General features: G+C 33.2%; 1 protein-coding gene across 1 annotated transcript; it reads left to right on the top strand.

The window, feature by feature from the left end:
* Nucleotides 1-17,103: 17,103 nt before the first annotated feature.
* LOC128919863 (uncharacterized) lies at nucleotides 17,104-21,164 on the top strand. Its single transcript, XM_054225384.1, has 2 exons — nucleotides 17,104-18,745; nucleotides 18,829-21,164. Exon 2 carries the CDS (start codon nucleotides 18,991-18,993, stop codon nucleotides 20,683-20,685), a length of 1,695 nt encoding a protein of 564 aa, XP_054081359.1. The 5' UTR covers nucleotides 17,104-18,745; nucleotides 18,829-18,990; the 3' UTR covers nucleotides 20,686-21,164.
* Nucleotides 21,165-64,898: the final 43,734 nt, after the last annotated feature.

Genomic DNA, 64,898 nt, shown 5'->3' with positions numbered 1-64,898 from the left:
GGGAGATAATCGGCCCTATTCCCGTTGTCGTCATCGTTCTTATCGTCCTTTCCCTCCTAAATTGGTATTCTTGAAGTATATCGTAACGCCTAAGAAAAGTTATCGAAATTTGTCTACATATTTTATATAGTATACTTTAAGGCGTTCTTTTCCCATATAAAAATTTCTTTCTTATGTAACGAGACACATTTTTAAACAGTCCTTAATGGATTTTATGCTATTCTATATTGACTCTAAACAACGTTATCACTGTATTTATTGTACTTACGTCCAACAATGTTAGTATTTCATCTTTATTTGCGTCCTTCAAACTTTCTTCTAAAATATGTTATACTTCCAGCGTCTAATGCTCCTTGCGCCTGGCTAATCCGACTACTCTACCTAGTGGTCCAGCCAAAGGAGACATGGGTATCTGTTTATTAACTCCTCCGTCTTGGAGTACTATTTTTTTTCGTTTTGAATTTTAAGACCTTTCATATCTTAAATATACTCTTAGATATAAAAATGGCGGTGGAATGGATTTAGTTTTTTTTTGAGAAAAAAAATATCCCTCCCAAAAAATCGAAATTTAAAGGATTTATCCCTTTTCTGAAGTCCTTGGCATATGCAGGATATTTTTCCATTTCAGAAATTAAAATTTCAAACTGTTTCCGATTTGTAATTTTCATCTTCACTTCAAATATTCCTTCAAACAACCGCGTCGTTTCTATGTCGCTCACAATTATAAAAAACGACTGTTTCTATGTCGTTTCAAATTGGGGAATCTCATAGTACGAGAGCTAGCAACGTCAAAAAAACAAGAATTTCAGGTAGGCCAGTTTTTAGATATGCTATCTCTCTCACACCCCCGGACATCATACAGGCTATCTGGCTGGCGGTAGCGGTTGCGTCCATCAGTGCGCATCGTACCTATACAGGTAAAATATTATAATTTCAAATCATTTTAAGAAGTTTTTTTTTTTAATATTTTTATTAAACAATTCTCAACAAAAACTTATTATTGCCAGATGTTTTTGATGTTGTTTAAACGGTGCCAAACGCCTAGGTTAGGTTGAAAATTACTAAAAGTGGGTTAACTAACTAACGAAAAACGTCAGAAACACTAAATTTTGCAGAAGAAATAGCAGAAGGGAGCTGTTCTCTGATTTTTTTACAAAATGGAAAATGGGCGTGGCATCGCCCACTTATGGGTCAAAAACCATATCTCAGGAACTACTCGACCGATTCGAATGAAATTCGGTATATAATATTTTCTTGACACCCTGATAACACCGACAAAAAATGGGCGAAATCGGTTCACACCCACTACTAATTTCCTTATATCTCAATTTTGAATTCCACCTTATTCCTTAACTTTATAATGTAAACATAAGGAACCAATGAAGATAACGGAATAAAACTTTACACAAATAGTGCATATTATCCTTGGCTTCACTTGTGAAAAAATTGTCGAAAACGGACCATAACTTTTCAAGGCCCCAGATATCGAACATGTTGAACTCAGCGCCTAAGGATAAATTTTAACCGAAAATATGGGTAAATCTCTCAGATATCTCAATTTAATTCAGAGGAAATTGTTTTCTTCTAATAGTGTGTCTCTGTTCCAAAAATTATTAAAATCGGGTCATAACATTTCCATATACCTCATTGTAGGTTTTTCAAAAATACGGTGAGCTTTATTCCGTATATATGTATGTATTGGTTAAATTTCTTCAATAAATTGCGAGAGTATAAAATGTTCGGTTGCACCCAAACTTAGCCTTTCCTTACTTGTTTGAAATAATTTTTATTGACTACAAGCAGCTGTTGTCGTTTAATAAAAAATAGGCGTTTGGCACCGTTTAAATAACATCAAAAATATCTGGCAATAATAAGTTTTTGTTGAGAATTGTTTAATAAAAATATTAAAAAAAAAACTTCTTAAAATGATATTAAAACGATGCGCACTGATGAACGCAACCGCTACCGCCAGCCAGATAGCCTGTATGATGTCCGGGGGAGTTAGAGAGATAGCATATCTAAAAACTGGCCTACCTGAAATTCTTGCTCAAAAACGTTGCTAGCTCTTAGACTATCAATTTAATTTCGATAAAGGTCGAATGTTTGTCCCGCTCAACTTAAAAGCGGATGTGAAGTAATAATGGCTAGTGGAATACATCTAGAAAATTTTTATGAAGATGTAATTGGAGGCATGTTTGAAAAGACTAATGCTTTATACATTACAATAACTATCTTGGATTCTTTAGCTCCTAATATTGAAGCAACTGATCATTAAAATATGGATTTTAATTTCGACAACTTTCGCAACTTGAATTTCGACGACAACTGGCCGTATTCTATTGCAGACATTATGATACAAAATCCAAATCGTATGGTCCCATGATTTCTCACAGATATGCACAGCAACTAGGACATGTAAAACACATTCTCCGATACGATCAAGCTGGGCACAAGTAGTGCCAACAAATCGTAGATGTTGTGCGGGTGAAAATGCAGCGTTAGCGGCTGGGTGACATCAAGAGACAGCCTGTAGCTGTTCGGAGTGCGCTGTTTTGACACGTCTGTAGCTTCTTCTGCTGCGTGTCACTGCATCCAGGTGCCATACCGGTGCTGTGTAATTTACGACTGGCCGGCCGATAGCCTTGTAAGTGGCCAGCAACGTTTCTTTGTCCTTTCTCCAAGTGCTACCGGATAGCGACTTGGGATTTTGTAGCGGCTCTGTACTTTAGTGACTATCGCGGTCGTGTGTGGTGTGAAATAGTGCAGACTGTCAAATGTAACTCCCAAAATTTTGGGATTGTTCACAGTCGGAATTGGTGTGCCATCGACGTGAATATTAAGACTTAGTCTGTACTCCTTCGTCCAGTTGGTAAAAAGCGTCGCCGTGGATTTAGTGGGTGCGAGTGCCAGGCTCCTCGCAGAGAAGAAGCGAGAAAGTTCAGGGAGGTAGCCGTTCACTTTCGAACACATGTCATAGATGCCAGTGCCCGACGTCATTATCGTACAATCATCTGCGTAGGAGGTAACTGAAATTCCCTTTGGTGGTTGAGGGAGTTTAGAGATATAGAAATTAAACAGTAACGGGGGGAGGACATCGCCCTGTGGAACCCCTTGTTTAATTTTTCTGAGTTTCGATGTTTTACCTCGAAATAATACAGATGATTGCCGACCGCTCAGGTAGTTCATAATCCATCTCTTCAGCCCCGGAGAAAGTGTTGTTTGCTCGATGTCTTCTAGTAGCGTTGTTAAGTTGACCGTGTCAAAACTTTTTGGCAGGTCCAACGCTACTAGGGCGGTTCTCTTACAGGGTGGTTCTTGATTAAGACCATGAACTATCTGGGCGTTTATGACGCTAAGTGCTGTGGTGGTGCTGTGCACTTTAGGGAAACCATGTTGATGTTCTGCTAGGTTCAGGTGGTACGTGAGTGTCGGGAGCAGTAAGGCCTCAAGTGTCTTCACTACTGGGGAAAGGAGAGTTATCGGGCGATAAGACTCCCCTTGGTTGGCGGGTTCCCAGGTTTCAGTAGTGGAACTACTCTTCCGATTTTCCACATATCGGGCATTTTAATACCCGAGACACACATGTAGTAACAATACTATTGTTCGTACATATACCAGATGTGTGTCACCAAATACTAGCACTTTACCATGTGAGCAATGTAGTATTTTGCTGGTAACAATATCAGCATTTTTTTGTGGTATTTCACTAAACACAGCTAAAAAGAGGTAAGAAACCTGGAAGAGAGCTTATATACAAAAGCTTTTTAAAATATTTTGTCAAATTGACTTTTCAAAAATAAATAAATAAATATTTTCACAACGCCAGGGTCATGTATCACCCTATTTTGATGGCCGTAAGCGACGGGCTTTTAAGATACATTTCAACTACTTCTGTTTTTTGTGCAGAAAATACATATTTTTGGCATTTTTTTGTAATTTTAGAAATTGCTTTCTCCATAACACATATGTAAATATTTATTGTTTACATTTTTTGAAATATCTAATGTCTGTGAAACAAAGTTGGTATTTCAGTTTACTACAAATCGATGTGTGTCAATGTACGTAGTAAACACAATACCATAATACTTTTATCATGGTATTGTTACTACATGTGTGTCTCGGGTATAGGGATGGCAAAAAATTTTTTTTAATCGATTAAATAATCAAATGATTAATTGCAATATATACAAAAATAATTGTAATTAATTGCAATTAATGTAAAAAAATCGATTAATCGATTAATTCCAATGTTTGCAACTTTGCGTAAAAATAAAACCAATAAAATATAGGAGACTACATTCTTATTCCAGACATTCAAATTGTGTTCGTATATACACAAAAACAAAAACGGAAATAAAATTAAAATATCTTATTAAAAATTCATTTGTCTTAGCATAAAGGAAAATATATTCATTGAATATATTCAGAAAATTTAGAAGTCTGTTCAACCAAGTTTGAAGAAAAAGCAATTTCGATAAACTTTTTGTTGTCAAACGATTGCGTTTTTCGGTCGCAGTTGCACCCGCTTTTGAGAAAAGCCGCTCAGCTGGTACTGAGGTACCAAGTAGAGGACAATACTTTTTTGAAAGTCCGTACAGTTTGGGTAAACGGTTTTCATTTCTTCCCAAGCATAAATAGTGTTTCGACTTAGTTCTAATACCTGACAATTCAAATAAAAGCTCAATTCATCTTGTGGAGATGTAAAATCGTTGTCCTTCCTCCTTCTTGTGTGCACTAGAGTGCACAAAATGGTGTCAGTGTCATCATCACATAGGGAAACATTGTCTTTACTCCAAGATTGCAGAGTCTAATTTGTACACATATATTTATATATAACTAGAAGAAATTTAAAATGTAATACCGATTGCTCCGACTTACCACCAATTTGCAGGCTACAGTTGCATGCTTTAATTTTAAATGCTGCAACATATTTGAAGTGTTAATAGAAAATTTTAAATTTTTGCAGCAAAGTTGACATTTAACGTAGTTATTGCTTATTTTATTAAAAAAATGTCCACACTTCGCTTTTAACTGGCGCCATTGCTCTTCAAACAACTGAACGTAAAATGCGTTTGACTTAACTGTAAATGCAGTGTTACCAGACATTCATTTGTTGATATTAAACTACGTTGACATATTAGAATTTACTATGTTTACACCGTTTGCAATTTCGACCCTTGTAGCTAACTTAGATGAACATAAAATGTATTAAATTTCAAAATGCTGTTTGCGATTATTTTGCAATTACTCGAGTAATAGTCGAGTAATTAGAAAAGGTGTTTCGATGCAATTAAATCGTACATTGAATGAAAATAATCGATTAATTTAATCGAATGATTAATCGTTGCCATCCCTACTCGGGTATAAGAGTGGTTAGCGACAAATTAAATAACTTGGCGAGATATTCTACTCCCGTTAAACCTAGGTGTTTTAACATTAAAGAATTTATTCCGTCAGGGCCGATGGCTTTGGAGGACTTGGTCTTCTGATGACCTCCTGAACCTCCCCACCGGCGAAAACAAGTGGCGGTCGTTGTTTCGCATTTTACGCAGCACGTCTTTTAGCCTTGTCAACCGGGGGGTGCAGTATAAATTGTCGGATAAAATAGCTCGCACACCTCTCCGGGTCCGAGGAGGCATGGCTACCGAATTGAATTTCAACCCGGTCGTCATGCCTCCTCGGGTTTGATAGGGATTTGACGGTTGACCAGAGCTTGTTCACACCAGTGGAAAGATTACAAGACTTCAAGTGCTCCACCCATTTCGTCCATTTATAGTTGTTTACCAAATGGTCAGATGGTCTGATGCAAGAGTTAGCATAGGTCGCCAGGTTATGCAGTTTACCAGACCACCGCTAGCAATGGTGATGTCTGGCGTGCTGCTGCAAGTGCTCATAATTCTGGTAGGGGCTTCGTCATTCATTGTGCAGAATGTCGAATCGTCTATCTGTTCTGCCAGCTCCATCCCTCTCCAATCATTTGACAGGCAAGAGTGCCAAAGATCGTTAGCGGTCATTATTGTCATTAAATTTATTTTTTTTACCTAAAATTCCTATAAAAATGCCTAAAACAGTATTTCTCGGTGATATTATTTCAAAAAAGAATAGCAAAAACCCAGTACCCTAGGCAACCCACAGTTACCATATGGTAACGCTAGTTTTTCCCATTTTTTGAAAAAGTTATATAATGAATAGTAAAACGGACTTCATTGTCGTGCTCAGGAGGTGAAAGTACATAAGTGTACTTAATTTCACCAAAATCTGAAACGGAAAAAGTTCTGGGCAGTACCGGGTTAACACTAAATGTAGGGCTAATAAAGAGCTATTAAAAAATCCTACTGTCAAATTAAAAAAAAAAAACATTTTAGTTAATTATTAATTATTAGTTAAAACACTTAACTCTCTTCTGCTTATTCATGTTATTACTTAAGCTGAGCGACAACACAAAAAAAGCGGTTTGAGTAAATGACATTCTCAAATTTTAGCAACTCTCTGAGTATTGAGTTCATTTAATACTTTGCTGTTCTTTATACGTTCGTTTCGTGTGTTTTGTATGTGATTTACACAAGTGGCAGATCGAGCAGCCGAAGACGCTGTCTACTTGTCATCCATGTGCGAAACCCCTGTAAGAAACAGCTGAAGGTCAAATGATCAACAAAACAATAATTAGTGTGTATATGCATGGACAAGAAATAATAATCGCTTTTTTCCAAAAGCAAACTTTGACTATATTAAAAAGGGATATAAATATTTAAATTTTACATGCTAAATATTTTTTTAATTCTAATTATCGTACGAACAGTCAAAAGGTTGACATTGTTCTTGCAGGGAATGTTCCACAACGAATGACACACTTGCGTAAAACATAAAACAACAAAAAAGTTTGCAGTTCTTAATAAGCAACGCACAAAACACTGACGCACGCCAAAAAAAGAATACACGAACAACAATACAATAGTAAACACTCAAGTACACGCGCTACTGGTGATGAGTGTGTCTTGCTTTTTCCTTTGCTGGTCTTGAGTATGATCACCACTTGTCAGTGAAAATTAAAAAGAAAAATGTGTAAAACAAATACAATTAATATGCAATAGCAAGTATACGACTGGCTCAGTAGCTTCTCCACTCATAGTTCTTTGAGTAGATGTTAGCTCACAATGCATGTCTATGAGTGTGAGTGGACACCGCCATCGCTTTTGAAGCAAGTTTACTCTAAGTACGGAAATTAGGCACTCATGCAGTCCTCTGGTACATACATATATGCATAAATGTGTATCTGAATATCCGCAAGACGCCAAACAAGTTTTTAGTGTATACATATTTAATACCTGAGATTCCTATAGGCGCGTACTAATTTTAGTAAGTAATGCAAATTATTTCCCGTATCGCGGGAATTTATAAAAAAATATAATTTTCTATCTGCAAACGCGCAGAGAAATAAAATACGTCATATCGGTACGATTGCCGGAGACAAAATCTATCCTTTATTTTCAAGTTACTAATATTTATACATTTTCTTATTATTTACTTAGGGTTATTACATATTGAAGCTGAGTTGGAAACAAAGAAAGTGTCAATTTACATTAATATCATATTCAGCATTTTTAGGCAGAACGTTAAGTGTTCTGTTTTAATTTTATTATGCCTTCTTGTGAGGTCTACAAATATTGTTTGTATAAGAATGGATTATTCTAATGCGAACGGAAAAAGTATATCGAATTCTTAAATAGGCAAAGATTTTAATTTACGATCCCGCACAAGTACAAAGTGTAAAGATTCAATATTGTTTACAGTTATGTTCAAGTGGCTGTGTGGAGGCTGTCGTTAACTCCCCCCTTCCTAAGATGAATCGTCCCCGATTCACTATTATTTTGAGTTAGTTTATATATTTGATCTAAAAGAGCATTATATGTGACTTCTTGTAGTTGCACATTTTCTATTGGTTTGGGAATTTCGCGAGATTTTTTTAATTTTAATATTATGTAAATTATGAAAAGTATTCCCAAGATTAAAATGATGTACCAAAAATATGAATAGACTTTGATATCCTTATTCCGTTCTGCTAAAATGTTTATATTATCTAATTTTAACAGTTTATTAGTTGTTTCAATATATTCTAAAATTTCAAAATTATTGATATGGTTGTTTTTAAAATAATTCCAGATTTTTGTTTCTATATTTTCATAAGTTTGATTATTAATCACTGTATTATTTTCAAATGTTATTAAATATGTTCCATTTAATGTTTGATTGTCTACAATATTTTTTCCTGAGATTAATATTGCTCCTGGTTTTATTTCTTCTATTTTCAAATTTTTCTCTTTTAATTTTTTACATTTTCCTTGTTTTTTATTTAATATTTAAACATGTACTTTTTTTATTTAATTTGCAATATGTTTTTGTAATTTCAGTTTTACAATTTTGTATATTAAAAAAATTATTATTACAATACGTTATGTTCTGATCAATTATAAGCTTACCATCTAATTGAGCTATGGCTCTTACATCATAGTATTTACATGTTAATTCTATTTTAGGGTATTTGATATAAAGTATAATTATATCTCCTTTTTGTGCTATTTTAAATTTTGAAATGTCCATTAAGTCTGTAATGGTCATTGTACCATGTTGGTAATATGTTATATTTTTTAATTCATCAAAATGTAAAATTGTTGGATTTAAAATTCCTATTTTCCCAAATGTTATTGTATTTATTATATTTTGTAGTTCATGTATAATGTATTGATTTCTTCTTCTTTTGATTTTTCTGGCTGTGTTATCACCTTTAATATTATTTATTGTATCAGTTAATTCTGTTATTACTTTAAAAATTTCTGAATTTGTAGTAAATTGTTTATTGTTATTTATTGTTAGATCATTTAATCTATCATTTATTTTTATGAAATCGTCATGGTCTGGAGTTCCTGCTATCCATTTCCAAAGTGTACCTAATTCATTTATTCCTCTTTTTTGTCTAATATGGTTTTGTTTTAACTGTCCTAATAAAGTTTCAATTAACAATATTTCTGATTCTGTTTCTTGAGTGGTAATTTCTAAATTATCATTATTATCTATTCTATACTTCATATTGTTATAAAAACTTCTTTTTTCCTCTGCTATTATATTTTCAAAGATTGTTAAATTAATGATGTGAAATATATCTCCATATTCTTCATAAATGGAAACGTCTCCATTTTCAATAAGTACGTAGTCCTGTCGGGTATAATCTATGATATCAGCTGTCGTTAAGCCAATTAATAATGTGAAAATTGAAAGGATCATTTTGAAAACCTATAAATAATTATGATTTTATGTTATCTTTATGTATAATTCTATTCCTATTATTTATTATTATCTTATTTCCCAAGTTTTCTTTAACTTGTTGTTTCTTATACCTAGGTTCTAATTTATTTCTTTCTCCTATTATTTTTTCATAAATAATTTGTCCAGGATGATATTGCTTATCTGTCCTATATTTATTATGAGACATTAGCATTTTTTCTTGTGCTTGCTTTAAAGTGGTTGGTAAATTTTCATGGCTTACCTTATTATAAAGTACTCCATTTGGTTTAAATTTCGTTACTGAATGTATTGTTTTATTGTATTGTTGCGCTGCTCTAAGTACTGTTTCTAAATTACTGACAATATTGTATTCTTCTTTTATACATCTGGCTATTTCAATTATAGTTGAATGAACTCTTTCAACTTGTCCATTAGTTGTGCTATGACGTGGATCACAAAAGTAAATTTCAATATTTAACCTTTGCATTAAGGATTTAAATGTTGGTGTGGTAAAGCTTGGTTCATTATCTAAAGTAATTTGTTTTACATCTGTGAAGGTTTGTAGTAATTCTAAAACCTTTTCTTCGATATTTGACTTGTCTTCTATATGCTTCAATATTAAAAATTTTGAATAGGCGTCTACACATGTGATAAATTTTAGTTTTTGTGCGTAAAAAATGTCTAAGTGAAGCTGTTCTCCTTCTTTCTCTGGAATTGGGGCTTTACCTATTGGTATTTTCTTAGGATGGCGATCATATTTATTTTTATTGCATATCATACAATTTCGAATGTATTCTTTCATTCTTTTCCTCATTTCGGGCCAATAATACAATTTCTCTATTTGTTTAAGATTTTCATTATAGCTTCGATGAGCTCTATTATGGGTTTGTTCGATTAATCCGGACTGATCTTCTCTATTAATAATATCCATTGGAAAAAGTTTGGTAAATACAAATTTGTTTTGAAAGGTTTGTTTTAGAGCTTCTTGGATTTCGTGCAAGTCTTCAACAGAGCAGTGAATCGCCGTCACTAACTTTGGTTGAATATATTCTTTCAAAATCGTCATTAAATTTTCTATTGTATCATACTCTATTAAATGCCTTTTATTCCCAAATGTTTCGATTAACTCATGAATCGTGAACCTATTTTTACTTAGTACAATTTGCTGTTTAAACTGATTTAATGGTTTTTGTGTTTCCTTTATTTGATTGTTTTCACTACTCTGTGCTGAGTGTTCTGAATCTTCCGATTCGTTTGTTAAGTGGTTTAATTGAAGACGGGAAAGTGCGTCTGCTACTACATTGGTTTTACCGTGTTGGTATACAAATTTAGGAGAGAATTCTTCTATAATTGCGTGCCATCTTTTCATTTTTGGATTCGGGTTACGGGGTGATAAAGCAAATGTTAATGGTTGATGATCAGTATGTATTTCCAAATTGGTTACACCGTAGAGGTAATTTCGTAGATTTTTTAGTGCCCAAACAATGGCATAAAGCTCCTTCTCATTAGTTGCGTAATTTCTTTCAGTTTTATTAAGAGTTTTTGAGATGAAGGTAATTGGTTTACCTCCTTGTGATAGTACCGCACCCATTGCAAAGTTAGATGCATCGGTAGTTAATACAAATATTTTTGAGTAATCAGGTTGTGTTAATTCCATTTCTGAAGCCAAATGATTCTTTAATTTATTTAATGCAGATATTCCTTCGTCATCTAGAGTTATTTCAAATTTTTTTGATTTATTTTTAGAAATCCTACCATTTTCTCCCGATAGGTATTTTGTCAAAGGTTTGGCTATCGCTGCATAGTCTTTAACAAATTTACGATAATATCCTGCAAGCCCTAAGAAACCCCTTAATTCCCGCAAGTTTCTTGGTATTGGATAATTTAATATTAATTTTATTTTATTTGGGTCTGTTTTGATAACATTTTTAGCTACTACATAACCCAAAAACTCTATTTCTTTCGCGAAAAATTTTGATTTTTCTAATGAAATTTTCATATTAGCATTTTTTAAAATTTCTGTAATTGTTTCCAAATCCTTTAAGTGTTGAGTTATATTTTTTGAAAAAATAATTATATCATCCATATAAACGTGACAAATTTTTCCAATATGTTCTCGCAATATGTCATCCATTGCTCTCTGAAAAATTCTAGGAGCATTTTTTAAACCAAAAGGCATTCTCAAAAATTCATATTTCCCATTATTAACGGAAAAGGCTGTTTTCTCAATATCATTCTTTGACATTAAAATTTGATGAAATCCTGATTCTAGATCGATGCTTGAAAAATATTTTGCTTTGCCTAAATTAGACAATATTACGTTAGTATCCGGAATAGGATAACGATCGGAAATTGTATGCTCATTTAGCTTTTTGTAATCAATTACCATTCTAAGTTTTGGTGTTCCATTCTCATTTGTACCCTTTTTTGGTACCACCCAAATAGGTGAATTATACGGACTTTTACTCGGTCTTATGATATTTTCATTAATCAATTTTTTTATTTCTTCATTAATAAATGAATTTACAGATAAGGGATATGGATATTGTCTGCTCCATATCGGATCCTCATTCTTCATTCTTATTTCCGCTTTTACTTTTGTCATAAAGGGAAAGTTTGTATTAATTCTTGAATGCATGTGAGCAATTTTTTCTTTTATATGTGTTTTAAGATCTCTCAATTCTTCATCTTGATTTTCATTGTTTGAACTTTCGGAATTATTTTCCGAATAATAATTGTCATTATCACCATTCATTTCTGAGCCACTTTCACCCAATATTGAATAGTTATCGTTCATGTTGCCGGTAAATTCATCGGCTGGCGCTTTAGAGAATTTTTCCTCTAAAATAATTTTGTTTAGATAGTTTTCCTTTTCTATATTGTCGGTAAATACATCGACTGGCGTTGTAGAACTTCTTCGTTCCACAATATTTTTTGTATATTTATTATTTTCATTCTGCTGGTATAAATCTTCAGCTGGCGTTTTAGGATCTTTTTGTCCCAAAAAAAATTTTTTTAATATAATATTGCCGGTAATTGTTTCGGCTAGTTTTACGGAATCTTTATGTTCCTTACCTTTTTTATTTATACCAATATTTTTATCGGTTGGTTGAGCGGAAACTTTTTGTTCCTTGACTTTTATATTTTCTCCATTTTTATTTTCAAAATAGATGTTCATACTGTTTGCTTCATTTTTATTATTATTTTTTTCCATATAATTTATTTTCCCATTGGGCACATCGATAAGTGCCTCAATTTTTTTAAGGAAATTGTATCCCAAAAGGAGATCCGATTCTAAACCTTCTATTTCGTAGAAAATTCCTTCGACCCCAAATATGGTTATTATATGACAATACTTTATTATGGAATAGCCGTTCACGGTTTTTATCCGTTTATAAATGGCTAGTTCGTTTTTGTTATTATAAACCCCAGGCTTAATGTAGCAAGAGGTTGCTCCTGTATCGACTAGAGCTTTTAAACTTTTCTTTATTTTTGAGTCGTAGAGTTTTAGATAGGGGAGTTCATCCCCTCCTTGTCTAAAAAATGACTCTCATTCATGTTGTTTATTTTTTGGGTTTTTTCTTGTGGGCGAAAGCTATAATTGCTTTCCCTTGGTCGTTTTATTCCTTGGTTGTTTTTATTTGAAATATACCTGTTTGATTGGTCCATATTGGCTTGATGGCTTGTACTGGCTAATGGTTTTCCAAAATTTTGGTATTTATGGTTATTGCTTTGTTGGGGCTTTTGGTAAGTTTCCCTTCGGTATAATCTAGACATAGATGGATCTATGTCCATTGGTTCTGGTTTTGGCATGTTGTTCCTTTGAGGAAATCGTAAATTATTACTTGGATATAACTGTTTTACTCTTGTCCTTTCATTTGCAAAATTTTGTGCAAATCGAGCTCTCTGATTATTGGACTCTAATTCCTGAGCTTTGGCCAATGCATCTGGCAAATCTTCCGGACAGAGGGAAAATATAATATCTCTTAATGGAGCGTTAAGTCCAGTTATAAAGATTCTAAGAGCCTGGTCTCTATTCTTTTTATTCAATTCTTTTGTTATTGGTGCGGCCCCTCCATAAGTCATAATGGTTTTATTAGTCATCAACGTTAGTTTTTTGTTGACTAAATTATAATATTCAATGACTGTCATTGAGCCTTGTCGTAGAACACTCATTTCCTGTTCTATGATATGTATTGGACGTTTGTCCGAATATGCAAAGTCGAGACGCGCGATTATTGCGTCAAAATTTAACACAGTACCATGGTTGGTTAATGTGTCATTTGCTTCTAGTGTAATTTTGTTACGCATAATCGTAAGGGCTGCGAAGTACTTTCGGCTACCTCTTATATATAGGCTCATAGCGTTATGTGCTGCTTCTCGCCAGCTAACATAAGCGTTTATCCTTCCCGCAAATTCTGGTAAGGATTTTATAACATCCAGTGACTCGTGACACTGAATATTGTCATTTATTATTTCTGTCTGAAAATCTGTTACTCTGTGTGATTCAATTTCAACCTGAGTTTTTAATCTGTCTATTTCTTGCCTTAATGTAATATTACTTTCCGCAATCAGGCGCGTAATTAGATCTACCGTTAATCCTGCCTCATTAGCCATGATTAATTAATATTATTTTTTCTAAAGTTTAGAGAAAGAATTTTATTATTATTTTATATTTGTATAATCTCTTCTAGGAAGAGATGCTCTTCTATTCTGGAGGGTCCTTTTTTGTAGGATTCGCAGAATTGAGCTAAGTTATGAGGGTCTTTTAAATTTGTTATATGGCTGGTCGAGCCTTAATTTATATTTTTACTTATTTTTTATATAATTTTATATCATTGCGGTCTTTTTGATCTCTGTATCATAGCTATAGTTTCAGTTTCTCTCGTATCCCTATTATAATAATCTTCTAATGTGGCGTTTGGCTTTTTCCCTATATAAGAGAACACTTTGTTCATGCAATCTATCTTTTGTTTTTGTTGATAGTAATAATTAAAAACAAAACCTTCTGAATTCTCTTTATTTCCGTAATCGTTTAAATTGTCTACTATTTTGTTTATTAAGTCGTAATTCAGATGATCGGGTAGGGCGTCCGAGTCAGTCATTTCTTTAAAACAAATTTTATATAATTAGTCGTATAGACTTTAAACATTTTTATGATTCTCTGGAGGGTCCCCCCGAAGGTGGTGAATCGCAGAGTTTTTTATTTGTTATAAGCTGGAGGGTCCCCCCGAAGGTGGTGAATCGCAGCTTTATTTTATTTTATTATTGGTTGTACAAACCATAAATTATGTTTTATTTTTTTCTGGGGCACTTTTTCTCTTTGTGATCCCCACCGCAATTTTTGCAGTAGTATAATCTAATATACTTAGGTTTAATTTGGGTGTTCCCCATAAATATATATATATATAATTTTAATGTTATTAATCTTACTGTTTTCTATAAATTTTCCGGAACTTCCCACGTTGTCTTTTCTCCAATGTTGTCCTCTGAGTATAATTGTTTTCTTCAATGTTGTCTTCTGAGTATAATTGTTTTCTCCAATGTTGTCCTGCACTTCTCACGTTGTTTTTAGTGTTTTTTTTTTTTTTTTTTTTTTTTTTTTATCGGTACTTTTTATTTAAAATATATTTTATTTTAACATTAATTATTATTTTTTGTTTACGCGGCACGACCCGTGTTATATTACAGATTTAGTTAGTTTACGTGATATAGCACGTTTTGGTTTTAACTTTTTAATTTTTAATTTTTCTCACTTTTATTGTTATGCTTTTTTTTGCATATTTATTACTTTTCTCACAAGGATTTTATTTTTTCGTTATTTGTCCTTTATAAGGATCTTTTATGTGTGAGTTCAATTTAATGACCACGATCACGTATCCTTTCCTAAGGATATTTTGTTTTTCGTGGCCCCACGTTGGGCGCCAATTATTTCCCGTATCGCGGGAATTTATAAAAAAATATAATTTTCTATCTGCAAACGCGCAGAGAAATAAAATACGTCATATCGGTACGATTGCCGGAGACAAAATCTATCCTTTATTTTCAAGTTACTAATATTTATACATTTTCTTATTATTTACTTAGGGTTATTACATATTGAAGCTGAGTTGGAAACAAAGAAAGTGTCAATTTACATTAATATCATATTCAGCATTTTTAGGCAGAACGTTAAGTGTTCTGTTTTAATTTTATTATGCCTTCTTGTGAGGTCTACAAATATTGTTTGTATAAGAATGGATTATTCTAATGCGAACGGAAAAAGTATATCGAATTCTTAAATAAGCAAAGATTTTAATTTACGATCCCGCACAAGTACAAAGTGTAAAGATTCAATATTGTTTACAGTTATGTTCAAGTGGCTGTGTGGAGGCTGTCGTTAACTTGCACTTCAATCATTATGTAATTCAAATATTGTTTAACGTATTACAACGATAAAATTTATTAGTAATATAGATTGGCAATACAATAATATAAAATTTAAAAAGGAACATATATATGTATATAAATGCACTTTATTTCAATACTTGTGTCTTCCATGTTCGGCTTATAAGGATATATATTTTAGTATAATAGGTTATTTTTCCTTAAGGCTGGAATAAATCCCATCTTATTCTAGAAAGAGGAAAATTATTTTATAAATTTTTATCAGAATTAATTCTTGTTACCCACTTTAGATAATTATTTTATTGTAGTTTTCATTGGTGTAGTTTATATTATTTATGAGTGATGTCCGAAAACGATTAAAATTACATGTATCCAGATAAACATTAATATTTGTCCATTGTTCACTAAAGTTTATGAGGTGGACGACCTAAAATGAAGTAATCTATATACACATTTGTAATGTTATATATATATATATACAGTGGATCCATAACTCGAAGATCGCCATAATTCGAACTTTTGAATTGGCAATAGAAGTCAAATTTCATAAAAATAAAACTGTGTATAAATCTATATTTCACAGTTTTTTTTTCAATTTTGTATGTTTTAATGGAAATTCGATAACTCGAAGTCTCTCTAACTCGAAGTTTTTTTGTGGATTATGGTGATTGGAGTTAGAGAAGTTCCACTGTATATATGTACATTTTGTATGTTGTTGTATGTATCATAAGTGCAAAATAATGCAAAATTAAAAAAAGGTTAGATTAATGGCACGGAACAATTTAAATTCGGGTAATTTGCTAAGATGAAAGGTGGGGAAAATGATATAAATCCAAGAAAAGTACCGCTACGAATAATAAAACAGAAACACGCCGAATGAAGAATACAATTTGCAACAAGTAAGGAAGGGCTAAGTTTGGGTGTAACCGAACATTTTATACTCTCGCAATTTATTTATTTAACTTTATTTATATTATATAATACACAATTTGACCCACATATTCGTCATATATATTGTATAAAGTCCATTGAAAGTTGCAAACCATAATATTAGGTTAAAAGCCCCGAGGTCCGCATGTTCGATTAATGGGGCCTTGAAAACCTATGGTCTGATTTCGTTTTTAGAATGGGGCTGCCACACTATAAATGCAGTATTTATGCAAAGTTCTGCATCGATATCTTCACTAGTGCTTACTTTATATATTGTACAGTAAACGATTCAGATCGTCTTCAAAGTTCTGGTATGTAGGAAGAAGGCGTGGTTGTGAAGCGATGTGGCCTATTTTCACAACATATCATTTGGATGTAAGTAAACAATTACAAACCAAGTTTCATTGAAATCGGTCGAGTAGTTCCTGAGATATGATTTTTGACCCATAAGTGGGCGACGCCACGCCCATTTTCCATATTTATTTATTTATTTAACTTTATTTATATTATATAATATACAATTTGACCCACATATTCGTCATATATATTGTATAAAGTCCATTGAAAGTTGCAAACCATAATATTAGGTTAAAAGCCCCGAGGTCCGCATGTTCGATTAATGGGGCCTTGAAAACCTATGGTCTGATTTCGTTTTTAGAATGGGGCTGCCACACTATAAATGCAGTATTTATGCAAAGTTCTGCATCGATATCTTCACTAGTGCTTACTTTATATATTGTACAGTAAACGATTCAGATCGTCTTCAAAGTTCTGGTATGTAGGAAGAAGGCGTGGTTGTGAAGCGATGTGGCCTATTTTCACAACATATCATTTGGATGTAAGTAAACAATTACAAACCAAGTTTCATTGAAATCGGTCGAGTAGTTCCTGAGATATGATTTTTGACCCATAAGTGGGCGACGCCACGCCCATTTTCCATATTGTAAACAAAATCTGAGTGTAGCTTCTATCCGCCATTTCTTATGTGAAATTTAGTGTTTCTGACGTTTTTCGTTAGTGAGTTAACCCACTTTTAGTAATTTTCAACCGAACTTTTGTATGGGAGGTGGGCGTGGTTATTATCCGATTTCTGTCATTTTTGGACTGTATACGGAAATGGCTAAAAAAACGACTGCAAAAAGTTTGGTTTATATAGCTCTATTGGTTTGCGAGATATATACAAAAAACTTATTTGGGGGCGGGGCCTCGCCCACTTCCCCAAAAAAATGACATCCAAATATGCCCCTTCATAGTGCGAACCTTCATACCAAATTTTATTTCCATAGCTTTATTTATGGCTTAGTTATGGCACTTTATGTGTTTTCGGTTTTCGCCATTTTGTGGGCGTGGCAGTGATCCGATTTTGCTCATTTCATGGTGCCAAGAAATAAGTGTGTGATATCTTAATTTTTACTCAAGTTACAGCTTGCACAGACGGACGGACGGACGGACAGACAGACATTCGGATTTGAACTCCACTCTTCACCCTGATCACTTTGGTATATATAACCCTATATCTAACTCGTTTAGTTTTGGGTGTTACAAACAACCGTTATGTGAACAAAACTATAATACTCTCTTTAGCAACTTTTGTTGCGAGAGTATAAAAAGATATGAGTCAACTCGTGACTAAATAGCGCCACATATTATGTTCAATTCCATCCAAAATTTAATTATTTGTGTTGTAACCTGTACTACGGTTCAAGAAACATTGTTCCACCTAATACGAAATAACATCCCCGATTTTCAACAAATACTGTCAAACATCATCATCATCAGAAAAGTAATGCTACGATATGCCATTGATATATCGTCGGCTTAACGTGCAAAGGTGCTAAGTCCACTTATGGTCAAAATTGATATTTTGAAGAGATTCGATAGATAAATATAAAAGTGGTGTGCAAAAGTGCCAAGTCCGCAACTGTCAAATCGCGCGGGCTAAGTCCACAAGACAATGTGATTGCTACCTAAAGTGTGCTTTGTCTTTTTTGCTAGGTAACACGGCATAGCTGCTGTGTTATTCGACACTTCGCTTAGATGTTTTTTTGTGATACTTGGGGTTGACGAAGCGGCAATCGTGATCCCGAACGACTAGAAAAATTGGTTAGAAAAAAAGTATATAAGCGCGACGAACAAGCTTAAGATTTACGTAAGTGAAATAGTTATAATTATAAAGTGCTAAAGTATTTATTCAAATAATTTCAATAAAAACCATTTATTTTTTATTTTTAGGATGAATTTCAATTCAATGGATAGTGATAAAAGCAGTAACGAGCATATGGCAATGACGCAGATGATGGAGTTTTAGGACTGGTGTCTTATGGCTTTAATAGCGATTCGGATGAATCACTTGACCTTCCTTCTAAGTCACAAACGCGCAAAAGAAGAGGAAAAATGGTTAATCCAGCTTGGTTCGCAGCAAAAAATAAAAAACAGAGAGAAAATGGGAAACTTTTTCTGGGGAAAAAGAAAGAGAATGGCCTGTGGAATCATCGAAGAGTTAGAAATGCAATAGTCATTGGAGAGCGATGTAGCTGTAAAAAAGCCACTAGTTCTGCTGCTCTCCACTGTGCAAAAATTACTAAAGACCAAAGACAAGCATTGTTTAAACAATTCTGGCAAATGGACTGGAAAGAGAAAAAGATTTATGTAAATACATTGATTCAAGTAACAACTCCTGCAAGAATGCGAAATCGCAAAGATAAACACAAGAGCAGAAGGAGTCGAACATTTCAATACCATGTAAGAGTCGAGCAAAAAAGTGTCAAAGTTTGCAGAAAATTCTTCTTGAACACTCTTAGCATTGGCAGACGTACGGTGCTAAATTGGGTTAAGCAGCCTACGATTTCAAGAAACACTACACAGAACGCACCACAACAAAATTGTAGCATTGCACGTGAATCTCTAAATTCGTTTTTCAATTCTCTGCCAACCATGGAATCACATTACTGCCGTGCAACAACTCAAAAAAAATATCTTTTGCCAGAATGGTCGTCAAAAAAACAGCTCTTCGAATTTTACGTAGAGGATTGGTGTAATGCACATGGAAAACCCCCACTCTCTATTTCAGCATTTTGTAACGCCTTTGCAGATCAAAAGCTTGGTCTATTCTTCCCTAAAAAAGATCAGTGTGAAATTTGTGCGCGACATACTGTGGGAGATATTTTGGATGACATCTACAATCTTCACCAGGCACAAAAACATGAAGCTAGGGAAGAGAAACAAAAGGACAAAATCGAAGAAACCTTCGTGTTTACTATTGATCTGCAAGCGGTCTTAATGGCACCAAAATCCCAAGTAAGCAGCCTTTATTACCGCACGAAGTTGCAAGTCCACAATTTGGTGTTTTACAATTTGATAAATCATGATGCTTATTGCTTCATATGGAACGAAGTAGAATGTGGATTATCTGCCGAAGAATTTGCTAGCATTTGGGTGTACTTCATCGATAATAAAATAATTACAAATCTTACCGAGAATGCAGCTGCTACGAAAATTATTATTTATAGTGATGGATGTACGTACCAGAATAGGAATGTTTCTATAAGTAAGGCTTTGCTCAATACATCTATTAAACATGGCGTAATAATTGAGCAAAAAATACTAGAAACGGGGCACACCCAAATGGAAGCTGACAGCGTACATTCAGTTATCGGGCGTGTTATTAAACACCGAATTGTTAATGTACCAGCAGAGTATATTCAAATATGTCAGAATGCTCGAAAGAAACCTACACCTTATATGGTAGAGTATTTGGATCATACTTTTTTCAAATGTTTCAAGGGTATACAATTTTTAAAAACAATTCGTCCTGGTCGCGGAAAGGGTGAATCAAAAGTCACCGATATTCGTGCGATTAAATACACACCGGAAAGGGAAATATTTTATAAATTGCGTTTTCCCGAGCCATGGAGCTATTTACAACAAAGAGTGGACAGAAGTGTTGTGCCAACGGATTCGTCAAATTTTCCACAGCTTCACCAAGAAAGAAGAAAATTAACAGCAAGAAAATACGCAGATTTGCAATATTTAAAAACTTCTTTGCCAAGAGACTACCATCAATATTATGACGACCTGCCACATGAGTGATATCTTCTTATATTTTAATATATTTTTTTGTTTTGCTTAATTTCCAAACAGCAATGAATTAAGGCTGAACTGAAATATTAACTTTTTGTGATACCTTAAAGTTTAAGGCTTAAACAAAGATTTTCCATTTAAGTACTTATGTATTCCTTTAAACGACAGCAACGAAGTAAGACTGTATAATATTTTTTTGTGATAATAAAATACGCCATTTGCAAAAAAAACTGCAATATTTCTTTTTCGAAAATGTGGTAAGTCCAATACATCCAAGTGCAAATAACTCCAGAAAAGGTCTATATAAAGGCGCTCATTAAATTTTTTTATTATATTTTGTTTTTGTACTTAAATGAAATATCACAGTTGACAAAACTGCGTTAGAAAAATAAAAAAAAAATTTGAACTTCAATTTTTATTCAGTTTTTTTTGTTTTATTTAATAATTCAAAAATGGCACTTAGCACCTTTGCACGTTAAGCCGACGATATGTAGGTACGTCAACCTGATAATTACACAAAACATACCAACAATATCAAAAAAAATTTGTTGTTTAAAGGAAACCCACCAATTTAAGAGATTTATCGTGTGTAATGAAAGAGGTTTGTGAAGGGCGACACTTTAAACGTTGCCAGAATCTTATAGACTCTAAGTTCCGGAGGGGTTGACCTCTGTTAAAAAATAGAAACTATTCCATGAATTATTAATTCTTTTACTATTCTATAAAGCTTATATTTTGATTCAAAATTTATATATTTTTGTGTAACTGGTTTTTTAGTTTCCTGCACATAATCTGCGACATAAAACTTTATTTACGTTCAACTGCAATATCTGGACTATGGCAATATAATACATCATCAGTGATTATATTGTGAAACATTTGGAAACAAAAAAGTTTTTGTTATTGAAAATTTAATAATTCGTTTTATTTTTTGTGGACAACTGGAATATGTAATTCAGACTACATATGATACTTAATAGCTATAATAGTAAATATTGCCAAAGAAAAAAAGGTTAAAAACCTATTTACATATCTAGACTACCCTCAACACAACTACCATATGTCCTGTATGTAGTGAGTCCTAGTATGATAAACACCACTATGCATCCTCAAACCAACGCAAAGGGGTAAAATTTACATTACATTATCCAAATAGGGTTAGATCGTCAAATAACAGCAAAACAATTACGGTAGCGTAGAATCATATCTTGTCTGAATGGCTAGGTATCCTGTTAGATGAGATTATTTAGCCCTCCTTCCGCCAAACAAAAAATAGACAACCGTTAAACCAACCTAAATCATGTAACAAAGGCATGGGATACAGCGAAGTAAATAAATAAAACTGTGTATAAATCTATATTTTACAGCTCTTTGAAAAATTAATTGTATGCTTTAATAAAAATTCTATAACTCGAAGTTTTATAGTGGATTATGCTGATTCGAGTTAGAAAAGTTCAACTGTATTTTAATGTTGGTAGAATACCGTATCTTGTACTCATTCATTTATAGCGTTTTTAAACAGCCAAATAAATTTATCAATTTAAATTTAAATCGAGGAACCCATTTTGCCGTTTATACTGCCGGTTACTCGATTTACGATCAGCTGTTATACATTTTTGTTTTTGCTTTTCATAAGTTGGTAATTTCATCAGCTGATTATTATTTTTCAGCAGCTATTTTTCAGCAGCGCAATCTACCGTCTAGTAGTATTACTGCTATTTTATCAAAAAATTCAGCCAATCACAGACAAAGAACGTATATCGTACGTTCTTGTCGCAGAGTTGCTTTTGATTTTCAAGTCGATTTAAATTGAATTTAAAATAAATGGAGATTTTATTTTGTATGGTAAATCGATATCAATAAGCGTTTATATCGTGCAGATGCCGGTAAATTGATCAATTTGATTCTGTCTAAAAACGCTATTATATACATATGTATGTATATTAAGCTCACTTACCTATTTATTTGACAATGCGCCTTTAATTTTTTCCAGTCCACTTTCCAGCCCGCTCTTTAGGTCATCTTTTATTTTGTTTGCCGTGTCATTTTCGTTTTCATGGTAGTAAATAAAATACACCAATATGCCGACGATTAGAAAAATCACGAAAAATGCGCTTACTATTGAAATTAAGACATTTAGCGCACAACTGAAGCAGCTGAAAAAAAATATACAAATTAAAGTATCGAAAAACATATCGCTCATTTACATGAATAGTGTCATAACTAAAAGAGTAAGAAAAGGCTTAGTATTCGACCCATATATTCGGCATAAAGTTCAATAGAATAACGAAAATCATCATAAATAGTATATGGGAGCTGAGGTAATTCCTAAACCGATTTCTCTCGTTTTCACCACCAAGATACAATATATCAAAGACTAAACGGTCACTTAATTTTACATTACTTAGGTATATGGGATCTGGGGGAAGTTATGACCCGATTTTAACCATTTTTTGTAGACAAACTGTTATAAGAAAAAAAATCAGAGGGAATGAATTACATTAAAATATCTGAGAGATTTACCTACATTTTCGGTGAAAAATTACCCTTAGGCCCTGAGCTCTTCATGTTCTATATCAGGGGCCTTGAAAAGTCATGGTCCGATTTTGACAATTTTTCCACAACTGATGTCACAGCTCAAATACAATATTTGTGTGAAATTTTATTCTTCTATCTTCATTGATTCCTTATGTATATATAATTGAAGGAATCAGATGGAATTCAAAATTGAGTTATGTAGGAAGTAGGCGTAGTTGTGAACTGATTTCGCCCATATTTCACCCGTGTCATGAGGGTGTCAAGAAAGTGTTATATACCGAATTTCATTGAAATCGGTCTAGTAGTTCTTGAGATATGGTTTTTGACCCATAAGTGGGCGATGCCACGCCCATTTTCCATTTTGTAAAAAAATCTCAGTGCAGATTCCTTCTGCCATATCTTATGTAAAATTTGGTGTTTCTGACGTTTCTCGTTAGTGAGTTAACCCACTTTTAGTCATTTTCAACCTAACCTTTGACCCACTTTTCCAAAAAGATTACATCCAAATGTGACCTTCCCTAATGCGATCCTATGTTCCAAATTTAATTTACATAACTTTATTTATGGCTTAGTTATGACCAGGGATGGGCACCACCACAATCAAACGAGCATCACAAAATGAGATTGTGTTAGTGCGCTTACTGTGGTACCAAACGAATCAGCAATCAAAAATATTCAGTCTGCTTGCAGAGGTTGAGCGAGCAGGTCTACGCCGTACGATTGCACAATACGAATATATGCACGTGCTAGTGAATGTAAAAATTAATAATAATTTATATTTAATATAAATTATAGTACAATTGGGTAATATAATAATTTAAAAAAGTAATTTAGTGCTATTTTATAATGAAAAAATTGTTTTCATTTCATACGTAAAATATATAACTTCGTCCGCATCGACCTGCACAGTCAACTGCTGATTGCAGACTGATTTTATCGTCGTTTATTTATCGTATTGTCCCATCGTAGATGCTCGTTTTACGCTCTTCGCTTGTGCGTGTTAGTGACAATCGGTATACGTACACATACGATCACTTACGCTCTTTTAGCACCTTCTAAGACTTTGCCCATGCCCACTGTAAAAGTTTTCGGCAATGTACCGATTTTGGACCACCCTCTTTAGGGTGCCAAGGAATATGTGTTCCAAGTTTCATTAAGATATTTTAATTTTTACTCAAGTTATCGCTTGCACAGACAGACGGACGGACAGACATCCGGATTTCAATTCCACTCGTCATCCTGATAATTTATATATATATAACCCCATATCTAACACTTTTATTTCTTGGTGACACAAACCACCGCTATGTGAACAAAACTGTAATAGTTTGAGCAACAGGTTGCGAGAGTATAAAAAAAAAAAACGATTTTTGAGTTAAGTATGGAAAAATGTGCTCAATTTCAATTCCGATGCGTAGAAAAATAAACCGTTAATTAAGAATGTGCCGTTATTAAACTTGTTATGTTGCATTATTTTTTAACCACAACAGCGACAAATCTCAGCTGTGCCAGAATTGGGCATGGTTTTTTTTCAGAAAGAAATAAATACAACGACATTGGTCATAGGTAATTTAATTTTTATACTCTCCCAAAACTAAACGAGTTAGATATATATATATACCAAAGTGATCAGGGTGAAAAGTGGAGTTCAAATCCGAATGTCTGTCTGTCCGTCCGTCCGTCAGTGCAAGCTGTAACTTGAGTAAAAATAAAGATATCTTGATGAAACTTGGCACACTTATTTCTTGGAAGGTTGCCATACAAAGGTTATGTTGAAAATTACTAAAAGAGGGATAACTCACTAACGAAAAACGTCAGAAACACTGAATTTCACATAAAAAATGGCAGATGGAAGCTGCACTGTTTTTTTACAAAATGGAAAATGGGCGTGGCATCGTCCACTTATGGGTCAAAAACCATATCTCAAGAACTACTAGACCGATTTCAATCTTACTTAACTTTAAATCGATTTTCCCGAATATGTCATTTTTAAAGTCGGTGACCAGCCTACAGAAAAAACTACTGCATCGATCGTTTTGCAATTTTGAAACTCGAATGACGTCGAGTTTACTAACAATTTTACAATAACAAATAGGTCGATTTTTTCGTCTAAAATCGTCATTTTGGCTTGGAAATGGTACCAAAAATTTAAAATTAAGATAAACTAATAACTAAAGAAAGCATTTTGATTTTTTGGTTTCGGATGATCCAGTGATGCTGTAGGCTGGTCACCGCACAACAACTTCTTTTCGAGGTGCCTGCAGAGATCGACGAGAAATCCGTTATTCCTCGCTATTTTTCGATAAAACTTTTTTAAAGTATCCTTCAAATGTTGTACTTTCATATAATAATAAGTAAAATAAACCTACAGCAATAATTTTTTTCTAAAAAAATTCATGAAAAAAGGTATTTTTTCGATGAAACAAACCTTACCCCCCCTTAAAGAAGAGGTTGTCGTTTGCTAAACAACATTTAGACAAGCCCTATTCGTTTTGGGAAAATATTGTGTTCAGCGACGAATCCAAATTTAATATATTTGGTTCGGATGGGACACGAAAAGTGTGGAGAAAGGTCAATGAGGAGTTTACAGACGTCGTATCTTGTACGTGAATGGTTTTTATATAATTGCAAACAACTCCATACACCCCCCAATCATCAGACATTAACCCTATTGAACATATCTGGGACTTATTGGAAAAGCGTATACGGAAACATCGAGTTTCATCAAACAAGTCTCCAAAAGCTGCCTTATCGACTAAGTGGGGCAAAATATCTGAAAATGACACTAGAAATTTAGTGAAAAGTATGTGTCGACGTCTGGAGGCAATTATTGCAGCAAAAGGAGGGCCAACAAAATACTAAATATATCTAAAACTATACTAATAACTTTTGATATATATAAATTATAACTACTGTATGTCAACTTTTTTTATATGAATTAAGCGCATTTTTTGTTTTTGTGTGTGTTTTCTTTTCATTTATGTAAAAAAAATATTTTGGTGAGCCATATTTACTGCTAAATATACATCTTTTGAAATAGGTATGATATATTAATTTTAAAACAAATAAACTTGTTCTAGATTCATAGAACTAGGTGTATATAAACTTTTTTGATTCACTGTAGGTCTAACACCATCTTTCAAAATCCACAGATGAGTAAAACTCTACAAAAACTTAAAAAATGTAATTCAATTTAAACAAGTAAGGCAGGGCTAAGTTCGGGTGTAACCGAACATTTTATACCCTCGCAATTTATTTATATAACTTAATTAATATTATATAATATACAATCCCACATATTCGTCATATATATTGTATAAAGTCCATTGAAAGTTGGAAACCATAATATTAGGTTAGAAGCACCGAGGTCTTCATGTTCGTTATATGGGGCCTTGAAAACCTATGGCGATTTTTAGAATGGGGCTGCCACACTATAAACATAGTATTTGTGCAAAGTTCTGCAGCGATATCTTCACTAGTGCTTACTTTATATATTGTAAAGTAAACAATTCAGAGTTCTGGTATATAGGAAGTAGGCGTGGTTGTGAAGCGCTTTGGCTTATTTTCACAACATATTATTGTGTGGTAAGGAAACTATTACAAAGCAAGTTTCATTCAAATCGGTCGAGTAGTTCCTGAGATATGGTTTTTGACCCATAAGTGGTCGACGCCACGCCCATTTTCCATTTTGTAAAAAAAATCTGAGTGCAGCTTCCATCTGCCATTTTTTATGTGCAATTCAGTGTTTCTGACGTTTTTCGTTAGTGAGTTAACACACTTTTAGTAATTTTCAACCTAACCCTTGTATGGGAGGTGGGCGTGGTTATTATCCGATTTCAACTATTTTCATGGGGTGTGGTGAGGTACGTAAGAGAATCGACTACAGAAAGTTTGGTTTATATAGCTTTATTGGTTTGCGAGTTATATACAAAAACCTATTTGGGGGCGGGGTCACGCCCACTTAAAAAAAAATTACATTCAAATGTGCCCCTCCCTAATGCGATCCTATGTTCCAAATTTTATTTTCATAACTTTATTTATGGCTTAGTTATGACACTGTATAGGTTTTCGGTTTTCGCCATTTTGTGGGCGTGGCAATGGTCCGATTCTGCGCATTTTCGAGCTTGATCTTCTTATGGTGCCAAGAAATATTTGTGCCAAGTTTCGTCAAGATATCTTAATTTTTACTCAAGTTACAGCTTGCACAGACGGACAGACGGACGGACGGACAGACATCCGGATTTCAAATCTACTCGTCACCCTGATCACTTTGGTATATATGACTCTATATCTAACTCTTTTAGTTTTAGGTGTTACAAACAACCGTTATGTGAACAAAACTATAATACTCTCTTTAGCAACTTTTGTTGCGAGAGTATAAAAATGGGTGAAAGACAAAATTATGTATACATATAGTATGAATGTACATATATGTTTTACGAAATCGTATTCCTAGTAATGCTATGGCGTCATCAGACAGTACTGTTGGCGCCAAAGATGATTATGAAATTAGGCCACAATTCCCATAATAATACCAAAAGAAGTACAGCACATTGTCACGAAATAAATTTATGTACAAAAATACATATGAACATATGTATATACATATGTACGTATCTAACCAATTTCAGTAAAATAGTTTATACATATATACACGTAAAAAACAACCCTATTTCATCCTATTACATTGATGGTCTCAATTGTAACGTTTGATTTAATCCTATAGTACTTACGACAGCCTTTTATTTATCCTTTTAATATTATGCGATGTTCGGACCGGCATTGAAATCATGTTTTCATAGAAAAAAATTGGTTTTCATCCTAAAACTTGTGTGTTTCAAAATCTGTCAAACGAAATCACATTGAAAACCGACTTCGCTGAAAACTACTTGAAAACTTACATTCCACTCATTATAATCGGTGCATGCTCTAGTTTGGTCGATAATTTGCCAGCCCAAATATGTTACTTGATATTGTAAACAAATTATATTACATTGTCAAAATAATGAAGAAACAGAAATACAAACAAGAAAGGAAGGCTAAGTTCGGGAGCAACCGAACGTTTTACACTCTCGCAATTTATTCAAATAATAGCCTAGACAGACGACAGCGCTAATTTGCATTAGCGGCGTTGATTTGCTTTAACTCGCGCATTTAGCCATTTTAAAGCAAATTAGTAATGCACAAAAATTCTGTGCATTTGGTAGATTTTACCATATTTGAGTTGGCAACGCTGCCCAAAATTGACAGGCCAGCATAACAAATCGATGGTGTAAGCGGCGCAGCAAAAATTAAAACAAAAATTATTTAAAAGGACGGGCAGTCCGCAACCTTTTGTACAATCTACTCAGGTTGACGACCTCGTGTTCACTCCGGGGATAGTGATCCTTTAGGAGTTTCAAACCTTTCAAAGCAGCTGGCACTGATGGTATATTTACTGCCTTTTTACAATACGGGGCAGACTTACTATCAATCCGCATGGCTAAAATATACACCACCTGTGTCCGTCTAGTGTACACCCCATGTAAATGGCAGGAAGCCAAGGTTATCTTCATCCCCAAACCGGGAAAAGCAAACTATTCCTTGCCAAAATCGTATAGGCTGATCAGTCTAACCTCCTTCCTCTTGTACGTGAATGGTTGTTATATAATTGCAAACAACTTCATACTCCCCCACAATCATCAGACATTAACCCTATTGAACATATCTGGGACTTATTGGAAAAGCGTGTACGAAAACATCGAATTTCATCAAAAGAGTCGCTAAAAGCTGCCCTATCAACTGAGCGGGGCAAAATATCTGAAAATGACACTAGAAATTTAGTGAAAAGTATGCGTCGAATCATTGCAGCAAAAGGAGGGCCAACAAAATACTAAGTATATCTAAAACTATACTAATTACTTTTGATATACATATATAAATTATCACTACTGTATGTTAACTTTTTTGATATGAATTAAGCGCATTTTTTATTTTTGTGTGCTTTCTTTTCATTTATGCAAAAAAATTATTTTGATGAGCCATATTTACTGCTAAATATACATCTTTTGAAATTGGTATAAAAAACCAAAAGATATATTAATTTTAAAACAAATAAACGTGTTCTAGATAAATAGAACTAGGTGTATATAAACTTTTTTGATTCACTGTAGGTCTAACACCATCTTTCCAAATCCACAGATGAGTAAAACTCTACAAAAACTTTAAAAATGTAATTCAATTTAAAAAACTACAAAGTTAGCACTAATATTTGAGGGGAAATATTACTTTGCACTTTTATGTATAGAATATGGATATAGTCTTATAAAAGTAATAATGTTTGCCATTTTTAATACCATAAATGACGCCATACCATTATAAGAAGGAAGTTTTTTAATAGACTTATGCATATATATACTTTCGTAAATATGTAAACACATTTGTAAAAATGGGTGAGAGACAAAATTATGTATACATATAGTATGAATGTACATATGTATATGTTTTACGAAATCGTATTCCTAGTAATGCTATGGCGTCATCTGACAGTACTGTTGGCGCCAAAGATGTTTATGAAATTAGGCCACAATTCCCATAATAATACCAAAAGAAGTACAGCACATTGTCACGAAATAAATTTATGTACAAAAATACATATGAACATATGTATATACATATGTACGTATCTAACCAATTTCAGTAAAATAGTTTATACATATATACACGTAAAAAACAACCCTATTTCATCCTATTACATTGATGGTCTCAATTGTAACGTTTGATTTAATCCTATAGTACTTACGACAGCCTTTTATTTATCCTTTTAATATTATGCTATGTTCGGACCGACATTGAAATCATGTTTTCATAGAAAAAAATTGGTTTTCATCCTAAAACTTGTGTGTTTCAAAATCTGTCAAACGAAATCACATTGAAAACCGACTTCGCTGAAAACTACTTGAAAACTTACATTCCACTCATTATAATCGGTGCATGCTCTAGTTTAGTCGATATTATTGGAAGACATATTTTGCCAGCTATAAATTGTCACTTGATATTGTAAACAAATTATATTACATTGTCAAAATAATGAAGAAACAGAAATACAAGCAAGAAAGGAAGGCTAAGTTCGGCTGCAACCGAACGATTTATACTCTCGCAATTTATTGATGCAATTTTGTTAAGATAATAGCCTAGACAGACGACAGCGCTAATTTGCATTAGCGGCGTTGATTTGCTTTAACTCGCGCATTTATCCATTTTAAAGCAAATTAAGAATGTAGAAAAATTCTGTGCATTTAGCTGATTTTACCAAATTTGAGTTGACAACGCTGCCCAAAATTGACCGATTTTTGCTGTTGTTAATGCTGACAACCAGCGACAAAGATGTGCTGATACATTTGTTTACTTTTTTTTTTTAATTAACAGGCAGATTTCTCAATCAGCTGTCTAAATGCACAAAATTTGCATTCTGTCGCCATAAAATTTCAATGCGCTTTAGCACTTCTTAAGTCGCATTAATTTTGCTTATCTGTCACTGCTATAACACGCAATTCAACCCATATATTCGGCACAAAATCCACTAGAAAACAAAATCATTATATATAGGAAACGAAAGTTGGGGTAATTCTTGAAGAAGAATTCCTGAAGTTTCATTAAGATATCATAATTTTTACTCAAGTTATCGCTTGTACGGACAGACGGACATACAAACGGATTTCAACTCCCAACCTATATCTCACTCGTCTATGACTTACAAACAACAGTTATGTGAACAAAACTGTTATACTTTCTTAGCAACATGTGCCCGAGTATACAAATGCTTAAATGTAAACAAACAAATAAATTTGTGAATGAAAACGATGCAATGCAATCAAAACGCATCGAATACACACGATGTCGGTCAACACAGCTTTGGTTCCACAATCGACAAATTTTGTTTTCAAGATGATTGCAATGTCGGTCCGAACATAGGATTAGCGAAAACAGCGTATTAAATTGATGCGATTTCTTTTAATGAAAAGAAGTGATAAGTTTAGTAATTTAGAAAAACTTAGACATATAATATTTCTTCTAATTTTTTTAATTTTTCATTAAAAGATTCTTTGCTTTTTTTTAATTTTGTCTTTTATGTATGAAAAGTTTCTGGTTAAAAGAGCAAGCCATAAAAATGTCCCGTTATATAACTTTTTTCTATTATTTTTGGTTATCAGGATAGCCCACTCAAGTTGTTTTCTATTTTTCTTCGGAGTTTGCACAAATTTTTTGTACTGCTCAAATGTTCTATTTTATTTAATATGGGTAAAAGTTGAATAGAAATTACTACCCAAAGCTTAGAAGAGTTGCAGCTTTCGATAACTGATATACCAAAAATAAATCGTCAGAAGTCAAAAAGTTAGATGGAATTTTTTAGGTTAAAGAAATTTTGTACGGCTAAAATAATAAAGTATTTGCCGTTGTTGATAGTTGAGCAATTTCAAGAAAAGCATCCAATTTTCCTCAATTTACCGTCAGGATCAGAGCTAATAGTGGAGCTAAAGCGAACTTATCTCCTGTTTAATGGGTTATAAAGTATGCTCCATACGTAAAAATACGTAAATACGTAACTAAATAAAAAATTGCCCCTTAACGATGACCGATACTGATGGTACAGTATACTCTCGAAAAGTAAATTCTCAGAAAGTAAATAATCGCGGAAAAGTTAATCACCTTTAAGATTACACATGCCCCTCGAAAAAGTAAATTTTTTAATTTACTTTTCATAGAGTTTGATACAAAATTCGAAACGAAGCAAGCAGCGTTTTTTACGATGTTGCAAAAACACTTACTCTCTTGATCCACTGGTTTAAAAATGAAAACGATGCAAATCAGGTGTCAGACTTTTTGAATTGTCGTACAAAAATGATCAGAAAATATATTGCAAAAGAAAAAAAAAAACAAAAAAATATTCAAGATGTTTTCTCTTCATAGTAAATACATATGTACATATGTATGTAAATGTAAATATGTTTTTCATGTAAATCCATATGTTTTATTGAAGCAAATAAATGAATTAATTTTTTAAGTTTAAAAATGCATTTAATATTATAAAAACAGATAATTTTTGTATATATTTGGAAAAGTAAATTATTCGAAAAAGTAAATTACCCTAAACACCAATCGATTTACTTTTCGAGAGTATACTGTATTTCCATCATAATAATGCACATATTAAAAGTGGTAGAGTATTTAGTCTTGAATTAATGGACATAATGGTGTTTTAACGCAATGGCCGCCTTACTCAGAAAACGTGTGGATATCAATGGTTAAGATAGTTTACGAGTCTCGCAGGCAATATTCCACCAAATAAGCACAAATTCAAATCATTAAAAAGACTGGGTTATTAATTTCCTGAAATTATTTAATACAAAATTCAAAAATATGATCTTGGCAGAAAATGTTAAACAATTATTGAAAAAAAAAACGGATATGTGCTAACCTGATGATCAAATTAAAATCTATTCTATTCTATAGATTTCGTAACAAAATATTGAAGAGAGATAAAATGAAAATTGTTCCTTCTTTAGTTTTGATAGAAATTATCTAAAACTTGATCCAGAGGTGTGCTAACCTGATGACGCGCAGTGTATTTCCTAATTTTATAAATATCGGAATGGGGAGACAAAAGCATTGTATGTAAGAAAAACTGTTATTTACATATATTCAAAGTAACATCAGTAGTTAATCGTACATGATCTTAGTTCAGCTACAATAAATAAACAGAAATTAAATTAGTCATTGTTGATAGGTACAAAGCCGAATATATAATTAAAATAAAAGCAAATGCAACAACCATAAGAAGAAATATTAAGCTTTATATTCAGAACTTGCAAGCACAGAATTTTATCATAAATAATTTGAGATTTGACTTTGCCTTACATCGTACCTAGATTAAAATGATAAAATCGATGTATGCAATGGTTTCCTTTAAACACTCACAAATACATTGCATTTAATAGAATGACATAAATTCTAAATATAGGTTTAAACTAAAAAATTCAAATTTTAGATTTGAATCCCGGGGAAAAGGTTGCAAATAAATAGAGCTGTATGAAGAAGTAAGGAAAGAGAAGACACAGCAATTAATGCCGATCTTTGAAATGTATTTTTTAACCATTCCCAGAATAGTTGTTGTTTGTTCCTTCTCACAGTAATATGTACATATACATACATACATACATATAATACCAGAAAAGTCTACAACTGACTGTAGGAATATATGATTTTCATGTAAAATTAGATATTTTTTATACGTGTTCTATTTTTTGCACGATTTTTTATTGGTTCTAATAGTGAGTTTTATATACACATTTGATTTTTTTTTTTGCACGAGTAGGCACGATTCCGATTACTTTGGCGGAGGGGGTTTGACATCTCCAATCGGTATAAATGGGGTATCGGGTGAAAGAGGAGAGGAGGAGGAGGAGGAATATTCATGTTTAAATGTTCTGTCATCTTGCAACCCTTTTGTTATTGTACAAATAAACAGAATTGTGCAAAAAGTTTGGCAAAAAAAGAGGAATTTATGGATGAATTTATATATGGTATCTACAATGTGGCAGAACTAGTTTTCCGCATAATTGTAAACACATAAATCTTAGAGTGAAAAGTGATTTTTAAAATAAGTAATTTTTGTTTTAAAAATTTTAAATGTAAGTAAAATTTGAATTTTATTGAATGTTAGTAATGTAATTTCAAATATTTGAAGTGAAAATGTGTTTAAGTGTGTGAAATTGCTATAACCCTATCTAGTTTTTAATCGGGAGGACTTTCCAACTTTCTGCATTAGCGGCCTTTGGCCGCGCTTCAAAAAAATAACCCTGGTCGAGCCAACAGATATATCTAAGAGGTGGATGTGGAAAGTTGTATTGTACAGTATACTCTCGAAAAGTAAATTCTCAGAAAGAAATAATCGCGGAAAAGTTAATCACCTTTAAGATTACACATGCACCTCGAAAAAGTAAATTTTTTAATTTACTTTTCAGAGAGTGTGATAAAAAATTCGAAACGAAGCAAGCAGCGTTTTTTACGATTTTGCAAAAACACTTACTCTCTTGTTTATGGCATCTTTTTCGGAAATAAACTCTCCTACTTGATCCACTGGTTTAAAAATGAAAACGATGCAAATCAGGTGTCAGACTTTTTGAATTGTCGTACAAAAATGGTCAGAATATTTACTGCAAAAGAAAAAAACAAAAGAATATTCAAGATTTTTTCTGTTCATAGTAAATACATATGTACAGTGAATCAATTAAGTTTAGGTACAGTAAAAATTTACAGAAAAAATCGTTCAAACAACAAATTTCCATAGAAATTTAAAAAAATCCGTTAAGCTTATTTTAAGAACAGCATTATGCTCATCGTTATTGAGTGATTCTGTACCGTTATCTTTCTTGTGGTGACACTGAGACGTTGAGTTTTCAGAAAGCAGCCAAAAAGTCGTCAAAAAAGTTTAAGTACACTTCATTCAGTGTGTCGTGTAATTTTGGTTTTTGTTGCGTTTGATCAAATTTTTTTTAGTTATTTCGTTAAGCCGGACAGAGAACTACATAATCAAGCGGAAAAGCAAGAGTTTAGTGTAATTAGTTGTTTAAATAAAATAAAAAATGGGCCGTGGTGTACAAATTTCGCTCGAAATAAGAAAATTAATATTAAAATTATATTTGGAAAATAAAACTTTGCGGGAAATTGGCAAGGAGGTAGGGAAACGTCATTCTAGTGTTTATAACATTATAAAATCTTATACAAATAATGGTGATCTAAATATAAAACACAGGTCGGGCAGACCTAAAGCTTTGACTCCCTACGAAGAACGCAATGCCATAGTTGCCGTCAAGCGTAACCCGCGCATTTCGGCAGTAAAGATAACGAATAATATAAATGTCGAATTCAAAAAAAATATAAATCCCCAGACTGTGAGAAATGTGCTGCACAAAGCTGGTTATTACGGACGAACTGCGCGACGTAAACCATTCATATCAATAGCAAATAAGAAAAAAAGATTAAAATTTGCTAAAGAATATTTAAATAAACCGGATTCGTTTTGGGAGAATGTTGTATTAACCGACGAATCAAAATTTAACATTTTTGGTTCAGACGGAGTAATTAAGGTGTGGAGACGTGCCAATGCAGAGATGCAAGAAAATAACTTAATACCTACAGTTAAACATGGTGGTGGAAACATCATGGTTTGGGGGTGTATGGCTGCATCTGGTGTGGGTAATTTGGAGTTTATTACAGATAAAATGGACAAATATATGTATCTGAACATTCTGAAGAAAAATCTGCGTCCAAGCGTACAAAAACTGGGTCTCGACAGCAGCCGATTTCTTTTTCAAGAAGATAACGACCCAAAACACACGTCGTATCTAGTCCGTGAATGGCTTCTATATAACTGTAAGCAACTTCAAACGCCACCACAATCACCGGACATTAATCCCATAGAGCACATATGGGATTTGTTGAAAAAAAGGATTCGAAAACATAATATTTCGTCCAAGGACACTTTAAAAGCGGCTATATAGATTGAATGGGCCAAAATTACAAAGATTGACACTAATGTGCTAGTAAAAAGTATGCATCGACGTTTGCAAGCAATAATTAAAGCTAAAGGTGGACCCACAAAGTATTAAAATTATAAAATATTATCTGTATCTGATCTGATTTATTAGGGAAAATTTCTTTGTACCTAAACTTAATTGATTCACTGTATGTATGTAAATGTAAATATGTTTTTCATGTAAATCCATATGTTTTATTGAAGCAAATAAATGAATGATTTTTTTAAGTTTAAAAATGCATTTAATATTATAAAAACAGATAATTTATGTATATATTTGGAAAAGTATATTATTCGAAAAAGTAAATTACCAAAACACCAATCGATTTACTTTTCGAGAGTATACTTACTGTATATTCATTAAAACGTATCTAAATTGTTTTTTTTTTTTTATTCTATATCATAAAGCAGCACAAATTTAACTTATATAAACCCTAATTGCAAATATATGGCTCCAAGTGATTTTTTTTATTTAATTCAAACCCAAGTAAAAATTGAATTAATAAAAATCTTGTTGCCTCGAGTTTTTGTTTTCAGTTGTGCTATGATAACTTTCCCAAAAACATATATATGTATACATATTGTTTTTTACATGGTGCATTCTTCTTAAATGTTTTGCGAAGTGATACTATAATTTGCTTTCTTAATTAGTCAACTCACCAGCATGCTACATTCCCTGCCAAACACTTGCACATTTTGAATTAAAGTATATGTAAATTTGTTCCAAAAGTATTCCACTTTTGTCCAATCAACATGAAAGAAGAAACTCAACTAATATATTTTTCACATAAACAAATACAAACCATTTGTTAGGTCATTGTTGTAATCGACTATTTAGACATTTAACGATTATTCGATCAACAATTGAAAGAGTTCAGAGTGAGCGTGAATTAAAGCTGAAGCTCCATAAATACGCATTTGAATTCGTTAAAAGCTGTGATACATGGTGATACACATATACACATTTGATTAGCGAGTTTGACAACGAACAAAAAATTGATATCTCGCACCGTTCACGGTTCATGTTACATGAACAAAGTTATCTAGTTGAATTCGTACAGGAGAGTATGCAGATACGTCCTTAAAAAATCTATCGCCGCTTGCAGAGTGCTGGCAAATTTTATTTCATATGTGTAGACTATTCACAATGGTAACAAGTAAGGAAGGGCTAAGTTCGGGTGTAACCAAACATTTTATACTCTCGCAATTTATTTATTAAACTTTATTCATATTATATAATACACAATTTGACCCACATATTCGTCATATATATTGTATAAAGTCCATTGAAAGTTGGAAACCATAATATTAGGTTAGAAGCACCGAGGTCCTCGTGTTCGATATATGGGGCCTTAAAAACTTATAGTATTTGTGCAAAGTTCTGCACCGATATCTTCACTAGTACTTACTTTACATATTGTAAAGTAAACGATTCAGAACGTCTTCAAAGTTCTGATATATAGGAAGTAGGCGTGGTTGTGAAGCGATTTGGCTTATTTTCACAACATATCATTGGGATGTAAGGAAACTATTACAAAGCAAGTTTCATTCAAATCGGTCGAGTAGTTCCTGAGTACTAAAAAAAAAATCTGAGTGCAGCTTCCATCTGCCATTTTTTATGTGCAATTCAGTGTTTCTGACGTTTTTCGTTAGTGAGTTAACACACTTTTAGTAATTTTCAACCTAACCTTGGTATGGGAGGTGGGCGTGGTTATTATCCGATTTCAACTATTTTCATGGGGTGTGGTGGGGTACGTAAGAGAATCGACTACAGAAAGTTTGGTTTATATAGCTTTATTGGTTTGCGAGTTATATACAAAAAACCTATTTGGGGGCGGGGTCACGCCCACTTAAAAAAAAATTACATTTAAATGTGCCCCTCCCTAATGCGATCCTATGTTCCAAATTTTATTTTTATAACTTTATTTATGGCTTAGTTATGACACTGTATAGGTTTTCGGTTTTCGCCATTTTGTGGGCGTGGCAATGGTCCGATTCTGCCCATTTTCGAGCTTGATCTTCTTATAGTGCCAAGAAATATTTGTGCCAAGTTTCGTCAAGATATCTTAATTTTTACTCAAGTTACAGCTTGCACAGACGGACAGACGGACGGACGGACAGACATCCGGATTTCAAATCTACTCGTCACCCTGATCACTTTGGTATATATGACTCTATATCTAACTCTTTTAGTTTTAGGTGTTACAAACAACCGTTATGTGAACAAAACTATAATACTCTCTTTAGCAACTTTTGTTGCGAGAGTATAAAAATGGGTGAAAGACAAAATTATGTATACATATAGTATGAATGTACATATATGTTTTACGAAATCGTATTCCTAGTAATGCTATGGCGTCATCAGACAGTACTGTTGGCGCCAAAGATGTTTATGAAATTAGGCCACAATTCCCATAATAATACCAAAAGAAGTACAGCACATTGTCACGAAATAAATTTATGTACAAAAATACATATGAACATATCGCTCATTTACTTGAATAGTGTCATAACTCAAAAAACACGATTTTTTAGTCGAGTATGCAGAAATGTGCGCAATTTCATCGTTCATATTGTATAAAAATTTCATTCCGATGCGTAGGAAAATAAACCGTGAAATAAGAATGTGCCGTTCTTAAACTTGTTATGTTGCATTAGTTTTTAACCACAATAACGACACTTCTCAGTTGTGCCAGAATTAGTTATATTTTTTTTAACGAAACAACGACATATTTTGCCTTCCAACACATATTGTCATAAGGTGAATTTGATTTTCTTTTCAAAAAGAACGACACATTTTGTATTACAACGATATTGGTGAAAAATTAATTAAAGTTTTCATATTGTTTTTTTCAGCAAAAACGACATATTTGACTTATGTCGGCGAAACTGATTTATATTTTTCACAAATAACGTCAAAATCAAAGTAGGTCACATTTATGCCCAAGAAAAAACATTAGTACACTCTATTTGGTTCATTTATGCTCTACATTGTATTTAATATATTACTGGCTACTAGATTTGTCAATAAACTGATGGAATTTTTCTATATTTGCTAATTAAGAGACAATTGAAAACTTTAAATCGCTCTCCTGAAAAATCGACTTTTTTGAGTTGTGACACTATTCAAGTAAATGAGCGATATGTATATATGTACGTATCTAACCAATTTTAGTAAAATAGTTTATACATATATACACGTAAAAAACAACCCTATTTTATCCTATTACATTGATGGTCTCAATTGTAACGTTGGATTTAATCCTATAGTACTTACGACAGCCTTTTATTTATCCTTTTAATATTATACTATGTTCGGACCGACATTGAAATCATGTTTTCATAGAAAAAAATTGGTTTTCATTCTAACACTTGTGTTTTCAAAATCTGTCAAACGAAATCACATTGAAAACCGACTTCGCTGAAAACTACTTGAAAACTTACATTCCACTCATTATAATCGGTGCATGCTCTAGTTTAGTCGATATTATTGGAAGACATATTTTGCCAGCTATAAATTGTCACTTGATATTGTAAACAAATTATATTACATTGTCAAAATAATGAAGAAACAGAAATACAAACAAGAAAGGAAGGCTAAGTTCGGGAGCAACCGAACGTTTTATACTCTCGCAATTTATTCAAATAATAGCCTAGACAGACGACAGCGCTAATTTGCATTAGCGGCGTTGATTTGCTTTAACTCGCGCATTTAGCCATTTTAAAGCAAATTAGTAATGCACAAAAATTCTGTGCATTTGGTAGATTTTACCATATTTGAGTTGGCAACGCTGCCCAAAATTGACAGGCCAGCATAACGTTACTCGTGACGCTTGTTCTGTGAACAAATCGATGGTGTAAGCGGCGCAGCAAAAATTAAAACAAAAATTATTTAATAGGACGGGCAGTCCGCAACCTTTTGTACAATCTACTCAGGTAGACGACCTCGTGTTCACTCCGGGGATAGTGATCCTTTAGGAGTTTCAAACCTTTCAAAGCAGCTGGCACTGATGGTATATTTACTGCCTTTTTACAATACGGGGCAGACTTACTATCAATCCGCATGGCTAAAATATACACCACCTGTGTCCGTCTAGTGTACACCCCATGTAAATGGCAGGAAGCCAAGGTTATCTTCATCCCCAAACCGGGAAAAGCAAACTATTCCTTGCCAAAATCGTATAGGCTGATCAGTCTAACCTCCTTCCTACTAAAAAGTATGGAAAGAATCTGTGACGATTTAATTAAACAATAAATTCCACCCAAGCGTTTGGCCTTCAAGCAGCATGCGTATGTCAGAGGTAAATCGGTTGATACTCTACTCGAAGTAGTCGGGACTATCGAGAGATCTTTGGATAAGAAAGAGATCACCCTCGCGGCATTTATAGACGTGGAAGGACCTTTAATATCAGCAAAACTGCTGCATTGATCGCGTCTGTTGCTTCATTCGACATCAACCAGAACATACTGGCTTGGTTGAGTCATGTGCTCAGTAATATGCGAGCCGTTTACGATGGGGACGGAATAAAAATCTCTCACCAGATCACTTGTGGAACCCCGCAAGGAGGAATCCGGTCCCATTGCTCTTGGTCATTTGACAGGGAGAATTTTAATAGCAGTAATTTCTATTTCCAACATGATAACGACCCAAAACAGACGTCGTATCTTGTACGTGAATGGTTGTTATATAATTGCAAACAACTTCATACTCCCCCACAATCATCAGACATTAACCCTATTGAACATATCTGGGACTTATTGGAAAAGCGTGTACGAAAACATCGAATTTCATCAAAAGAGTCGCTAAAAGCTGCCCTATCAACTGAGCGGGGCAAAATATCTGAAAATGACACTAGAAATTTAGTGAAAAGTATGCGTCGAATCATTGCAGCAAAAGGAGGGCCAACAAAATACTAAGTATATCTAAAACTATACTAATTACTTTTGATATACATATATAAATTATCACTACTGTATGTTAACTTTTTTGATATGAATTAAGCGCATTTTTTATTTTTGTGTGCTTTCTTTTCATTTATGCAAAAAAATTATTTTGATGAGCCATATTTACTGCTAAATATACATCTTTTGAAATTGGTATTAAAAAACCAAAAGATATATTAATTTTAAAACAAATAAACGTGTTCTAGATAAATAGAACTAGGTGTATATAAACTTTTTTGATTCACTGTAGGTCTAACACCATCTTTCCAAATCCACAGATGAGTAAAACTCTACAAAAACTTTAAAAATGTAATTCAATTTAAAAAACTACAAAGTTAGCACTAATATTTGAGGGGAAATATTACTTTGCACTTTTATGTATAGAATATGGATATAGTCTTATAAAAGTAATAATGTTTGCCATTTTTAATACCATAAATGACGCCATACCATTATAAGAAGGAAGTTTTTTAATAGACTTATGCATATATATACTTTCGTAAATATGTAAACACATTTGTAAAAATGGGTGAGAGACAAAATTATGTATACATATAGTATGAATGTACATATGTATATGTTTTACGAAATCGTATTCCTAGTAATGCTATGGCGTCATCTGACAGTACTGTTGGCGCCAAAGATGTTTATGAAATTAGGCCACAATTCCCATAATAATACCAAAAGAAGTACAGCACATTGTCACGAAATAAATTTATGTACAAAAATACATATGAACATATGTATATACATATGTACGTATCTAACCAATTTCAGTAAAATAGTTTATACATATATACACGTAAAAAACAACCCTATTTCATCCTATTACATTACATTATTACATTGATGGTCTCAATTGTAACGTTTGATTTAATCCTATAGTACTTACGACAGCCTTTTATTTATCCTTTTAATATTATGCTATGTTCAAACCGACATTGAAATCATGTTTTCATAGAAAAAAATTGGTTTTCATCCTAAAACTTGTGTGTTTCAAAATCTGTCAAACGAAATCACATTGAAAACCGACTTCGCTGAAAACTACTTGAAAACTTACATTCCACTCATTATAATCGGTGCATGCTCTAGTTTAGTCGATATTATTGGAAGACATATTTTGCCAGCTATAAATTGTCACTTGATATTGTAAACAAATTATATTACATTGTCAAAATAATGAAGAAACAGAAATACAAGCAAGAAAGGAAGGCTAAGTTCGGGTGCAACCGAACGATTTATACTCTCGCAATTTATTTATTTTTTTTTTTTTCAATATTTCTTTATTTATTGAATCTGCTTTGTTTAAAGCCTAACAATAAGTATTAAAATCTTAAATCTATTTACAACTAAGTAAGCTCAAGAATGTGTTTGAGCTTTTTGGCAGAACGTTGCTCTTTAGTAGGCAGGTAGATCTCTTCTTTTTAAACGAGTTTGATTGGAATGTACCAAGGCGTTTGCCAATGGGTTTGGATGTTCACGAAGTTTAGAAATATATTTCTTTCTGCTGTCCTCTATTTCCTTCTTTACCATAGGAATATCAAGATCCTTATGGATATTTTCATTACGCATGTACCATGGTGAACCCGTTATTGTTCTAAGCATTTTAGATTGGAATCTCTGAATTATATCAATGTTGGTTGCACAGGTCGTACCCCACAGTTGAATACCATACATCCAAATCGGTTTTATGATTGCATTGTATAACAGGACTTTGTTGTCTAGGCTAAGTTTAGAATTTTTGTTTAGAAGCCAATTTAAATTTGCTGCTCTTAACTTCATGCAAGTTACTTTACTCGCTATATGTTTCCGCCACGTAAGCCTTCGATCCAGGTGAATCCCAAGATAAGTTACTTCATTCGCTTGGGGTACTAATACATTGTTTATTTTAATTGTCCGACATGTTTCTGGCCTTAGAGAAAATGTAACATGCTTGCATTTTTGCTCATTAATTTTTATACGCCAGTTGGCTAGCCATTCTTCGACACAAGTTAAGTGCTCCTCTAATACTCTTGATGCTCTAATGGGGCATTTGTTTCGGCTTACTATGGCTGTGTCATCCGCAAAAGTGGATGTCAATACGTTGTTAGCTATTGGAAGGTCTGCTGTATATATTATGTACAGAGTGGGGCCTAATACACTGCCCTGAGGTACACCGGCCCTTATTGCTCGTTCTTCTGATATAAAATCTGCTACTTTAACCGTAAATTTCCTATTTCTTAAATATGACTCCAATGTTTTATGCAATTCGTAAGGTAAAACGTTTTTGATTTTCCATAAAAGGCCTTCATGCCAGACCTTATCGAACGCCTGAGCTACATCGAGAAAAATAGCTGAACAGTACTCTCTGTGCTCGAATGCTTTCCTGATTTCGTTTGTAATTCTATTCACTTGCTCTACTGTGCCATGTTTAGCACGAAACCCGAATTGATGGGTTGGTATTATATTATTTTCGTGGAGGAAAGGAGACATTTTTGATAGTAAAACTTTTTCGAATATTTTGGAAAGACATGGTAAGAGACTTATTGGTCTGTAGGAAGATGGTTGTGTTAAGTCTTTTCCAGGTTTATCTATCATGATGATCTGCGACTTTTTCCACGAAATTGGATAGTACCCGAAACCAAGAATTGCATTAAAGAGCAAAGAGAGCACTGATATAGCAATATTTGGCAACTCAATTAACATTTTTGGAGTAATATTATCGTGTCCTGAAGACTTTTTCGGATTTAGCTCTTTTAGGATCTTGATAATTTCATAAGTAGACGTCCTAATAGACACGCTTGACTCGTTTGCAATATTGGGCAAAGTTGGCAACTTAAAGTTGTTTTTTGGTACATTGGGTTGAAATACCTTTTCAAGGTGATTTGCAAAGCAATTTGCCTTTTCCTCATTACTGCGCGCCCAATTACCATTCGACTGTCTTATAGGCGTCTTGGAATCTACTGGAGGCTTAAAATACTTTTGGGCTTTCCAAAGGGAGTTTTTCTTGCTTGAATTTGGACACAGGTGCTTTATATAATTTTCAGTATTGTATTCTTCATCGCGTTTAAGTGCTTTTTTTAACTTACGTGCAGCCGATTTCAGTTGACGCAGAGTTGAAGGGGAACGACTTAACTGCCATTCACGTCTCGCTTGCCTTTTCTCATTTACAAGCTTTTCTAATTTATTGATGCAATTTTGTTAAGATAATAGCCTAGACAGACGACAGCGCTAATTTGCATTAGCGGCGTTGATTTGCTTTAACTCGCGCATTTATCCATTTTAAAGCAAATTAAGAATGTAGAAAAATTCTGTGCATTTAGCTGATTTTACCAAATTTGAGTTGACAACGCTGCCCAAAATTGACCGATTTTTGCTGTTGTTAATGCTGACAACCAGCGACAAAGATGTGCTGATACATTTGTTTACTTTTTTTTTTTAATTAACAGGCAGATTTCTCAATCAGCTGTCTAAATGCACAAAATTTGCAATCTGTCGCCATAAAATTTCAATGCGCTTTAGCACTTCTTAAGTCGCATTAATTTTGCTTATCTGTCACTGCTATAACACGCAATTCAACCCATATATTCGGCACAAAATCCACTAGAAAACAAAATCATTATATATAGGAAACGAAAGTTGGGGTAATTCTTGAAGAAGAATTCCTGAAGTTTCATTAAGATATCATAAGTTTTACTCAAGTTATCGCTTGTACGGACAGACGGACATACAGACGGATTTCAACTCCCAACCTATATCTCACTCGTCTATGACTTACAAACAACAGTTATGTGAACAAAACTGTTATACTTTCTTAGCAACATGTGCCCGAGTATACAAATGCTTAAATGTAAACAAACAAATAAATTTGTGAATGAAAACGATGCAATGCAATCAAAACGCATCGAATACACACGATGTCGGTCAACACAGCTTTGGTTCCACAATCGACAAATTTTGTTTTCAAGATGATTGCAATGTCGGTCCGAACATAGGATTAGCGAAACCATCGTATTAAATTGATGCGATTTCTTTTAATGAAAAGAAGTGATAAGTTTAGTAATTTAGAAAAATTTAGACATATAATATTTCTTCTAATTTTTTTACTTTTTCATTAAAAGATTCTTTGCTTTTTTTTAATTTTGTCTTTTATGTATCAAAAGTTTCTGGTTAAAAGAGCAAGCCATAAAAATGTCCCGTTATATAACTTTTTTCTATTATTTTTGGTTATCAGGATAGCCCACTCAAGTTGTTTTCTATTTTTCTTCGGAGTTTGCACAAATTTTTTGTACTGCTCAAATGTTCTATTTTATTTAATATGGGTAAAAGTTGAATAGAAATTACTACCCAAAGCTTAGAAGAGTTGCAGCTTTCGATAACTGATATACCAAAAATAAATCGTCAGAAGTCAAAAAGTTAGATGGAATTTTTTAGGTTAAAGAAATTTTGTACTGCTAAAATAATAAAGTATTTGCCGTTGTTGATAGTTGAGCAATTTCAAGAAAAGCATCCAATTTTCCTCAATTTACCGTCAGGATCAGAGCTAATAGTGGAGCTAAAGCGAACTTATCTCCTGTTTAATGGGTTATAAAGTATGCTCCATACGTAAAAATACGTAAATACGTAACTAAATAAAAAATTGCCCCTTAACGATGACCGATACTGATGGTACAGTATACTCTCGAAAAGTAAATTCTCAGAAAGTAAATAATCGCGGAAAAGTTAATCACCTTTAAGATTACACATGCCCCTCGAAAAAGTAAATTTTTTAATTTACTTTTCAGAGAGTTTGATACAAAATTCGAAACGAAGCAAGCAGCGTTTTTTACGATGTTGCAAAAACACTTACTCTCTTGATCCACTGGTTTAAAAATGAAAACGATGCAAATCAGGTGTCAGACTTTTTGAATTGTCGTACAAAAATGATCAGAAAATATATTGCAAAAGAAAAAAAAAAACAAAAAAATATTCAAGATGTTTTCTCTTCATAGTAAATACATATGTACATATGTATGTAAATGTAAATATGTTTTTCATGTAAATCCATATGTTTTATTGAAGCAAATAAATGAATTAATTTTTTAAGTTTAAAAATGCATTTAATATTATAAAAACAGATAATTTTTGTATATATTTGGAAAAGTAAATTATTCGAAAAAGTAAATTACCCTAAACACCAATCGATTTACTTTTCGAGAGTATACTGTATTTCCATCATAATAATGCACATATTAAAAGTGGTAGAGTATTTAGTCTTGAATTAATGGACATAATGGTGTTTTAACGCAATGGCCGCCTTACTCAGAAAACGTGTGGATATCAATGGTTAAGATAGTTTACGAGTCTCGCAGGCAATATTCCACCAAATAAGAACAAATTCAAATCATTAAAAAGACTTGGTTATTAATTTCCTGAAATTATTTAATACAAAATTCAAAAATATGATCTTGGCAGAAAATGTTAAACAATTATTGCAAAAAAAAACGGATATGTGCTAACCTGATGATCAAATTAAAATCTATTCTATTCTATAGATTTCGTAACAAAATATTGAAGAGAGATAAAATGAAAATTGTTCCTTCTTTAGTTTTGATAGAAATTATCTAAAACTTGATCCAGAGGTGTGCTAACCTGATGACGCGCAGTGTATTTCCTAATTTTATAAATATCGGAATGGGGAGACAAAAGCATTGTATGTAAGAAAAACTGTTATTTACATATATTCAAAGTAACATCAGTAGTTAATCGTACATGATCTTAGTTCAGCTACAATAAATAAACAGAAATTAAATTAGTCATTGTTGATAGGTACAAAGCCGAATATATAATTAAAATAAAAGCAAATGCAACAACCATAAGAAGAAATATTAAGCTTTGTATTCAGAACTTGCAAGCACAGAATTTTATCATAAATAATTTGAGATTTGACTTTGCCTTACATCGTACCTAGATTAAAATGATAAAATCGATGTATGCAATGGTTTCCTTTAAACACTCACAAATACATTGCATTTAATAGAATGAAATAAATTCTAAATATAGGTTTAAACTAAAAAAATTCAAATTTTAGATTTGAATCCCGGGGAAAAGGTTGCAAATAAATAGAGCTGTATGAAGAAGTAAGGAAAGAGAAGACACAGCAATTAATGCCGATCTTTGAAATGTATTTTTTAACCATTCCCAGAATAGTTGTTGTTTGTTCCTTCTCACAGTAATATGTACATATACATACATACATACATATAATACCAGAAAAGTCTACAACTGACTGTAGGAATATATGATTTTCATGTAAAATTAGATATTTTTTATACGTGTTCTATTTTTTGCACGATTTTTTATTGGTTCTAATAGTGAGTTTTATATACACATTTGATTTTTTTTTTTGCACGAGTAGGCACGATTCCGATTACTTTGGCGGAGGGGGTTTGACATCTCCAATCGGTATAAATGGGGTATCGGGTGAAAGAGGAGAGGAGGAGGAGGAGGAATATTCATGTTTAAATGTTCTGTCATCTTGCAACCCTTTTGTTATTGTACAAATAAACAGAATTGTGCAAAAAGTTTGGCAAAAAAAGAGGAATTTATGGATGAATTTATATATGGTATCTACAATGTGGCAGAGCTAGTTTTCCGCATAATTTTAAACACATAAATCTTAAAGTGAAAAGTGATTTTTAAAATAAGTAATTTTTGTTTTAAAAATTTTAAATATAAGTAAAATTTGAATTTTATTGAATGTTAGTAATGTAATTTCAAATATTTGAAGTGAAAATGTGTTTAAGTGTGTGAAATTGCTATAACCCTATCTAGTTTTTAATCGGGAGGACTTTCCAACTTTCTGCATTAGCGGCCTTTGGCCGCGCTTCAAAAAAATAACCCTGGTCGAGCCAACAGATATAAAGGGTGATTTTTTAAGAGCTTGATAACTTTTTAAAAAAAAAAAACGCATAAAATTTGCAAAATCTCATCGGTTCTTTATTTGAAACGTTAGATTGGTTCATGACATTTACTTTTTGAAGATAATTTCATTTAAATGTTGACCGCGGCTGCGTCTTAGGTGGTCCATTCGGAAAGTCCAATTTTGGGCAACTTTTTCGAGCATTTCGGCCGGAATAGCCCGAATTTCTTCGGAAATGTTGTCTTCCAAAGCTGGAATAGTTGCTGGCTTATTTCTGTAGACTTTAGACTTGACGTAGCCCCACAAAAAATAGTCTAAAGGCGTTAAATCGCATGATCTTGGTGGCCAACTTACGGGTCCATTTCTTGAGATGAATTGTTCTCCGAAGTTTTCCCTCAAAATGGCCATAGAATCGCGAGCTGTGTGGCATGTAGCGCCATCTTGTTGAAACCACATGTCAACCAAGTTCAGTTCTTCCATTTTTGGCAACAAAAAGTTTGTTAGCATCGAACGATAGCGATCGCCATTCACCGTAACGTTGCGTCCAACAGCATCTTTGAAAAAATACGGTCCAATGATTCCACCAGCGTACAAACCACACCAAACAGTGCATTTTTCGGGATGCATGGGCAGTTCTTGAACGGCTTCTGGTTGCTCTTCACCCCAAATGCGGCAATTTTGCTTATTTACGTAGCCATTCAACCAGAAATGAGCCTCATCGCTGAACAAAATTTGTCGATAAAAAAGCGGATTTCACATTTCGAACCGAACACTGATTTTGGTAATAAAATTCAATGATTTGCAAGCGTTGCTCGTTAGTAAGTCTATTCATGATGAAATGTCAAAGCATACTGAGCATCTTTCTCTTTGACACCATGTCTGAAATCCCACGTGATCTGTCAAATACTAATGCATGAAAATCCTAACCTCAAAAAAATCACCCTTTATCTAAGAGGTGGATGTGGAAAGTTGTATTGTACAGTATACTCTCGAAAAGTAAATTCTCAGAAAGAAATAATCGCGGAAAAGTTAATCACCTTTAAGATTACACATGCACCTCGAAAATGTAAATTTTTTAATTTACTTTTCAGAGAGTGTGATAAAAAATTCGAAACGAAGCAAGCAGCGTTTTTTACGATTTTGCAAAAACACTTACTCTCTTGTTTATGGCATCTTTTTCGGAAATAAACTCTCCTACTTGATCCACTGGTTTAAAAATGAAAACGATGCAAATCAGGTGTCAGACTTTTTGAATTGTCGTACAAAAATGGTCAGAATATTTATTGCAAAAGAAAAAAACAAAAGAATATTCAAGATTTTTTCTCTTCATAGTAAATACATATGTATGTATGTAAATGTAAATATGTTTTTCATGTAAATCCATATGTTTTATTGAAGCAAATAAATGAATGATTTTTTTAAGTTTAAAAATGCATTTAATATTATAAAAACAGATAATTTATGTATATATTTGGAAAAGTATATTATTCGAAAAAGTAAATTACCAAAACACCAATCGATTTACTTTTCGAGAGTATACTTACTGTATATTCATTAAAACGTATCTAAATTGTTTTTTTTTTTATTCTATATCATAAAGCAGCACAAATTTAACTTATATAAACCCTAATTGCAAATATATGGCTCCAAGTGATTTTTTTTATTTAATTCAAACCCAAGTAAAAATTGAATTAATAAAAATCTTGTTGCCTCGAGTTTTTGTTTTCAGTTGTGCTATGATAACTTTCCCAAAAACATATATATGTATACATATTGTTTTTTACATGGTGCATTCTTCTTAAATGTTTTGCGAAGTGATACTATAATTTGCTTTCTTAATTAGTCAACTCACCAGCATGCTACATTCCCTGCCAAACACTTGCACATTTTGAATTAAAGTATATGTAAATTTGTTCCAAAAGTATTCCACTTTTGTCCAATCAACATGAAAGAAGAAACTCAACTAATATATTTTTCACATAAACAAATACAAACCATTTGTTAGGTCATTGTTGTAATCGACTATTTAGACATTTAACGATTATTCGATCAACAATTGAAAGAGTTCAGAGTGAGCGTGAATTAAAGCTGAAGCTCCATAAATACGCATTTGAATTCGTTAAAAGCTGTGATACATGGTGATACACATATACACATTTGATTAGCGAGTTTGACAACGAACAAAAAATTGATATCTCGCACCGTTCACGGTTCATGTTACATGAACAAAGTTATCTAGTTGAATTCGTACAGGAGAGTATGCAGATACGTCCTTAAAAAATCTATCGCCGCTTGCAGAGTGCTGGCAAATTTTATTTCATATGTGTAGACTATTCACAATGGTAACAAGTAAGGAAGGGCTAAGTTCGGGTGTAACCAAACATTTTATACTCTCGCAATTTATTTATTAAACTTTATTCATATTATATAATACACAATTTGACCCACATATTCGTCATATATATTGTATAAAGTCCATTGAAAGTTGGAAACCATAATATTAGGTTAGAAGCACCGAGGTCCTCGTGTTCGATATATGGGGCCTTAAAAACTTATAGTATTTGTGCAAAGTTCTGCACCGATATCTTCACTAGTACTTACTTTACATATTGTAAAGTAAACGATTCAGAACGTCTTCAAAGTTCTGATATATAGGAAGTAGGCGTGGTTGTGAAGCGATTTGGCTTATTTTCACAACATATCATTGGGATGTAAGGAAACTATTACAAAGCAAGTTTCATTCAAATCGGTCGAGTAGTTCCTGAGTACTAAAAAAAAAATCTGAGTGCAGCTTCCATCTGCCATTTTTTATGTGCAATTCAGTGTTTCTGACGTTTTTCGTTAGTGAGTTAACACACTTTTAGTAATTTTCAACCTAACCTTGGTATGGGAGGTGAGCGTGGTTATTATCCGATTTCAACTATTTTCATGGGGTGTGGTGGGGTACGTAAGAGAATCGACTACAGAAAGTTTGGTTTATATAGCTTTATTGGTTTGCGAGTTATATACAAAAAACCTATTTGGGGGCGGGGTCACGCCCACTTAAAAAAAAATTACATTTAAATGTGCCCCTCCCTAATGCGATCCTATGTTCCAAATTTTATTTTTATAACTTTATTTATGGCTTAGTTATGACACTGTATAGGTTTTCGGTTTTCGCCATTTTGTGGGCGTGGCAATGGTCCGATTCTGCCCATTTTCGAGCTTGATCTTCTTATAGTGCCAAGAAATATTTGTGCCAAGTTTCGTCAAGATATCTTAATTTTTACTCAAGTTACAGCTTGCACAGACGGACAGACGGACGGACGGACAGACATCCGGATTTCAAATCTACTCGTCACCCTGATCACTTTGGTATATATGACTCTATATCTAACTCTTTTAGTTTTAGGTGTTACAAACAACCGTTATGTGAACAAAACTATAATACTCTCTTTAGCAACTTTTGTTGCGAGAGTATAAAAATGGGTGAAAGACAAAATTATGTATACATATAGTATGAATGTACATATATGTTTTACGAAATCGTATTCCTAGTAATGCTATGGCGTCATCAGACAGTACTGTTGGCGCCAAAGATGTTTATGAAATTAGGCCACAATTCCCATAATAATACCAAAAGAAGTACAGCACATTGTCACGAAATAAATTTATGTACAAAAATACATATGAACATATCGCTCATTTACTTGAATAGTGTCATAACTCAAAAAACACGATTTTTTAGTCGAGTATGCAGAAATGTGCGCAATTTCATCGTTCATATTGTATAAAAATTTCATTCCGATGCGTAGGAAAATAAACCGTGAAATAAGAATGTGCCGTTCTTAAACTTGTTATGTTGCATTAGTTTTTAACCACAATAACGACACTTCTCAGTTGTGCCAGAATTAGTTATATTTTTTTTAACGAAACAACGACATATTTTGCCTTCCAACACATATTGTCATAAGGTGAATTTGATTTTCTTTTCAAAAAGAACGACACATTTTGTATTACAACGATATTGGTGAAAAATTAATTAAAGTTTTCATATTGTTTTTTTCAGCAAAAACGACATATTTGACTTATGTCGGCGAAACTGATTTATATTTTTCACAAATAACGTCAAAATCAAAGTAGGTCACATTTATGCCCAAGAAAAAACATTAGTACACTCTATTTGGTTCATTTATGCTCTACATTGTATTTAATATATTACTGGCTACTAGATTTGTCAATAAACTGATGGAATTTTTCTATATTTGCTAATTAAGAGACAATTGAAAACTTTAAATCGCTCTCCTGAAAAATCGACTTTTTTGAGTTGTGACACTATTCAAGTAAATGAGCGATATGTATATATGTACGTATCTAACCAATTTTAGTAAAATAGTTTATACATATATACACGTAAAAAACAACCCTATTTTATCCTATTACATTGATGGTCTCAATTGTAACGTTGGATTTAATCCTATAGTACTTACGACAGCCTTTTATTTATCCTTTTAATATTATACTATGTTCGGACCGACATTGAAATCATGTTTTCATAGAAAAAAATTGGTTTTCATTCTAACACTTGTGTTTTCAAAATCTGTCAAACGAAATCACATTGAAAACCGACTTCGCTGAAAACTACTTGAAAACTTACATTCCACTCATTATAATCGGTGCATGCTCTAGTTTAGTCGATATTATTGGAAGACATATTTTGCCAGCTATAAATTGTCACTTGATATTGTAAACAAATTATATTACATTGTCAAAATAATGAAGAAACAGAAATACAAACAAGAAAGGAAGGCTAAGTTCGGGAGCAACCGAACGTTTTATACTCTCGCAATTTATTCAAATAATAGCCTAGACAGACGACAGCGCTAATTTGCATTAGCGGCGTTGATTTGCTTTAACTCGCGCATTTAGCCATTTTAAAGCAAATTAGTAATGCACAAAAATTCTGTGCATTTGGTAGATTTTACCATATTTGAGTTGGCAACGCTGCCCAAAATTGACAGGCCAGCATAACGTTACTCGTGACGCTTGTTCTGTGAACAAATCGATGGTGTAAGCGGCGCAGCAAAAATTAAAACAAAAATTATTTAATAGGACGGGCAGTCCGCAACCTTTTGTACAATCTACTCAGGTAGACGACCTCGTGTTCACTCCGGGGATAGTGATCCTTTAGGAGTTTCAAACCTTTCAAAGCAGCTGGCACTGATGGTATATTTACTGCCTTTTTACAATACGGGGCAGACTTACTATCAATCCGCATGGCTAAAATATACACCACCTGTGTCCGTCTAGTGTACACCCCATGTAAATGGCAGGAAGCCAAGGTTATCTTCATCCCCAAACCGGGAAAAGCAAACTATTCCTTGCCAAAATCGTATAGGCTGATCAGTCTAACCTCCTTCCTACTAAAAAGTATGGAAAGAATCTGTGACGATTTAATTAAACAATAAATTCCACCCAAGCGTTTGGCCTTCAAGCAGCATGCGTATGTCAGAGGTAAATCGGTTGATACTCTACTCGAAGTAGTCGGGACTATCGAGAGATCTTTGGATAAGAAAGAGATCACCCTCGCGGCATTTATAGACGTGGAAGGACCTTTAATATCAGCAAAACTGCTGCATTGATCGCGTCTGTTGCTTCATTCGACATCAACCAGAACATACTGGCTTGGTTGAGTCATGTGCTCAGTAATATGCGAGCCGTTTACGATGGGGACGGAATAAAAATCTCTCACCAGATCACTTGTGGAACCCCGCAAGGAGGAATCCGGTCCCATTGCTCTTGGTCATTTGACAGGGAGAATTTTAATAGCAGTAATTTCTATTTCCAACATGATAACGACCCAAAACAGACGTCGTATCTTGTACGTGAATGGTTGTTATATAATTGCAAACAACTTCATACTCCCCCACAATCATCAGACATTAACCCTATTGAACATATCTGGGACTTATTGGAAAAGCGTGTACGAAAACATCGAATTTCATCAAAAGAGTCGCTAAAAGCTGCCCTATCAACTGAGCGGGGCAAAATATCTGAAAATGACACTAGAAATTTAGTGAAAAGTATGCGTCGAATCATTGCAGCAAAAGGAGGGCCAACAAAATACTAAGTATATCTAAAACTATACTAATTACTTTTGATATACATATATAAATTATCACTACTGTATGTTAACTTTTTTGATATGAATTAAGCGCATTTTTTATTTTTGTGTGCTTTCTTTTCATTTATGCAAAAAAATTATTTTGATGAGCCATATTTACTGCTAAATATACATCTTTTGAAATTGGTATTAAAAAACCAAAAGATATATTAATTTTAAAACAAATAAACGTGTTCTAGATAAATAGAACTAGGTGTATATAAACTTTTTTGATTCACTGTAGGTCTAACACCATCTTTCCAAATCCACAGATGAGTAAAACTCTACAAAAACTTTAAAAATGTAATTCAATTTAAAAAACTACAAAGTTAGCACTAATATTTGAGGGGAAATATTACTTTGCACTTTTATGTATAGAATATGGATATAGTCTTATAAAAGTAATAATGTTTGCCATTTTTAATACCATAAATGACGCCATACCATTATAAGAAGGAAGTTTTTTAATAGACTTATGCATATATATACTTTCGTAAATATGTAAACACATTTGTAAAAATGGGTGAGAGACAAAATTATGTATACATATAGTATGAATGTACATATGTATATGTTTTACGAAATCGTATTCCTAGTAATGCTATGGCGTCATCTGACAGTACTGTTGGCGCCAAAGATGTTTATGAAATTAGGCCACAATTCCCATAATAATACCAAAAGAAGTACAGCACATTGTCACGAAATAAATTTATGTACAAAAATACATATGAACATATGTATATACATATGTACGTATCTAACCAATTTCAGTAAAATAGTTTATACATATATACACGTAAAAAACAACCCTATTTCATCCTATTACATTACATTATTACATTGATGGTCTCAATTGTAACGTTTGATTTAATCCTATAGTACTTACGACAGCCTTTTATTTATCCTTTTAATATTATGCTATGTTCAAACCGACATTGAAATCATGTTTTCATAGAAAAAAATTGGTTTTCATCCTAAAACTTGTGTGTTTCAAAATCTGTCAAACGAAATCACATTGAAAACCGACTTCGCTGAAAACTACTTGAAAACTTACATTCCACTCATTATAATCGGTGCATGCTCTAGTTTAGTCGATATTATTGGAAGACATATTTTGCCAGCTATAAATTGTCACTTGATATTGTAAACAAATTATATTACATTGTCAAAATAATGAAGAAACAGAAATACAAGCAAGAAAGGAAGGCTAAGTTCGGGTGCAACCGAACGATTTATACTCTCGCAATTTATTTATTTTTTTTTTTTTCAATATTTCTTTATTTATTGAATCTGCTTTGTTTAAAGCCTAACAATAAGTATTAAAATCTTAAATCTATTTACAACTAAGTAAGCTCAAGAATGTGTTTGAGCTTTTTGGCAGAACGTTGCTCTTTAGTAGGCAGGTAGATCTCTTCTTTTTAAACGAGTTTGATTGGAATGTACCAAGGCGTTTGCCAATGGGTTTGGATGTTCACGAAGTTTAGAAATATATTTCTTTCTGCTGTCCTCTATTTCCTTCTTTACCATAGGAATATCAAGATCCTTATGGATATTTTCATTACGCATGTACCATGGTGAACCCGTTATTGTTCTAAGCATTTTAGATTGGAATCTCTGAATTATATCAATGTTGGTTGCACAGGTCGTACCCCACAGTTGAATACCATACATCCAAATCGGTTTTATGATTGCATTGTATAACAGGACTTTGTTGTCTAGGCTAAGTTTAGAATTTTTGTTTAGAAGCCAATTTAAATTTGCTGCTCTTAACTTCATGCAAGTTACTTTACTCGCTATATGTTTCCGCCACGTAAGCCTTCGATCCAGGTGAATCCCAAGATAAGTTACTTCATTCGCTTGGGGTACTAATACATTGTTTATTTTAATTGTCCGACATGTTTCTGGCCTTAGAGAAAATGTAACATGCTTGCATTTTTGCTCATTAATTTTTATACGCCAGTTGGCTAGCCATTCTTCGACACAAGTTAAGTGCTCCTCTAATACTCTTGATGCTCTAATGGGGCATTTGTTTCGGCTTACTATGGCTGTGTCATCCGCAAAAGTGGATGTCAATACGTTGTTAGCTATTGGAAGGTTTGCTGTATATATTATGTACAGAGTGGGGCCTAATACACTGCCCTGAGGTACACCGGCCCTTATTGCTCGTTCTTCTGATATAAAATCTGCTACTTTAACCGTAAATTTCCTATTTCTTAAATATGACTCCAATGTTTTATGCAATTCGTAAGGTAAAACGTTTTTGATTTTCCATAAAAGGCCTTCATGCCAGACCTTATCGAACGCCTGAGCTACATCGAGAAAAATAGCTGAACAGTACTCTCTGTGCTCGAATGCTTTCCTGATTTCGTTTGTAATTCTATTCACTTGCTCTACTGTGCCATGTTTAGCACGAAACCCGAATTGATGGGTTGGTATTATATTATTTTCGTGGAGGAAAGGAGACATTTTTGATAGTAAAACTTTTTCGAATATTTTGGAAAGACATGGTAAGAGACTTATTGGTCTGTAGGAAGATGGTTGTGTTAAGTCTTTTCCAGGTTTATCTATCATGATGATCTGCGACTTTTTCCACGAAATTGGATAGTACCCGAAACCAAGAATTGCATTAAAGAGCAAAGAGAGCACTGATATAGCAATATTTGGCAACTCAATTAACATTTTTGGAGTAATATTATCGTGTCCTGAAGACTTTTTCGGATTTAGCTCTTTTAGGATCTTGATAATTTCATAAGTAGACGTCCTAATAGACACGCTTGACTCGTTTGCAATATTGGGCAAAGTTGGCAACTTAAAGTTGTTTTTTGGTACATTGGGTTGAAATACCTTTTCAAGGTGATTTGCAAAGCAATTTGCCTTTTCCTCATTACTGCGCGCCCAATTACCATTCGACTGTCTTATAGGCGTCTTGGAATCTACTGGAGGCTTAAAATACTTTTGGGCTTTCCAAAGGGAGTTTTTCTTGCTTGAATTTGGACACAGGTGCTTTATATAATTTTCAGTATTGTATTCTTCATCGCGTTTAAGTGCTTTTTTTAACTTACGTGCAGCCGATTTCAGTTGACGCAGAGTTGAAGGGGAACGACTTAACTGCCATTCACGTCTCGCTTGCCTTTTCTCATTTACAAGCTTTTCTAATTTATTGATGCAATTTTGTTAAGATAATAGCCTAGACAGACGACAGCGCTAATTTGCATTAGCGGCGTTGATTTGCTTTAACTCGCGCATTTATCCATTTTAAAGCAAATTAAGAATGTAGAAAAATTCTGTGCATTTAGCTGATTTTACCAAATTTGAGTTGACAACGCTGCCCAAAATTGACCGATTTTTGCTGTTGTTAATGCTGACAACCAGCGACAAAGATGTGCTGATACATTTGTTTACTTTTTTTTTTTAATTAACAGGCAGATTTCTCAATCAGCTGTCTAAATGCACAAAATTTGCAATCTGTCGCCATAAAATTTCAATGCGCTTTAGCACTTCTTAAGTCGCATTAATTTTGCTTATCTGTCACTGCTATAACACGCAATTCAACCCATATATTCGGCACAAAATCCACTAGAAAACAAAATCATTATATATAGGAAACGAAAGTTGGGGTAATTCTTGAAGAAGAATTCCTGAAGTTTCATTAAGATATCATAAGTTTTACTCAAGTTATCGCTTGTACGGACAGACGGACATACAGACGGATTTCAACTCCCAACCTATATCTCACTCGTCTATGACTTACAAACAACAGTTATGTGAACAAAACTGTTATACTTTCTTAGCAACATGTGCCCGAGTATACAAATGCTTAAATGTAAACAAACAAATAAATTTGTGAATGAAAACGATGCAATGCAATCAAAACGCATCGAATACACACGATGTCGGTCAACACAGCTTTGGTTCCACAATCGACAAATTTTGTTTTCAAGATGATTTCAATGTCGGTCCGAACATAGGATTAGCGAAACCATCGTATTAAATTGATGCGATTTCTTTTAATGAAAAGAAGTGATAAGTTTAGTAATTTAGAAAAATTTAGACATATAATATTTCTTCTAATTTTTTTACTTTTTCATTAAAAGATTCTTTGCTTTTTTTTAATTTTGTCTTTTATGTATCAAAAGTTTCTGGTTAAAAGAGCAAGCCATAAAAATGTCCCGTTATATAACTTTTTTCTATTATTTTTGGTTATCAGGATAGCCCACTCAAGTTGTTTTCTATTTTTCTTCGGAGTTTGCACAAATTTTTTGTACTGCTCAAATGTTCTATTTTATTTAATATGGGTAAAAGTTGAATAGAAATTACTACCCAAAGCTTAGAAGAGTTGCAGCTTTCGATAACTGATATACCAAAAATAAATCGTCAGAAGTCAAAAAGTTAGATGGAATTTTTTAGGTTAAAGAAATTTTGTACTGCTAAAATAATAAAGTATTTGCCGTTGTTGATAGTTGAGCAATTTCAAGAAAAGCATCCAATTTTCCTCAATTTACCGTCAGGATCAGAGCTAATAGTGGAGCTAAAGCGAACTTATCTCCTGTTTAATGGGTTATAAAGTATGCTCCATACGTAAAAATACGTAAATACGTAACTAAATAAAAAATTGCCCCTTAACGATGACCGATACTGATGGTACAGTATACTCTCGAAAAGTAAATTCTCAGAAAGTAAATAATCGCGGAAAAGTTAATCACCTTTAAGATTACACATGCCCCTCGAAAAAGTAAATTTTTTAATTTACTTTTCAGAGAGTTTGATACAAAATTCGAAACGAAGCAAGCAGCGTTTTTTACGATGTTGCAAAAACACTTACTCTCTTGATCCACTGGTTTAAAAATGAAAACGATGCAAATCAGGTGTCAGACTTTTTGAATTGTCGTACAAAAATGATCAGAAAATATATTGCAAAAGAAAAAAAAAAACAAAAAAATATTCAAGATGTTTTCTCTTCATAGTAAATACATATGTACATATGTATGTAAATGTAAATATGTTTTTCATGTAAATCCATATGTTTTATTGAAGCAAATAAATGAATTAATTTTTTAAGTTTAAAAATGCATTTAATATTATAAAAACAGATAATTTTTGTATATATTTGGAAAAGTAAATTATTCGAAAAAGTAAATTACCCTAAACACCAATCGATTTACTTTTCGAGAGTATACTGTATTTCCATCATAATAATGCACATATTAAAAGTGGTAGAGTATTTAGTCTTGAATTAATGGACATAATGGTGTTTTAACGCAATGGCCGCCTTACTCAGAAAACGTGTGGATATCAATGGTTAAGATAGTTTACGAGTCTCGCAGGCAATATTCCACCAAATAAGAACAAATTCAACTCATTAAAAAGACTTGGTTATTAATTTCCTGAAATTATTTAATACAAAATTCAAAAATATGATCTTGGCAGAAAATGTTAAACAATTATTGCAAAAAAAAACGGATATGTGCTAACCTGATGATCAAATTAAAATCTATTCTATTCTATAGATTTCGTAACAAAATATTGAAGAGAGATAAAATGAAAATTGTTCCTTCTTTAGTTTTGATAGAAATTATCTAAAACTTGATCCAGAGGTGTGCTAACCTGATGACGCGCAGTGTATTTCCTAATTTTATAAATATCGGAATGGGGAGACAAAAGCATTGTATGTAAGAAAAACTGTTATTTACATATATTCAAAGTAACATCAGTAGTTAATCGTACATGATCTTAGTTCAGCTACAATAAATAAACAGAAATTAAATTAGTCATTGTTGATAGGTACAAAGCCGAATATATAATTAAAATAAAAGCAAATGCAACAACCATAAGAAGAAATATTAAGCTTTGTATTCAGAACTTGCAAGCACAGAATTTTATCATAAATAATTTGAGATTTGACTTTGCCTTACATCGTACCTAGATTAAAATGATAAAATCGATGTATGCAATGGTTTCCTTTAAACACTCACAAATACATTGCATTTAATAGAATGAAATAAATTCTAAATATAGGTTTAAACTAAAAAAATTCAAATTTTAGATTTGAATCCCGGGGAAAAGGTTGCAAATAAATAGAGCTGTATGAAGAAGTAAGGAAAGAGAAGACACAGCAATTAATGCCGATCTTTGAAATGTATTTTTTAACCATTCCCAGAATAGTTGTTGTTTGTTCCTTCTCACAGTAATATGTACATATACATACATACATACATATAATACCAGAAAAGTCTACAACTGACTGTAGGAATATATGATTTTCATGTAAAATTAGATATTTTTTATACGTGTTCTATTTTTTGCACGATTTTTTATTGGTTCTAATAGTGAGTTTTATATACACATTTGATTTTTTTTTTTGCACGAGTAGGCACGATTCCGATTACTTTGGCGGAGGGGGTTTGACATCTCCAATCGGTATAAATGGGGTATCGGGTGAAAGAGGAGAGGAGGAGGAGGAGGAATATTCATGTTTAAATGTTCTGTCATCTTGCAACCCTTTTGTTATTGTACAAATAAACAGAATTGTGCAAAAAGTTTGGCAAAAAAAGAGGAATTTATGGATGAATTTATATATGGTATCTACAATGTGGCAGAGCTAGTTTTCCGCATAATTTTAAACACATAAATCTTAAAGTGAAAAGTGATTTTTAAAATAAGTAATTTTTGTTTTAAAAATTTTAAATATAAGTAAAATTTGAATTTTATTGAATGTTAGTAATGTAATTTCAAATATTTGAAGTGAAAATGTGTTTAAGTGTGTGAAATTGCTATAACCCTATCTAGTTTTTAATCGGGAGGACTTTCCAACTTTCTGCATTAGCGGCCTTTGGCCGCGCTTCAAAAAAATAACCCTGGTCGAGCCAACAGATATATATCTAAGAGGTGGATGTGGAAAGTTGTATTGTACAGTATACTCTCGAAAAGTAAATTCTCAGAAAGAAATAATCGCGGAAAAGTTAATCACCTTTAAGATTACACATGCACCTCGAAAATGTAAATTTTTTAATTTACTTTTCAGAGAGTGTGATAAAAAATTCGAAACGAAGCAAGCAGCGTTTTTTACGATTTTGCAAAAACACTTACTCTCTTGTTTATGGCATCTTTTTCGGAAATAAACTCTCCTACTTGATCCACTGGTTTAAAAATGAAAACGATGCAAATCAGGTGTCAGACTTTTTGAATTGTCGTACAAAAATGGTCAGAATATTTATTGCAAAAGAAAAAAACAAAAGAATATTCAAGATTTTTTCTCTTCATAGTAAATACATATGTATGTATGTAAATGTAAATATGTTTTTCATGTAAATCCATATGTTTTATTGAAGCAAATAAATGAATGATTTTTTTAAGTTTAAAAATGCATTTAATATTATAAAAACAGATAATTTATGTATATATTTGGAAAAGTATATTATTCGAAAAAGTAAATTACCAAAACACCAATCGATTTACTTTTCGAGAGTATACTTACTGTATATTCATTAAAACGTATCTAAATTGTTTTTTTTTTATTCTATATCATAAAGCAGCACAAATTTAACTTATATAAACCCTAATTGCAAATATATGGCTCCAAGTGATTTTTTTTATTTAATTCAAACCCAAGTAAAAATTGAATTAATAAAAATCTTGTTGCCTCGAGTTTTTGTTTTCAGTTGTGCTATGATAACTTTCCCAAAAACATATATATGTATACATATTGTTTTTTACATGGTGCATTCTTCTTAAATGTTTTGCGAAGTGATACTATAATTTGCTTTCTTAATTAGTCAACTCACCAGCATGCTACATTCCCTGCCAAACACTTGCACATTTTGAATTAAAGTATATGTAAATTTGTTCCAAAAGTATTCCACTTTTGTCCAATCAACATGAAAGAAGAAACTCAACTAATATATTTTTCACATAAACAAACACAAACCATTTGTTAGGTCATTGTTGTAATCGACTATTTAGACATTTAACGATTATTCGATCAACAATTGAAAGAGTTCAGAGTGAGCGTGAATTAAAGCTGAAGCTCCATAAATACGCATTTGAATTCGTTAAAAGCTGTGATACATGGTGATACACATATACACATTTGATTAGCGAGTTTGACAACGAACAAAAAATTGATATCTCGCACCGTTCACGGTTCATGTTACATGAACAAAGTTATCTAGTTGAATTCGTACAGGAGAGTATGCAGATACGTCCTTAAAAAATCTATCGCCGCTTGCAGAGTGCTGGCAAATTTTATTTCATATGTGTAGACTATTCACAATGGTAACAAGTAAGGAAGGGCTAAGTTCGGGTGTAACCAAACATTTTATACTCTCGCAATTTATTTATTAAACTTTATTCATATTATATAATACACAATTTGACCCACATATTCGTCATATATATTGTATAAAGTCCATTGAAAGTTGGAAACCATAATATTAGGTTAGAAGCACCGAGGTCCTCGTGTTCGATATATGGGGCCTTAAAAACTTATAGTATTTGTGCAAAGTTCTGCACCGATATCTTCACTAGTACTTACTTTACATATTGTAAAGTAAACGATTCAGAACGTCTTCAAAGTTCTGATATATAGGAAGTAGGCGTGGTTGTGAAGCGATTTGGCTTATTTTCACAACATATCATTGGGATGTAAGGAAACTATTACAAAAGAAGTTTCATTGAAATCGGTCGAGTAGTTCTTGAGAGATGGTTTTTGCCCCATAAGTGGGCGACGCCACGCCCATTTTCAATTTTGTAAAAAAATCTGAGTGCAGCTTTCTTATATTTCTTATGTGAAATTTAGTGTTTCTGACGTTTTTCGTTAATGAGTTAACCCACTTTTAATAATTTTCAACCTAACTTTTGTATAGAAGGTGGGCGTGGTTATTATCCGATTTCTTTCATTTTTGGACTGTATTAGGAAGTGGCTAAAAAAAACGACTGCAGAAAGTTTGGTTTATATAGCTCTATTGGTTTGTGGGATATGTACAAAAAACTTAGTAGGGGGCGGACTACGCCCACTTCCCCAAAAAAATTGCACCCAAATATGCCCCTTCATAGTGCGATCCTTCGTACCAAATTTTATTTCCATAGCTTTATTTATGGCTTAGTTATGTCACTTTATGTGTTTTCGATTTTCGCCATTTTGTGGGCGTGGCAGTGGTCCGATTTTGCTCATTTTCGAAAGCAACCTTCCTATTGTGTCAAGAAATAAGTGTGCCAAGTTTCATCAAGATATCTTAATTTTTATTCAAGTTACAGCTTGCACAGACGGACGGACGGACGGACGGACAGACAGACATTCGGAATGAACTCCACTCTTCACCCTGATCACTTTGGTATATATAACCCTATATCTAACTCGTTTAGTTTTGGGTGTTACAAACAACCGTTATGTGAACAAAACTATAATACTCTCTTTAGCAACTTTTGTTGCGAGAGTATAAAAACGACTCAAATGGCACATTTTAGACAAAAACAAATAAGGAATGGCTAAATACTAACTTATATTTTCGGTAAAAATTTAATTCGGAACCCTGAGGCCCTCATGTTTGATATATGAATACTTCTGGTCCGATTTCGTCGATTTTTAGAAGGGCGATGCCACACTATAAGTGCAGAATTTGTGCCTAGTTCTGTTCCGATATCTTCACTATTCCGTACTTTATATATTGTAAAGTAAACGATTCAGATCGACTTTAAAGTTCTGGTATAAGGGAAATAGGCGTGGTTGTGATCCGAATTGGAGTACTTTCATAACATATCCTTGGAAAGCATGGAAGATATTATGAACCGAAATTAATTGAAATTAGTTGACCAGTTTCGAGGATATGGTCTTTGACCCATAAGTGGGCGGAACCACGCCCATTTAAAATTGTGTACACCATTTTGAGTGCAGCACTTCTGTACCATCTTTAAAATGAATTTCAAGGTTTCTGGTGGTTTTTCTTACTGAACTAAAGCATTTTTAGTTGTTTTCAACATTACTTTTGCATGGGAGCTGGGCGTGGTTATAACCCGCTTTGCTCCATTTTTGGACTATATAAGATAGTACCTAAAAGAAACGACTCTAGAAATATTCCTTGATATAGCTTTAGTAGTTCACGAGATATGTACAAAAAACTTATTAGGAACGGGTCCACGATCACTTCCCAAAAAAAAATTAAATCCAAATATGCCCCTTCTTCCATATTTGAACTTAATTCGTCACCATGTTCATTTTGATATATATAACCCTACATCTAACTCGTTTAGTTTTAGTACTTACAACCAACCATTTTGTGAACAAAACTATAATACTCTCTCTAGCAACTTTTTTGGGAGAGTATAATGACAATACAAATATATATTTTTGTAGTTTTACTTTGAGATATATGTGAATTGATAAAATAACCCTTAATTGGGAAGGTGCCTCTGCCCGGCTGGTTGATGTCCTCGTAAGAGTAAAGGCTGACATCACCGCAATCCAAGAAATGCGATGGACGGGACAAGGACGGAAGAAGGTGGGTCCTTGTGACATCTACTACAGCGGCCATATAAAGGAGCGCAAATTCGGTGTGGGATTCGTGGTGGGAGAGAGACTCCGTCGTCGAGTCCTGGCATTCACTCCGGTGGATGAACGTCTAACCACTATCCGCATCAAAGCGAGGTTCTTCAACATATCGCTGATTTGCGCCCACACCCCGACGGAAGAGAAGGACGAAGTGATCAAAGATACCTTCTATGAGCGCCTAAACGTACCTATGAGCGCTGCCCGCGCCACGATGTCAAAATCGTACTTGGCGATTTTAACGCCAGGGTGGGTAAAGGAGGTGTCTTTGGCACAACAGTCGGAAAATTCAGCCTCCATGACGAAACATCACCAAACGGTCTGAGGCTGTTCGACTTCGCCGGGGCCCGAAATATGGTCGTATGTAGTACTAGATTCCAGCATAAGAAAATCCATCAAGCTACTTGGATGTCCCTGCATCGAATCACTCGCAACCAGATGGATCATGTTGTGATAGATGGACGACATGTCTCCACTGTTTTTGATGTGCGTACGCTTCGTGGTCCCAAAATCGACTCGGACCACTATCTTGTAACAGCTAAGATACGCACCCGCCTCTGTGTAGAAAAGCGCACACGTCAACAAACACAAGGAAGGTTCG

This window comes from Zeugodacus cucurbitae, chromosome 2 (genome assembly GCF_028554725.1).
Source record: "Zeugodacus cucurbitae isolate PBARC_wt_2022May chromosome 2, idZeuCucr1.2, whole genome shotgun sequence".
In the NCBI taxonomy this organism is placed as follows: domain Eukaryota; kingdom Metazoa; phylum Arthropoda; class Insecta; order Diptera; family Tephritidae; genus Zeugodacus; species Zeugodacus cucurbitae.
This window is presented reverse-complemented; position numbering and strand designations above follow the sequence as displayed.

Excerpts from the sequence above, each read along its gene's own strand:
- LOC128919863 (XM_054225384.1), top strand. The coding sequence starts at position 18,991 with ATGGTTAATCCAGCTTGGTTCGCAGCAAAAAATAAAAAACAGAGAGAA.